Source organism: Oncorhynchus tshawytscha, linkage group LG02, assembly GCF_018296145.1.
Source record: "Oncorhynchus tshawytscha isolate Ot180627B linkage group LG02, Otsh_v2.0, whole genome shotgun sequence".
Classification (NCBI taxonomy): domain Eukaryota; kingdom Metazoa; phylum Chordata; class Actinopteri; order Salmoniformes; family Salmonidae; genus Oncorhynchus; species Oncorhynchus tshawytscha.
The window spans coordinates 47,834,517-47,903,057 of record NC_056430.1 but is presented as its reverse complement, the minus strand read 5'-3'; the positions used below and the strand labels follow the sequence as shown (position 1 = coordinate 47,903,057).

Below are 68,541 nucleotides of genomic sequence, written 5' to 3'. Positions count from 1 at the left end.
TTTTGGACATGACTGACTATTTAATATATGATTATTTACACTGTAGTCAATTCTGACACTAGAATAACTGTTTCTGACTCATATCCATGCCAAATAGGCTGTTTTCAAGGGGATTTGTTGCTTTTTAAAGGCAGTCGCTCTGTTTGCACCATGTTCATTTGAATAGAGACACTTGTTTAATGATTGGTGTGAACGGACCAAATGAGTGTTCTGTAAAAGCAAGACTGACAAATGGAGGTGGTTTAGAAGCACTCGTGTGATAAGGGCTTACCAAGAAAAACTTCCAAACGGACTTATTCAAGACAAAGAAGTTGGAGCACTTAACAAAAAAGGCAGAGATTAATTAGTTGAATTATTCCTTTTGGAAGTTTTTCTTGGTTAGCCCATTCGATGGATGTTTGTCATTGTTGTCTAACACCCCTCCTATTTTCCTGTTTGCTTTAGTGCGGAGGCCCACCTGGACTCACCCCAGGCTAATACTTAGGCTTTAGTTCAGCAAGATAAACACTGTCTTGTTGCATGCTTTGTTTGTTTAATCGTTTGCATCCTATTAATTGAGCAATAAGAATTTACAAAAATGATTTTCCTGTGCCTTAGGGTTAATAGTGGTTGTGGAGGATACTGGCTCTTTCACATTCCAACCCACAGTACGGCTGTGAAACGGTACCTTATCTCTGGGATTGGATGTGGAAGGGGAGGGGTGCACCTGAGGTGAATTTGACTCTCACACGGGACGGGGCTAATGCACATTCCTCGGCACCCAGAACGGGGTTCATTTGGCCGGGTACACAGAAGCACCATAGAATCAAGACATTGGTGTCAGCCTCAGGTGAAGTTTTAATGCTGTCTGATTTCCACCACTCAAATGTTACCTGCATACACACACTCACTGCACACAAACACCCACGGCCACAGTCACTAGGAGATGCTGGAGGAAATATCCTCAGCTTTATGAAGCTCCTGCTAATCCTTCCGAGTTTAACACTGATCCTCATTCATCGCTGCGCTTACCTGTAATTATATATTGCATACTTTGGGTATTAGCAAAGCTGTTACTCAAGTTTGCAAGTATTAAAATTGTGTTTTCTGGCCAGTATTGGGGTTCAAGCTCACATTTTTAAATTGTTTTTCAGTGCAGACCTTACAGAATACTTCAAAGCATAAATGTCATTACACGAATAGTCTTTATTTCACTCAATTTTAACATGGTCATAAAGAGCACATGTTTAACTTCTTAATAAATATGTTGCCCATCTCAAGAGGTTTGAACTTGTTAAAACATCTCTAGCCATCTATATGGGTAACAGAGTTGATATGTTATGCTCAGCGCGCTCAGTTTTCCACCACAAAACACCAGGAAATTGGAAAAAAAAGTAGAACCACCGCACCTGCTTTTTATACTGTAATTTGACTATTAGATGTTCAATATGTTTAAAATTAAAATAAAAAGATTAAGGAATAGTTTTACTTCAGTTTGTGTTAGAGGGTTGACATTAAACCGGAGGGACAGATGTAAATTAATCAATAATCACATTTAATAAGTAAAAATCTTCAGAAATGACATTCCCAAAGCAACAAAATAACTAGGGCTTTCCACTGATGGTGAAAACCGGGGAGAACCTTGGTGTTAAGTTGGTTAAATTATTCCTAGAAGTTGGACAAATATGACCAGACATGCCGAAACCGGGATCTTCAGATAAAACAAATGGTTTAGTTAGAGCATAGATGGGTTATCCAATTGTTAATAAATACAAAAATTTAAGACAAATTTACACACTTATTTGTCTAAAGAACTTAAAAGGCACTATTTGTGGACCGACCCATAAGACCTCGCATGATATTGGCTTTGGACATTTCAAGAATACTGCTTGCTCAAGCTGTCAGTATTGATCCAAGTAATAGTACTGAAACATGATTACAAATCAAATTTTATTTGTCACATACACATGGTTAGCAGATGTTAATGCGAGTGTAGCGAAATGCTTGTGCTTCTAGTTCCGACCATGCAGTAATCTAACCTAACAATTTCACAACTACCGTATACACACAAGTGTAAAGGAATGAATAAGAATATGTACATAAAAATATATGAATGAGTGATGGCTGAAAGGCATAGGCAAGATGCAGTAGATGGTATAGAGTACAGTATATACATATGAGATGAGTAATGTAGGGTATGTAAACATATAAAGTGGCATTGTTTAAAGTGGCTAGTGATACATTTATTACATACATTTCTCCATTATTAAAGTGGCTAGAGTTGAGTCAGTATGTTGGCAGCAGCCACTCAATGTTATTGATGGCTTTTTAACAGTCTGATGGCCTTGAGATAGAAGCTGTTTTTCAGTCTCTCGGTCCCCGCTTTGATGCACCTGTACTGAACTCGCCTTCTGGATGATAGCGTGGTGAACAGGCAGTGGCTTGGGTGGTTGTTGTCCTTGATGATCTTTTTGGCCTTCCTATTACATCGGGTGGTGTAGGTGTCCTGGAGGGCAGGTAGTTTGCCCCCGGTGATTCGTTGTGTAGACCTCACTACCCTCTGGAGAGCCTTACGGTTATGTGCAGAGCAGTTGCCGTACCAGGCGGTGATACAGCCCGACATGATGCTCTCGATTGTGCATCTGTAAAAGTTTGTGAGTGTTTTTGGTGACAAGCCAAATTTCTTCAGCCTCCTGAGGTTGAAGAGGCCCTGCTGCACCTTCTTCACCACGCTGTCTGTGTGGAAGGACCATTTCAGTTTGTCCGTGATGTGTACGCCGAGGAACTTAAAACTTTCCACCCTCTCCACTACTGTCCCGTCAATGTGGGTAGGGGGCTGCTCCCTCTGCTGTTTCCTGAAGTCCACGATCATCTCCTTTGTTTTGTTGACATTGAGTGTGAGGTTATTTTCCGAAGGCCCTCACCTCCTCCCTATAGGCCGTCTCGTCGTTGTTGGTAATCAAGCCTACCACTGTAGTGTCGTCTGCAAACTTGATGATTGAGTTGGAGGTGTGCATGGCCACACAGTCGTGGGTGAACAGGGAGTACAGGAGAGGGCTGAGAACACATCCTTGTGGGGATCAGTTTTGTGGATCAGCAGGGTGGAGATGTTGTTACCTACCCTCACCACCTGGGGGCGGCCCGTCAGGAAGTCCAGGACCCAATTGCCCAGTGCCGGGTCGAGACCCAGGGTCTCGAACTAAATGACGAGTTTGGAGGGTACTATTGTGTTAAATGCTGAGCTGTAATCGATGAACAGCATCCTTACATAGGTATTCCTCTTGTCCAGATGGGTTAGGGCATACAAATAGGTTTGCATGTGATATCACGACACAGGTTATCTAGCCAATTTAGTGAACTGGCCACCAGAGGCAGCACCTTCAACCTTTTTAAATATACAAACATATTCATACAATATTCATGAATAGATTTCACTGGAGCTACAAAACCAGTGAGGTGCTCAGATGAATTTCAAATGTTCACTTGAATCTCATACATCCTCGAACGGCAGCTGGCATCTACTGTGCATGTTTATCAAGCTACGCTGTGGTAGTGTCATTATGGGGAAACAACCTGAAAACAACTCGGGTGTGTCACTACCCATAAGCTGATGAGTGATGGACTTACCCAGTAGCACACTATGTTACTAAGAGAGACAAATGTAAAGTTATTTGGAAAGGCTAAGCAAACAAAAGCAATGCCTGAGTAACAAATGAGTTGCATAACTGACATGGAGAAACAGAAAGACAACAAGCCAGAGACAATAGGGGCTTACCTAAATGAGTGTTACAAAATAACTTGCCATAATTACCATATTTTAGCTGCTGTCAACATTCACATTTGACTGCAGTCAAGGAAACATGCCAAATTGGAGTAATGTAAACCAAACTAAAAAACGCACTTAACTGAAAGCCCATATAAATAGTTAAATATAATGTATGTCAACATCAGTTGAGGCAAGTTTCAACAATTTTTTGATAAGGCATCAAAAAACATAATTGCACTCACAGATACAAATCCTACCTGGGAATTGGACAAGACTTAAGTTGTTGTTCAGTGTAGAATTCAGGCCAAGTAGCCTGTATGTAAAAGTATACTTTTTTTAAACTAGGCAAGTCAGTTAAGAACAAATTCTTATTCACAATGATGGCCTAGGAACAGTGGTTTAACTGCCTTGTTCAGGGGCAGAATGACACATTTGTACCTTGTCAGCTCTGGGATTCGATCTAGCAACCTTTCGGTTACTGGCCCAACACTAACCACTAGGCTACCTGCCACCACAAAATACATAACAGATAAGCTTCCATACATGCCACTGAGAATACAGTACTGTATTTCCCAATTAAGTGTGCGATGAGCAGGTTTTTCTCCACACTTGGATTCATCACCCTAGGTAGACATTTCTGCAGTCTGTCTTTTAAATACTTTTCTTAACATACTATTCAATGTCATATTGTGAAATGTAGGCTATAGGCATACCCATTCAGATTAAACCTAAAGTTAGTGCTGGGCTAAAAAGCTTGCTCAATGGAGAATCTCCATTGAAAGCTTTTTAGTCCAGGACGAGGCTTCATCTTTGTCTTGGAAACTAGCCCTTAATAAATCAAGCTTCATTTGTTTTTTTACATCATTCCAATTTGGATTTGAGACTGGATCTCTAGGTACACTCTCAGCAAGCACACGTAAAGATTTTTTTATTTATTTGTATGAACCATGTTATTAGTCTGTGATTTGTGCATTTTTTAAGCCCAACACTGTAAAAACAAATACATTGCAAGTACAACAGAGTACACAATGATTGGCATACACTAACAAAATAATTGTCTACAATATCCAGTCAATATTGATACTGCATTATCCCACTGAAGCATGGCATTAATGAAACATTTTCTAGAATTGATTCGGTCATGTCTAAAAAGCCCCTTACGAAAACAAGAATTTTATTTGTCACATACACATGGTTAGCAGATGTTAATGCGAGTGTAGCGAAATGCTTGTGCTTCTAGTTCCGTCAATGCAGTAATAACCAACAAGTAATCTAGCTAACAATTCCAAAACGACTACCTTATAGACACAAGTGTAAGGGGATAAAGAATATGTACATAAAGATATATGAATGAGTGATGGTACAGAGCGGCATAGGCAAGATACAGTAGATGGTATTGAGTGCAGTATATACATATGAGATGAGTATGTAAACAAAGTGGCATAGTAAAAGTGGCTAGTGATACATGTATTACATAAAGATGCAGTAGATGATATAGAGTACAGTATATACAGTGCCTTGCGAAAGTATTCGGCCCCCTTGAACTTTGCGACCTTTTGCCACATTTCAGGCTTCAAACATAAAGATATAAAACTGTATTTTTTGTGAAGAATCAACCACAAGTGGGACACAATCATGAAGTGGAATGACATTTATTGGATATTTCAAACTTTTTTAACAAATCAAAAACTGAAAAATTGGGCGTGCAAAATTATTCAGCCCCTTTACTTTCAGTGCAGCAAACTCTCTCCAGAAGTTCAGTGAGGATCTCTGAATGATCCAATGTTGACCTAAATGACTAATGATGATAAATACAATCCACCTGTGTGTAATCAAGTCTCCATATAAATGCACCTGCACTGTGATAGTCTCAGAGGTCCGTTAAAAGCGCAGAGAGCATCATGAAGAACAAGGAACACACCAGGCAGGTCCGAGATACTGTTGTGAAGAAGTTTAAAGCCGGATTTGGATACAAAAGATTTCCCAAGCTTTAAACATCCCAAGGAGCACTGTGCAAGCGATAATATTGAAATGGAAGGAGTATCAGACCACTGCAAATCTACCAAGACCTGGCCGTCCCTCTAAACTTTCAGCTCATACAAGGAGAAGACTGATCAGAGATGCAGCCAAGAGGCCCATGATCACTCTGGATGAACTGCAGAGATCTACAGCTGAGGTGGGAGACTCTGTCCATAGGACAACAATCAGTCGTATATTGCACAAATCTGGCCTTTATGGAAGAGTGGCAAGAAGAAAGCCATTTCTTAAAGATATCCATAAAAAGTGTTGTTTAAAGTTTGCCACAAGCCACCTGGGAGACACACCAAATATGTGGAAGAAGGTGCTCTGGTCAGATGAAACCAAAATTGAACTTTTTGGCAACAATGCAAAACGTTATGTTTGGCATAAAAGCAACACAGCTGAACACACCATCCCCACTGTCAAACATGGTGGTGGCAGCATCATGGTTTGGGCCTGCTTTTCTTCCGCAGGGACAGGGAAGATGCTTAAAATTGATGGGAAGATGGATGGAGCCAAATACAGGACCATTCTGGAAGATATATATCGCTTGTTTGATTGCCTTGCGGAGGGAATAGTTACACTGTTTGTATTCTGTTTGCATTTTGTTTTTCTGTGCGACTGTGGCTTACAGTGCAGTAAAACTGCAGTTCATTTGCAGTACACTACAGTTATTCTGCAATTACTGCGTCCAAAATACCATAAACGACTGCAGTTACTGCACTTTTACTACAATATTTTTTGTAATGGAGGATACAGCTTAATTCAAATTGACATCAAAAGTTTTTTTTTTAAATCAGAAAATTATCCTTTTAGCTAACCCTTTTCCTAAACATCTACTTTCAATCTCCTAACCTGCTGTGTAAATTATCCTAACCAATTACGAAAAATCGATTCTGACAAACTGTATCCTTTCTAGTCATTACCAATTGATTCCCCCAGAGAGAAAGAAGAGAAGTGAGAGGGTTCACTCCGCACCAAATCTGTCAACGAAAATAAGGTCACGAAATTACGATTTTTTTTTAATGGAGTTCAATGAGTGTCAAATTTGGTCAACAAAAAATGTAATTGCTATTGCTATGTGAGGCTCGAATCGAATATAAGTTTCATAATGTTTAGATTGTTACCAATGCACTGATATGGCATTTCTGCAACTTAAAAAAAATGACTTGCCTGTATTCCATCTTTGAGGACATGTATTTCCATTGTTAAAGAGGTCACTCAACTATCTTGTCAATAAAGCTTGCCAGCTTGTAGTCCTAAAAAACGGAAATTAGTTAGCGTTTTCTACTTCTGGCTTGTTAGCCATTCCTATGAATGAGGAAATTATTGGGGTTTTGGTATATACGCAGCAAATTAGGTCTGAGGTTAACACAGGCTTAGGAGATCTTATACGTTTTGTTCTATGGGATAATATCAGTCAGTTAACATGACCTTTATGAATTATAAAGCCTTTATGTCACAAAATCGTTAGACTCAGAGGACTCAAAAAATACTGTGTTGAAAAGTTTAGGGAGGAAGTGGGTAAAATTGACTGGTCACCTGTGCTAGATAGATTAGGGGTAGACAGTGCCTGGGAAGTCTTTAAATGTAGATTCTTTGATGTGGTGAATGTGATGGCTCCCATTAGACAGTTCAGGGTAAAGCAGAGATCTAGCACTTGGTTTAATCATGAGATTCTAGAATCTATCCAAGCAAGGAATAAGGCCTTTAAAAATTGAAGAACTCTCAAGAGCAGCATGATTTTGTCCTATATAAACATCACAGAAATGAAGCACAGAGCAGGATGGATAAAGCTAAGAGGGGTTACTTTGTTGAGAAAATAATTGAGAAAAATTACCCTAAAAAGCTTTGGAAATCGTTTATGGAACTAGGCTGTAGTAGTACTACCAAAAACAAACTAAATAGTATTGGACTGAACATCAAGGGGGAGATGGTATATGAAAAAGCAGAGGTTGCCAATGAATTCAACTCTTTTTTTTAAACTTCTGTTGCCAGCAAGCTGGTTAGCAAGCTGCCCACCAGTTCTGGTCTGTATGGAAGCAACCAAGTCAAGAAGTATTATGTAGAGTTAGGGGTTCAGCCAAACTCTTTTTCTTTTGCAAAGGTAGAAACAGCCAAAATAGTCCGTATGCTTGCAGAGCTTAAATGCTCCAAAGGCACAGGCCTGGATAATATTCCTGCACGGTTTCTTATAGATTCTGCTGAGCAAATTGGCCCTTGTATTACGCATATCGTTAATCTCTCTCTTGAACAAGGTACCTTTCCCAGGGACATGAAATAAGCTAAAGTTATACCTCTATATAAGAAGGGGATAAAGTCTGACCCTGGGAATTATAGGCCTGTATCTATCCTCTGTGTAACATCAAAGCTCCTGGAGAGAGTTGTACATGAGCAAATGTATGAATATGTTAACAAACAGGGTCTAATGTATGGTTTTCGGTCGGGTTTTAGAAAAACATACTCCACTGATTTGCGTCTACTTTACTTGACTGACTTCATCAGGAAAGAGATTGATGAGGGAAATCTGTGGAATGGTACTGCTTGACCTACAGAAGGCCTTTGATACAGTTAACCACTGTCTCCTAATGTCCAGACTAGAGGCACTGGGGTTAAGCAGTATCCCTCTAGGCTGGGTAAAGTCCTATTTATCAGGAAGGGAGCAAGTAGTAGAGGTTAATGGTTCACTGTCTCAGGCAAAACCAAAGAGTTGTGGCGTTCCGCAGGGGAGCGGGCTTGGGCGTCTGCTGTTTTTATTGTATATTCATGATATGAAAGATGCTAGTTCTTGCCGTATTTTTCTTTATGCAGATGACTCTACACTTTTGGTGTCTCACAAAAGTAAAACTATGTTGGAGAGCATACTTAGCACAGAGCTTACTAACATTAGCCAATGGCTTGGAGATAATATATTTCTGCACTTAGGGAAAACTGAAGCAGTTATTTTTGGATCCAGACCTAAATTGTGTACGTCGTCTGAAATCAGAGTGGAGTTAGAGGGTGAGGTGCTGACTACTAAAACCTCTGTAAGCTACTTGGGTTGTATCCTTGATGGAAGCTTGAGAGGTGTGAGCATGGCCAATAAAGTGCTAGGGAAGGTTAATGCCAGGACTACGTTTTTGTCTAGAAAGTCCAAGCTGCTTGATAATGACTCCATTAAAGTGCAAGCTACTGACCTCTTTCAATGCCATTTTGACTATGCTAGTACTTCCTGGTTTGGGGGCTTAACTAAATGTATTAAGGGGAAGCTCAGAATGGAATGAGTTGCCTCTGCCCATAAAAACAACTTCCTCTCTGGGCAGCTTTAAAAATAAAGTTAAAATATGTTTGATGTCTTCTGTGCCCATATGAATAACCCCTATGATGTAACTGGAATGATGAGATACAGTTGAAGTCGGAAGTTTACATACACTTAGGTTGAAGTCATTAAAACTTGTTTTTCAACCACTCCACAAATTTCTTGTTAACAAACTATAGTTTTGGCAAGTCGGTTAGGACATCTACTTTGTGCATGACACAGATAATTTTTACAAAAATTGTCTACAGACATATTATTTCACTTACAATTCACTGTATCACAATTCCAGTGGTTCAGAAGTTTACATATACTAAGTTGACTGTGCATTTAAACAGCTTGGAAAATTCCAGAAATTGATGTCATGGCTTTAGAAGCTTCTCATACGCTAATTGACATAATTTGAGTCAATTGGAGGTGTACCTGTGGATGTATTTCAAGCCCTACCTTCAAACTCAGTGCCTCTTTGCTTGACATCATGGGAAAATCAGAATAAATCAACCTCTGTAGACCTCTGGTTCATCCTTGAGAGCAATTTCCAAATGCCTGAAGGTACCACGTTCATCTGTAGAAAATATAGTACGCAAGTATAAACACCATGGGACCACGCAGCCATCATACCGCTCAGGAAGGAGACGCGTTCTGTCTCCTAGAGATGAACGTACATTGGTGCGAAAAGTGCAAATCAATCTCAGAAAAACAGCAAAGGACCTTGTGAAGATGCTGGAGGAAACAGGTACAAAAGTATCTATATCCACTGTAAAACTAGTCCTTTATCGACATAACCTGAAAGTCCGCTCAGCAAGGAAGAAGCCACTGCTCCAAAACCGCCATAAATGATGAAACAAAAATACAACTGTTTGGCCATAATGACCATAGTTATGTTTGAAGGAAAAAGGGGGAGGCTTGCAAGCCGAAGAACACCATCCCAACCGTGAAGCACGGGGGTGGCAGCATCATGTTGTGGGGTGCTTTGCTGCAGGAGGGACTGGTGCACTTCACAAAATAGATGGCACCATGAGGAAGGACAATTATGTGGATATATTGAAGCAACATCTCAAGACATCAGTTAAAGCTTGGTTGCAAATGGGTCTTCCAAATGGACAATGACTGCAAGCATACTTCCAAAGTTGTGGCAAAATGGCCTAAAGACAACAAAGTCAAGGTATTGGAGTGGCCATCACAAAGCCCTGACCTCAATCCTATAGAAAATTTGTGGGCAGAACTGAAAAAGTGTGTGCGAGCAAGGAGGCCGACAAACCTGACTCAGTTACACCAGCTCTGCCAGGAGGAATGGGCCAAAATTCACCCAACTTATTGTGGGAAGGTTGTGGAAGGCTACCCAAAACATTTGACCCAAGTTAAACAATTTAAAGGCAGTGCTACTAAATACTAACTGAGTGTATGTAAATTTCTGACCCACTGGGAATGTGATGAAAGAAATAAAGCTGAAATAAATCGTTCTCACTACTATTATTCTGACATTTCAAATTCTTAAAATAAAGTGGTGATCCTAACTGACCTAAGACAGGTCATTTTTACGAGGATTAAATGTCAGGAATTGTGAAAAACTGAATTTAAATGTATTTGGCTAAGGTGTATGTAAACTTCTGACTTCAACTGTAGATGTTCTTCTTCTCTGTTTTTGTTTTACTATTTCACTGCCATACTTTGTTCGAGTTGTCTAACCATATTGTCTCAAGAGGACCACAATGGAAATAAGTCCCAGACTTTATTGTGTGTTATGCTCAATGATTTTATTCATGTACATGTGTCACTTTTTAAAGTTTTATGTGTGCTTGTTTTTTAAAACGGTCAAATTAATAAACAAAACGAAAAAGAGAAATGGAACTACAACATTTCACATCACGCCAACCACGCAAACTAGTCTGTGCTACAGTCCGCCAAAAAGCTAGTTATCTTAGTTAGCTTTCTGCTTACCAGCTCTAACAAAAACGCAAGGATGGTATATTGTTTTGCTCCAGGCTGCAACCATATCTCTTCAGCGGGAAGGTGCTCATTTTATTGTTTCCGAACGATGTCCAGAGAAGACTTTGGGTCCATCTGATAAGGTACATGCACAGCATGTCCGCTATACATCAAAGGCATGAGACCTGAGGTGTAGTTTTCTTTTTTAGATGTTAGCACATTGTTAGCGTTTTACTTGTTTTGATTACATAAGTGCTTCAAAATTCACAAAGAGTAACGTTAGCTGATGAGACATCATAGAACAAAATGTATAAGATCTCTCTTATACATTTAATAATGATACTTTAATAGAAAATGACAAAAGTCACCCAGTAAAATCCTACTTGAGTAAAAGTCTAAAAGTATTTGGTTTTACATATACTTAAGTATCAAAGGTAAATGTAATTGCTAAAATATACTTAAGTATCAAAAGTAAAAGTATAAATAATTTTAAATTCCTTATATTAAGCAAACCAGGCAGCACAATTTTCTTGTTTTTAAAAATTTAGATAACCAAGGGCACGCTCCAATACAGACATCCTTTAAAGCATGTGTTTAGTGAGTCTGCCAGATCAGAGGCAGTAGGGATGACCAGGGATGTTCTCTTGGTGTATGGAGTAAAAAGGAATGTAGTGAAGTAAAAGTTGTCAAAAATATAAATAGTAAAGTACAGATAGCCAAAAATAGTAGTAAATAGTACTTTCCATTATTTTTACATAAGTACTTTAAACCACTGCTTATAACACCAAAATTGTAACATTTTGCATGCTTCACGAAAACTTGGGAAAAGGAACGCGCCTATATTCTTTGATTTCCCCTTGCTAGGACTGTCGCATTAAATAAACGTCACCAGCAAACCTGCGAACAGGAAGCGTTAGACAAAGCTAGCCAGTCAGACAAGACAAACAGCCTGATATCAAACATGCTTGCTGGTAGTGATTTCGTAAATCTGCGAAATAGATTCAAGAAAGATGCTGAACTTCTTATGCAAGGGGTTTCAGCAGGTGACCGCAACGAAAAGAGTAAGTAAAGTTAACTATTAGCCATTAAAATACCCTCGTAGCTAACGTCAGCAGCTAGCACAGACGACAGTTTCAAGAAGTAACAAATCAGTGAATGAGTCGTAAATAACTTATTTGGACTGTGTCGTTGCCTATCATATTCAACTTCCCTATTTCAAATTGCTATTACACCGAGGAGGTGTGGAATATGGCCAAAATACCACGGCCAATGGCTGTTCTTAGGACATAACCCTTAGCCGTGGTATATTGGCCATATAACGTTACCACAAACCCCTGAGTTACCTTATTGCTATTATAAACTGTTTCACAACGTAATTAAAACAGTAAAAAAAATAAGTCATTCCCGTGGTACATGGGCTGCTGTTATGTGCCAGATGTTAAGCCTACAAACCGTTATAAATGGCCTATTTGCGAGATTGACTTAATTCAATAGACATATGCTACTGACTAAAATCTGGGTTTCTAATTGCAATTAAACTTTGCCATAGTTTGCTGAGCTAGATGCAGGTAACCTGTAGCCCCTGGTAGGCCAACATATAATTTCAGGGAAATATCCTCAATGATACATTTGCGATAGAGCTGTGAACATGATCGCAATTGATAACTTTCAATTTAATGAATTAAACATGGCCATTAATAATTGCATAATAACACAAGCCTCCAGGTAGGCTACACAAGTGGCACAAATTGATTTGCAATGGCTTCAGTGATATCGTCATTTCAATATATTTATTGTATCAAATGGTAGGCTACAGTATCCTACAATGGCATATAAATTAATATCCTACGTGATGTAAATATACCCTATCATTCTCCACATTTAATGTCATTTTCATTGTGGACTTTTCCCCCATAACAGAAGCATGTTAGGCAGTTCCATAACTTCCATTTAAAATTTCCACTCACGCAGCACTCCAGACCCTAGAACTGAGCACGAGTAAAACCCTTTGCTTGATTCTGTTATCCATAAGAAAAGTTGACATCAGAATGTAATTTACTTTAAACCACCTTTGAGAGAATTTATCTAAGAGCTCTAGTGCATCTAAAGTCGTTTTCCATGCTTTGTTGCCATTATAGCAGTTCTAGTGCGTTAATATGTTTTATAGAAAAGGGATGTCTCCATAATTACCAATCTAAATAGCCTACCTACAACTCGTAAAATGTGTGGGTGTGCTGCCTCTGCTGCAGCACTCTCTCAACCAGTGCTCTCAACGCTCACACACCTCCCCGGCCCTCCCCACAATTCTCTCACTCACTCATAGCAGCAGCAGGTAACAGTGAAAAAAAATATATATATACTGCTCAAAAAAATAAAGGGAACACTTAAACAACACAATGTAACTCCAAGTCAATCACACTTCTGTGAAATCAAACTGTCCACTTAGGAAGCAACACTGATTGACAATAAATGTCACATGCTGTTGTGCAAATGGAATAGACAACAGGTGGAAATTATAGGCAATTAGTAAGACACCCCCAATAAAGGAGTGTTTCTGCAGGTGGGGACCACAGACCACTTCTCAGTTCCTATGCTTCCTGGCTGATGTTTTGGTCACTTTTGAATGCTGGCGGTACTTTCACTCTAGTGGTAGCATGAGAAGGAGTCTACAACCCACACAAGTGGCTCAGGTAGTGCAGCTCATCCAGGATGGCACATCAATGTGAGCCGTGGCAAGAAGGTTTGCTGTGTCTGTCAGCGTAGTGTCCAGAGCATGGAGGCGCTACCAGGAGACAGGCCAGTACATCAGGAGATGTGGAGGAGGCCGTAGGAGGGAAACAACCCAGCAGCAGGACCGCTACCTCCGCCTTTGTGCAAGGAGGAGCAGGAGGAGCACTGCCAGAGCCCTGCAAAATGACCTCCAGCAGGCCACAAATGTGCATGTGTCTGCTCAAGCGGTCAGAAACAGACTCCATGAGGGTGGTATGAGGGCCCGACGTCCACAGGTGGGGGTTGTGCTTACAGCCCATCACCGTGCAGGACATTTGGCATTTGCCAGAGAACACCAAGATTGGCAAATTCGCCACTGGCGCCCTGTGCTCTTCACAGATGAAAGCAGGTTCACACTGAGCACATGTGACAGACATGACAGTCTGGGGACGCCATGGAGAACGTTCTGCTGCCTGCAACATCCTCCAGCATGTCCGGTTTGGCGGTGGGTCAGTCATGGTGTGGGGAGCCGCACAGCCCTCCATGTGCTCGCCAGAGGTAGCCTGACTGCCATTGGGTACCGAGATGAGATCCTCAGACCCATTGGCCCGCCTGTTCCCCAGACCTGAATCCAATTGAGCACATCTGGTACATCATGTCTCGCTCCATCCACCAACGCCACGTTGCACCACAGACTGTCCAGGAGTTGGCGGATGCTTTAGTTCAGGTCTGGGAGGAGATCCCTCAGGAGACCATCCGCCACCTCATCAGGAGCATGCCCAGGCGTTGTAGGGAGGTCATACAGGCACGTGGAGGCCACACACACTACTGAGCCTAATTTTGACTTGTTTTAAGGACATTACATCAAAGTTGGATCAGCCTGTAGTGTGGTTTTCCACTTTAATTTTGAGTGTGACTCCAAATCCAGACCTCCATGGGTTGATAAATTTGATTTCCATTGATCATTTTTGTGTGATTTTGTTGTCAGCACATTCAACTATGTAAAGAAAAAAGTATTTAATAAGAATATTTCATTCATTCAGATCTAGGATGTGTTATTTTAGTGTTCCCTTTATTTTTTTGAGCAGTGTATATTTTTTAAGAGAAATGCCATGGTGGTCTCTGGCCAATTTAGAAGTGGCCCAAAAACCCGACCAATACATTTTCACCTGCTACATCGTTTTCAAAGTAGCCAAATTTCAAGAAAACCACAAACATGGCAACCCTGCATAGATTTCTAAAATTTGCAGGCCAATGACCACTCAAAATCCACCCACAAAGCCTAAAAACTAGACCAACCTTTTTGAGAGCAGTTGACACGTGTTTCCAATAGGTGTCTCCAAAATGACAATCTAAATAGTACTGGTAAAATTGCTTTCCCCTGTTCTCTGCATTTCTTCCTTTGTTATTTGTTCATCACACCAAATTATTTACTCTGAACTATACTATAGAAGTGATTGATAAAGACATGTTTTTCTTTCAGAAAACATTGTGAAATTGTGTTATTTAGAATAATTTTAATGTATATATAAAAAAATGTCAAACTAAACTAAATGCAGTAGTTGCGTTCTTTCCAGCTTCAATTTGAAGTGATTGTTAGCTGTGTAGTTGGCTAGCTAGCAACGGGAGAAGAGCCTCGGTAGTGGGGGTTGGAACCAGCTATGGGAACAGAACAAAAAAACGGAAAATAACAATTTGAGGAACTGAACTGGGAACGAAAGTGATCTCTAGTGTTCCAGAACAGAACCATTATTTTAAAGGCATGATAATAGGTTAATAATGTTATTTTACATTCCTAGCATTTTTTTGAGTCCCTACAAAAAAATGCCTTCAAAGCGCCTATGCAAAGCACTCACTCTGTAACCTTCTATTGTTTGCCTGCCAGCTAGTTTCTATGCTAGTTAAGGATGCTAAAGTTATGACGTGTCACATTGGATTTATTAACAACCAAAGGGTAAGATGTGTTTTAAATTCTGGTGCAACTGCACCCACAAGCTTGTTAGCTAGCTCTGGTCCAGGGGCGTTGAGCTAGCCTTGGCGTTGAGACAACTCTCGGATGTTCAAAGTTCCTCCATATTGTAATGAAACAGCATGGAGCAGGTCTGAGGTCCGGCGCGCTATCGAGAGTCTGTGGCATAGCAGTGTGAGCAGACAACACAGAGTTACAGGCATGGAATAAACAATTAACAAAAAAACAGAAAACAAAGGGGGAGTCTATATAAAATGTGTGCAAAAGGCATGAGGAGGTAGGCGAATAATTACAATTTTGCAGATTAACACTGGAGTGATAAATGATCAGATGGTCATGTACAGGTAGAGATATTGGTGTGCAAAAGAGCAGAAAAGTAAATAAATAAAAACAGTATGGGGATGAGGTAGGTGAAAATGGGTGGGCTATTTACCATTAGACTATGCACAGCTGCAGCGATCGGTTAGCTGCTCAGATAGCTGATGTTTGAAGTTGGTGAGGGAGATAAAAGTCTCCAACTTCAGCGATTTTGCAATTCGTTCCAGTCACAGGCAGCAGAGTACTGGAACGAAAGGCGGCCAAATGAGGTGTTGGCTTTAGGGATGATCAGTGAGATACACCTGCTGGAGCGCGTGCTACGGATGGGTGTTGCCATCGTGACCAGTGAACTGAGATAAGGCGGAGCTTTACCTAGCATGGACTTGTAGATGACCTGGAGCCAGTGGGTCTGGCGACGAATATGTAACGAGGGCCAGCCGACTAGAGCATACAAGTCGCAGTGGTGGGTGGTATAAGGTGCTTTAGTGACAAAACGGATGGCACTGTGATAGACTGCATCCAGTTTGCTGAGTAGAGTGTTGGAAGCCATTTTGTAGATGACATCGCCGAAGTCGAGGATCGGTAGGATAGTCAGTTTTACTAGGGTAAGCTTGGCGGCGTGAGTGAAGGAGGCTTTGTTGCGGAATAGAAAGCCGACTCTTGATTTGATTTTCGATTGGAGATGTTTGATATGAGTCTGGAAGGAGAGTTTGCAGTCTAGCCAGACACCTAGGTACTTATAGATGTCCACATATTCAAGGTCGGAACCATCCAGGGTGGTGATGCTAGTCGGGCATGCGGGTGCAGGCAGCGATCGGTTGAAAAGCATGCATTTGGTTTTACTAGCGTTTAAGAGCAGTTGGAGGCCACGGAAGGAGTGTTGTATGGCATTACTCCCTCCTTTCAAAGAGCGCGTCCTCGCGCTAGCTTGCGACTTTACGTCTTACAGGAACGCTCTCACCGGCCAAGCACACGCACTGTCGTGGATGCAAGGTCCGATCACTTCTGACACCAATGTAATGAAACGGCAGGGAGCAGGTCTCGAACCCTCAACCTTCTAGCCCGAGTTCTGGCGCGCTATTGACTGTGCCGCAAAAGCATGCTCAGAGTCGATTTCCGCGCTTATAAACCCAGGGTCGTTACAATATTAACCGTTTGTCCGTAGCTAGCTAGGAATCTAGTTGGCATATAATTATGTCATTCGTTGAAGTAATGATTGGCCTACTAATATACTAAACACATAATGCACCTCATATTATGATGCCAAGCCTCCTCCATGTCCACCCCCTATCTTGCTCTCTCCCCACCATGCAAAATTTCAGTTGCATCTCACACACTACACTTGTCTGTTCGTCAAGCATGTAAACAACTAGTTTGCCTGGTCCATAGAAAGCTGCTCTATTGATTTTCACTGGTTTAAAAAAGGAACAATATAAACGGGTACTTTTCTGGTTCTAACCAGTTCAGGCCTTTATTATACTGGTCGGATAGTGGTTCGAAACGATTGGAAAATAATTTTGGTTCCAACCCCTGCTCCATAGCAACCATTTTTGTTTTCCATAGCAACCTGCCAATCAATTGAACAACCTGTAAACCTTGGCTGGAAACAATGCTAATCGAACGAACGACCAGACTAGCAACCTCGGGACTATATCTTCGTGGAAGGATGAAATCGTATGAATTCCAAAATAATGTTTTTAATGATTCTAACCATTGTATTTGTCTCGAATAGGCTTGCAAAATTCCATGAACTTTCAATAAATTCCCTGGTTTCCCAAAATCCTAGTTGGAGGATCACGGAATCAGAAGGGAATAAGCAGGAAATCCGGAATCATCCAACCAGGATTTCTGGAAACCAGGGAATTTATTGAAAGTTCCCAGAATTTTGAAACCCTAGTCTCGAACCTAACACGGCCCAATATATCCTCCAAACCACGGCTTTAGGTATTATCACTTAAATATAGCCAACATTGTGCCATCACACAGGAGGTCCAGCAGGCAGATTTGACAACAGAGAGAACAATTGTCTTATCTTCAGGACCAAACTGGGCAACATGCCACTGATTCTTGATTGTTTTGACTGTGCAAATGCTGTGTCAGCACTGCAGCAACATGATAGTTTCAGACTATACTTCTGGACTGTACTCAAGACTCAGCCCAGTGCTTGTGTAAGCTGATATGCATCAAAAGAAACAGCAGACCCAACATTGGCTGGCTGGATGGTCCAGTTAATGGTATTCTTTTACGCTGGCGATATTTTGTGCCACATTATTCATGTGAAATATTCCCTTATTTTTATACTATTAAATGACCTTTGAAGTTGCTATTTGAACTGTCTAGTATGAGACAGCGGGAACTTGGTGGGCCGGATTTTCAACTAGAGGAGATTTTTGTTCCAATGCCAGTGCACTGGGTTCATACCTGAGGACAGACCTCGCAGCTTGTCCACTTCACCAGCCAACTCCTGTCTCTGATACTTTTAATCAACTGCTAAATTATAGGGATTAATAGGCTTTCCAAAAAATTATCTTATCGCCTACTGCCCCTCGTGCTATCTGTTTCATCTTGAAATGTCTTGAACCTTTTAAAAGGTGCGGATTGGGAACCTTCTGTTCTCATATTCTGTTGTAAATTCAATCTGTTTTTATAACCCCTTGGCAGACTGACAATATTCAGCATTATACTCAATGATGCTGAATAGCCTAGGCTACAGCCTACTATCATCATGCATAGGCCTAGCTAGATTGTGTAGCACCCTTCAACAAATCTCTAAACACTAAACTGTGAGCGAAATTACACATGATCACTGTAGGCCTTTGCTGTTTCTTTTGAGAAATATACTGAATAAGTGATGATCTAGGCCTACTTCATTACCAGTGACCATGGCATTTTGTCTCAAACAGGTCAAGAAGAGAAAGATGCCAAACCACTGTCTCGGATCAACCGCCATTCTGTCTTCTGGATTGTGTCATCTGTTGGGTTGACGTATTATTTCGACTTCCTCCGGGTCCTCATGGAGAATGAGGATATCAAAAGGTGTTGTTTTGATGAAAAAAAATATTTTGTCCACAAACCAATCCAGCTAGTTTGAAAAGATGAGGAATTGTGTGTGTAGGTCTTTGCAGTGGGTCATCTGTGATCAGTAGGCTAATCAAATGGGTTGTTAACCTGGATCCAGACTTGAGAATTGGTCAATGTAATTGGAAAAGTCCCAAATATTGTGCTTATTTGTTCTTTTTTGGTTAGGCACATTTCATTCATGCAGGATTATCTGAATACTCAATGTTTGCAGAAACGCAATTATGACAACTACATTTACCGAAGTTCCTATCATGTATTTGCTGCTTTGGGGTTTTGTTTTCCAGCTGGTGGTTCAATCTTGGTGTCATACTGCTGGGAATATGTCTATCTTTGGCCACATTTAGCATTGTATACCTGGAGTGGTTCAAGGGCATAAAGGACTACGACCAGGAGTACCCTGCTATTGCCCCTATTACCACAGCAGCCTTCATTGCAGCATCATGCAGGTAATACTCTTTCAATTACATTGTACATCCTCAAAACTGACATGGGATGTGTTAACATAAAGGATGTTTTTTTACCCTCTTGCCGAAATTAACTTACGCCTCTTGTAGAAGTGCAATGTGCTTAATGTTACAAATTTCATTAGTTCAAGCATAGAATATTAACTGTCAAACATACATTTGTATAATTGTTACTCTCCTGTGGCGGGATTTTGCAGAGAAATAACATATTACTTTAGCTACGAAGGCTGTAGGAAATCCATCACTTAACTTTGCAAAAAGTAACAAGGGTTTACAAAAAAGACAGATTAATTTCTTATTTGCTTACTTTAATCCATTGTTTATCCTCAACAGTGGATTAAAGTGAGAAAATAAGAAATGAATCTATTTTTTGTTGTTCTCCAACTCGTCTCTGCCTCGAATTAGTCCTTTTGGAAGTTTTTCCTTGGGTAAACCCTTTTTGTTGGATTTTTGTCATTGCTGTCGAGCACCCCTCCTTAGTTTTCTTTGTTTGCTGTAGCACGGCAGCCTTCCTGAAATCTTCGCAAAAGTACCTTAATATTCATTAAAGCATACCCTGTTATTGATCTACAGTGTCTTGCAAAAGTATTCATCCCCTTGGCATTTTTCCTATTTTGTTGCATTACAACCTGTAATTTTAAGTTGATTTTTATTTGGATTTCATGTAATGGACATTCACTTCACCAATTTGGACTATTTTGTGTAAGGGAAAAAAATCACTTGTTTCAAAAAATTAAAAACTTAAGTGGTGTGTGCCTATGTATTCACCCCCTTTTTGCTATGAAGCCCCTAAATAAGATCTGGTGCAACCAAAGTCACATAATTAGGCCTCCTGTGTGCAATCTAAGTGTCACATGATCTGTCACATGATATCAGTATATATATATACCTGTTCTGAAAGGCCCCAGAGTCTGCAACACCACTAAACAAAGGGCACCACCAAGCAAGCGGCACCATGAAGACCAATGAGCTCCCCAAACAGGTCAGGGACAAAGTTGTGGAGAAGTACAGACCAGGGATGGGTTATGAAAAAATATCAGAAACTTTAAACATCCCACGGAGCACCATTAAATCCATTATTAAAAAATGGAAAGAATATGGCACCACAACAAACCTCCCAAGAGAGGGCTGCCCACCAAAACTCACGGACCAGGCAAAGAGGGCATTAATCAGAGAGACGACAAAGAGACCAAAGATAACCCTAAAGGAGCTGCAAAGCTCCACAGCGGAGATTGGAGTATCTGTCCATAGGACCACTTTAAGCTGTACACTCCACAGAGCTGGGCTTTACGGAAGAGTGGCCAGAAAAAAAACATTGTTTTACAAAGAAAATAAGCAAACATATGGAAGAAGATACTCTGGTCATATGAGACTAAAATGGAGCTTTTTGGACATCAAGGAAAACGCTATGTCTGGCACAAACCCAACACCTCTCATCACCCCAAGAACATCATCCCCACAATGAAGCATGGTGGTGGCAGCATCATGCTGTGGGGATGTTTTTCATCTGCAGGGACTGGGAAACTGGTCAGAATTGAAGGAATGATGGATGGCGCTAAATACTGGGAAATTCTTGAGGGAAACCTGTTTGTCTTCCAGAGATTTGAAACTGTAACGGAGGTTCACCTTCCAGCAGGACAATGACCCTAAGCATACTACTAAAGCAACCCTCGAGTGGTTTAAGGGGAAATATTTAAATGTCTTGGAATGGCCTAGTCAAAGCCCAGAATTCAATCCAATTGAGAATCTGTGGTATGACTTAAAGATTGCTGTACACCATCGGAACCCATCCAACTGGAAGGAGCTGGAGCAGTTTTACCTTGAAGATTGGGTAAAAATCCCAGTGGCTAGAAGTGCTAACCTTTTAGAGACAGACCCCAAGCGACGTGGAGCTGTAATTGCTACAAAAGGTGGCTCTACAAAGTATTGGCTTTTGGGGGTGGGGGGAGGGGGTGAATAGTTATGCACGCTCACGTTTTCTGTTTTTTGTGTTATTTCTTTGTTTCAGAATAAAAAATATATTGAAAATATATATATTCCTTCAAAGTGGTAGGCATGTTGTGTAAATCAAATCAAACAAACCCCCCAAAAATATATTTTCATTCCAGGTTGTAAGACAACAAAATAGGAAAAATGCCAAGGGGGGCGAATACTTTCGCAAGCCACTGTATGTGAATAGACACAAATGGCATAGCTAGCTGGCTACATTGTTGTTAGCCTATTTTACAATATCTCCAAAGATGATCAAAGAATGATTTTGATCAAGCACATTTTTTTATTTCTTCTCCCCAGTTTAAATATAGCACTGTGGCCTGTGTGGTCGTTCCTCACCCCCATCCTCCTGTTTACCCAGTTCATGGGTGGTGTTATGCTCATATCCATGCTTGGGTGAGATGTTAAGGTAAGATGGCAACATGTAAATAAAGATGGTCTTATGAATCAACAATATAGATTGTGTAAGAATCGGTATTGTGAACTGTATTGTTAATATTTGTTCCATCCAATACTTCTCCCTCCATTTCAAACTGATATCATTGTATTGCATAACTACCAATAATAGATAACTAAGTATCTACTGCTGAGTGCAATTATTTTTGTTTCATTTACAGTACTAAAGCCTCAACAATGACGTCAGTTTGACTTTCGTGTTAACAAATTGATAATGTTCAGGGAAGTTTTTTTTTTTGCGTAAATATATTATATTTGATAAATTACCAAAGCTTTTTAAGTGCTTTAATTGTTTTTGTATATGTTTTTGAATCGCATGTGTAGTTTTGAGTCACAAAGCCATTGTGCTATTAACATTGTAAATGTGTCCTTACATTCTGTCAAATCTGTTAAATAAATAATGGTTTGTAGCTAATGTCAACCTTGTTTTCCTGTATTGTTGGCAAAAAGTCTAACTGTCAGAATTATTGATATGAACTTGAGTGTCTTTATTTAATACTGTATGTGGGACTAATAGGTCATTTAAGTGGACAAAATTCTTCCACTCATTGGGTCACAAATAATCCTCAAGGTTTTTGTTGCATCAAGATGAGCTATACTGTAGTTGTCTAACTGTTGTGGGATCAGTTATTATAATCTCCTTGAGAAAATCTATAGGCCTACCTAAAAATGTACAGGCCTACACCTGCAAGATGGTTGTAGAATCAAACACCCTTTAATAACAACTGCAATAAGATACACTTGAGCAAGTCACCTTAAAACCCTTTACACTCGTAGGAATTGGCCTTAGGGCTAAATTGAAATGTTTCTTACAGAAGTATATGAAAAGCATATGCATAACCATGGTAGCAACTGAAAGGGAACAATTTGGAGATAATGGGGAAATTATTAGACCAAAGGTGAGGACACAACAGTTCATCTGACATAAGACTTAATCCAAATATTACTGTTGATTTTATGTGCATTTTACATTTCCTGCACTTTTCAATGCATTTGTTGGGAACAATATCTGAAAAATACTCTGTATACATTCAGTAACATGATAAGAATATTCCTGGAAAATGTGGGGTAGTGAGAGGTCTACTTCTAACTCCACGTGGCCACACAACTCTCCAAAATGTGCACAGTTCCTAAGTAATTTAAATGCACTTTTATGATCCCAAGAAAAGTCTCCAACTGTGCCGTTGAAGAACTTTTATTATTGTTATTTTTTAAACTAGGCAAGTCAGTTAAGAACAAATTCTTATTTTCAATAACGGTCTAGGAACAGCGGGTTAACTGCCTGTTCAAGGGCAGAACGACAGATTTGTACCCTGTCAGCTCAGGGGTTTGAACTTGCAACCTTCCGGTTACTAGTCCAACGCTCTAACCACTAGGCTACCCTTGTCGAGCAAGCACAATTGTATTTGTTTTGTTTGGAACACAGACCTGTATCCCCGACATCACACAATTACTGTTGAGGTTTACACAATCCAAAAACACTTCAAAACATTAGGAACACCTTCCTAATATTGAGTTGCCACCCCATTTTGCCCACAGAACAGAGTCAATTTGTGGACTACAAGGTGTTGGAAAGCGTTCCACAGGGATGCTGGCCAATGTTGACTCCAATTCTTCCCACAGTTGTCAGGTTGGATGGATGTCCTTTGGGTGGTGGACCATCCTTGATACACATGGGAAACTGTCGACTGTGGAAAAACTCAGCTTCGTTGCTGTTCTTGACATACTCAAACTGGTGCGCCTGGCACCAGTGGAGGCTGCTGAGGGAGGACAGCTCATAATGGCTGGAACGGAGCTATTGGAATGGCATCAAACGCATGGAAACCATGTTTGATGAATTTGATACCATTCCACTGACTCCGCTCCAGCCATTACCACGAGCCCATCCTCCCCAATTCAGGTGCCACCGACCTCCTGTGCCTACTGACATACCTCATTCAAAGGCACTTAACTTTTGTTTTGCCCATTAACCCACACAATCCATTAACCCACACAATCCACACACACACAATCCATGTCTCAATTGTCTCACAGCTTAAAAACCTTTAAACTATCTCCTCCCCTTCACCTACACTGATTAAAGTGGATTTAACAGGTGACATCAATAAGGGATCATAATAGCATTCTCCTGGTCAGTCTATATCAATGTTTTGTACACTCAGTGTAAAACGCAATCTGGGTTAGGTGGGCATCATTTGAAAGCTTGTTCTATTGCTAACATGACTAGCTAAGTTATAAAGTACAATCCTAATGTTTAGGCTTTCACGGGGCAATTCAGAGAAACTGATTGTAATTGTGTGTATAGAAAGGAGTCGTGTACATTAGGTGTGTGTTCAGCGGCACATTTTCATCACAATAGACAAACAGGCTCATTCTGTTCAGAACAACCCAGAGTATGATCATAAACGTTGATACTGTATGCCATGAGTTTCATATGGAAACATGTAGTGCACATTTGGGCTCGGGTGTTTGGCTTGCTTGTGTGACATCATAGTGGTATTTGTCATCATCCTCAACGTCTCATCTTTAAAAATACATTTAGTCCCTCACTCAGACAACAAACAAGTAGCTCAAGTTGCTTAATTAGCGGGAGGGATGGGGACAACTTCTTGTTGCATGCGGTGCTCAAGTTCAGAACTGCTGTCAGTCAAAACCCATCCAGCGCTGTGACGTGCAGAGCCTGAGCTTTGATGTCATTTCTAGCATGTTACTGTACAGCCACTGTGTTCCAATTTAGGAGCTTATCAGTGTCCAAAACTGCCATGTTCAACCTGTATATGGGTACAAGTGTAAATGTCTACCTGCATATTATCGGTCTGTAATAAACAACTATTGCTGGCCTAGAATCGAAAACACCCGACTCCGTCGATCCAAGGGAAGTTTCAAACCTAAATAGGCCTATCTTTGGTTTAATATGAGCACAGGGAAGTTGGAACCCCACCATGCATGCGCGCGCGCTCCACTGGTCAAAATGACCGCCTCCAATCAATTTGAAATGCACCGAAACAGAATCAATCAGGTTGATGGAATTAACATTTAATGGATGTTTGTTTACTTGACTGATAGGAATCGAGAGCAATGATTAACGACATGGTGTCATCTCCGATTAGGATTCCGATTCAGAAAGGTTTGCGCTGATGATCACCTCAACTGAGAGTCCACGAGTTTATTTCCTGATGCTTTGACTGCAATGATCAAAACAATGAGTGTAAATACAACAACGGAAACGAAGTTCTGGTTAGGCATGTAGAGTAGTATTGAGTTTCTATATAGATCTGCGCCAACCTATCTCATGTGCTAATTGATCATTATTTCATGGACCTGTATTTGTTTTACGCCTCTCTTGTAAGCACTGTTCAATGCACCCTGGTCAAAGTATAATTTTCTGCCTATAAAACTGCAGCTATGGCAACATAAAAAGCACCAAATGGAATTTGGAGTCATGCGTAAAAGGTGTAAACCACTCGGGACAACATCTAGGTCAGGGGTTCCCCGGTCAGATTTTCCCAGAGTTCCCGAAGGATATTGAAATATAATGGCTCCCATTGTTAAACCATTACTCCTACCTGTACCAATTTCACTAAGTGTATCTCACACTATCTACCACGCATTGATAGCCTATTGCATGCAATATGTTATCATGCATTGGATAAATGTGTTTGAGGGGGGCGGGGGGCACAACAAATTGACTAGGTTAATTTTGACTTTACTTATATCCCCCTCACATTAAAAAAAACAATCCCCTTAGTGCTCTAGATGTTGCCAAAGACGATTTCATTTCAGAGGGGGGGGGCAATTCCCATTGATGATGAGTCCTCCTACTTAAACAAATCCATTTACAAAAAGGGCCATTGTAAATTCGACCATTGAAATCCGATTCAGTTTTTTTCACTCTTGGAAAGCATAGTTCTTAACCATGGCAAGGCAAGTGGAGGTACACGTTAACGGACTATTGGACTGAGGGGCGGTTGGGTACGAGCACATTTGGAGTGTTGGGAACACTCTTAGCCCCATACCTCGCCTAAGTGGTTTGACAAATATCGTTTTCTTTTTATCTTACACGGGATAACCCCTCAAAACGGATTTCAGAGACTTGGATAGAAGTGCTAGTTGGCAACGACTATAGAAACGAGGATCCGTTGACGAAAAAGCTTTTGGGGGATTAAGTTATTCCATGATCACTTATTTTTTTAATGTAGATTAAGTGAAAGGTTGGCACTACTAGTCCACCAATTTTGCAAAAAAACGTGTGACAGGTCCAACCGGACCACGGACGGCGGTCACCGATGGCTGATACTCAATCTATTAATCTGAATTCGCACAGCTAGAGGGTATATGGTGCGCTATAAAGTAGCCTAATTTCAGCTAAATGGTCCAGGGTGACAATATGTTACATCAAACACACCATGTTAGTGAAACTGGACACTGAAAGCATGCGAAACAATTGAGACCGTCTTTGGATTGAATCAACATGCAATTGGCACAGTTCCTATCCATTTGCGTCCCCGCCTTGTTGCAACAGGTTGCGCGCGTGGCCTTCCACAAATGCACTTATAGCGCACAGTTTTGACTTTGCTCTTACTTTCTGACTCGAATGTTACAGATTTCGGCGCCATGGTTGAGCACGGAGGCCTTGATCTTATGTGTTTAAATAAGTCCTACAGTCACAGTTCCACTACCTCGTCCTCCAGCTCAGAGCGAGAAAAGAAAATATTCACCAAATTGAAAGTCAGTTTGACTGAGGACTATCCGCAGAAGAACGCGGAGATCCTGAGCGGCCAGTATGGGACTAACTTACTTTTGATCGGCGTGTCGCTGATGCTGGCTATTGCGCACCATGGCGCATCAGTGAAGGAAGAGCACCTGTTGTCGTTTATCACGACCCTCATGATCCTCCAGCTGATATGGATGATATGGTACATCGTGAGCAGAGACAGGCAGAGTAACTTACAGCCAGAAAAGGATGTGCATGCTACTACCTGTTGGATAAGAGGTGACGCTGACACGCATGTTTGGAAGATTTAGTCTTTCCTTTACGTAAAATGGTGTTTGCGAATGTATTTATTTAACCTCGAGGTCGTTATTAGTCCATAGGAATAACGTGGTATTATATTATATCTCCAATGTTTTACATAGTTTAATGCTTCTCAAAACTAGCTAAATGTGGCGTATTTTCCGAATATATTTGTTTTTGTTTTTCAAAATTTTTATTGACATCAAAAGCAATTAAAGGTTCATTTGCATGGTTTCCCGTTTCCATGCAGCCCCATAATAACGAATGTTTCATTGATATAGGTGGGTTAACTCTTCTTGCGCTCCTCTCGTTGATCATGGATGCCTTCCGAATTGGTTATTTTGTGGGCTATCGATCATGCGTGTCGGCTGTTCTAGGGGTATACCCTATCATCCACGCAACTCACACAATAGCACAGGTAAGATACAACCCCCATTCTATGTTCATTTGATCACGCTTTTCATTATGGCCTATACTTTCAAGGATTTAGAAAGTGGTCTGTAATTTATAAACGGTTAATTATTCATTTAAAGATTGTTATTTTGGTGCTTGCTTTAATAATATGCTTGTGAATGCTCTATTGATTATTACTGTCATTATTGACAGTGCAGCCATATAAGCTCAGTATTTGCCAAGCAGCTAAATGACAAGCACACAGTTTAAACCAATGTATTATTAGAGCCTACAATTGCAATGTACATAGGCTAAGTAACAATGAACAGCTTATAAACCATGAATAAACCCCCTTTGTCCTCTTAAATGTGTGAAGTGTTACAGGTAAGCTGGCTGCTCTGTTTGAAAGGTTATTGAGTAATGGTATCAAAATTCCACTTAAACAGGTATAGTGCTTTGTCTTGAAGTGGAATAATGTAAGCTTTGTTACTCAGGCAAAAAAAGAGAGTTGTCTGTACAACATAATCCTGTCATTGTCCATGTTATTGGAGTCTAATGTAGCACAGGCAGAGGTAATCCATCAGCTGAGAGGTCGCTTGATATGGCCTTCACATTCTGATGATTCATTTTCACAGTCCAAATGAAAGCCTTCACCAGAAATGGAATGTTTTTTAAATTTTTAAAATGTATTATATAGTGTGTCTTGTCAGTGCTGTGATACAAATATCATTTTTTGAGTTTTGTTTTAGGTCCATTTCCTTTGGTTTCACATCAAGGACGTCATCAAGACCTTCGAGACCTTTGAAAGGTATTGTGAAATATAATAAACCAGTATTTTGAGATTGTCACAACCCATGCACGCCTCTCAAGCCTAAGGTATGTTTAGGTTATGCTCATGTACATTTTTCATTGGTGCAATTCAATAAAACAGTTGATAAGTTTATTTATCCTGTTATAAACATTGTACTAATTTAAAGTGTCCTTGTAAGATCATATTGTTTCATGTGTGTTTCCCTCAGATTTGGTGTCATCCATGCAGTCTTCACCAACCTGCTACTGTGGTGCAACGGTGTGATGTCTGAGGCTGAGCACTTCCTAAACAACCACAAGAGAAGGCTCTCTTCCCTGGGCTATGTAAACCTCACCATAGGTAAGGGGACCAGGGGTCGAGTGGCTGCTTGTACCCAAAGAAAAAAGGACAATAGTTCACTTGAGAAGCTCACTTCATTGGATGAAAGACAGGGGTGCGAGGGGGGTTGGAGGGGAAGGTGGGATGGATTAGGCAGTCCGGCAGGTCTTGTTTGTGTCGAACGCCTCTCTCTTCGGTTTCACGAGACATGCACGGTCGCTGGCCCCCACCACCCACCCCACCCCCCCAGCTCTAGCGACCTCAGACGCCTTTGTCCCAGGCCGGGCTGCTCCTGAGGGCGCTGCAATTACAGTAACTGATACATCTTAAGCCGTGGCTGCTCCACCGGCCCCCTCATATCCGGCCGACTGTGAGGCTGACTGTGCCGCTGTTGTTCCCTTTTTAATTAAAGAGAGCAGGGCCGTAGTGGTACCCTTTGGGGAGGGGGTCGTGAGTGGGTAGAGATAGTGGTGCTTCAGGGTTGAGTTTAAAAGCAGTCTCTAGAGGGCAGCACTAGGAAAGAGTAGTACAAATGGCAGGGGCTTCAAGTACAAAGGGAAGCATTATTTTGAGGAAAGACTGGAAGTCATTGTATACCATTTTGTGGAATTGTGTATTTTGGTGTTCAGAAGGTTGATTGATATACTTGATCCACCAACCTGATGATCCTCATCACACATGTGAAGAGCAGTTGTGGGAATATTTATCAGACCACCCACTGGTACATGAAGGATTGTCAAAGTTGAAATGACTAGGACATTGAGCTGGGAGGCCCAAACAGGACATTGAGCTGGGAGGCCCAAACAGGACATTTTCTCTATATTCAAGTCCAGACCAATTCATTTGGTAAATATCTGAATTCTAAAGTCAATTCCTACCTCCATTTAAAGTGTATTGTTGCTTTAGACTCTGATGGCAAATAATTGATTAATTATGTTACATAAGACACAAAGAAAACTACTGGCTTCATGCAAACAAACTTTGAAATATACTTTATTGCCATACATAATTTATTTGGTTATATTTGAATAACTTGGGAGTTTACATCCTCTGTGTAGTCTACTTGTATACACAAACTGGAGGCAACTGTTTTGTAAGGTACATTATGGTTGCAGAAGTGGGATTTCACTGTGCTTGAAACTGACAAGATATTGTTTATTTTTAATGTGTTTCAGTGGATATGGAGCCTCACTGTAATTGCACTACCAGCGCCTGCTCCATGTTCTCCAACAGCCTCTATTACCTATACCCCTTCAACATAGAGTACCACATCTTTGTCTCTGCAATGCTCTTCGTCATGTGGAAGAACATAGGGCGCAGCATTAACCTCCAGTACAACCGGAAAAGGCCGGCTACCAGGACCCAGGGGCTGGTTGTCGGTCCCATCCTGGGTCTTGTCGCCCTGGCCAGCACCATCGGCGTGCTGGTGGTCTACATCATCCACGTGGAAGAGTCGATGGACACCCGGGAGTCGGCCATCGCAATGTTCTACTGCTACGGCATCGTCATGCTGGTGTTCATGTGCTCGGCCGGGGCCACGGGTCTGCTCATATACCGTGCCGACCCTATGCCCATGGACACCACCAAGAACCCCTCGCGGACGCTGGACACAGAGATCCTATTCGGATCGTCGGTGGGCTCCTGGCTCATGTCCTGGTGCAGCGTGGTGGCTGTGGCAGCCTCAAGCAGCAGCCCGAGCTACCGCTGGACCAACCTGATGTACTCGCTGCTCATTGTCCTGGAGAAGTACATCCAGAACCTGTTCATCATAGAGTCCCTCTACCGTCAGCGGGAGGACGGTGAGAGGGAGGACGCTGAGGCGGTGGGGCCTGTGCCGGAGATCTTCTCTGTGACCTCCTCCTTGGCTCCGCCCTACAACGGCATCATCAACCGGGCGTACGAGAACCCAGACAAGGGCTGTGTCACGCTGGAGAACGAGCAGGTGGAGAACGGACAGGTTTACGGAACATTCAGCTCACGGAAACATTCGGCGGTGCCCCTACACGCCGGGAGCAACGTGGCGGAGACCCCGAGCAAGAAGAGGCAGATTCTGAAGAACATCGCTGTCTTCCTCTTCATGTGCAACATCTCAGTAAGCTTGCTGTTTTTTTAAACTTATGATTTATTATTTATTTATTGACAATAGTCAGCATTGATGTTATTGTCTCATAACTAGTTCTCAAACACATAGGATTCCCCATTTCTTTACCCTACTAACTACTCTTATTCTCTACCTTTAATGCAATGTTTCAGTAGGGAAATGTATTGTGTGTGAGTTTATGAAAATACAAGGCGCATTCACCACACAGAAAAACGAAACAAAAAAACAACAACAACAAGGTAAGTTTAACCTTATTTGGTATCTCCTCACTGCAGCTCTGGATCCTTCCTGCCTTCGGCTGCAGACCCCAGTATGACAACGGCCTGGAGCAGGAGACGTTTGGCTTCACCATATGGACAACAGTTCTCAATTTTGCAGTGCCCATGAACCTCTTTTACCGCATGCACTCTGTGGCCTCCCTCTTCGAAGTCTTCCGAAGGGTGTGACAAGACGAAGAGGGACCGACGAGATGACGCAACATGCACAAGAACACTTGTCACCAAGGGCTCCATAGAGGAAATTAATAGCAACACAGGTCAACCTTTCAGGAGGAGCTCTTGTCATGTACTTTAGACTTCTAAATAAGCATTGAAACATGTCAGTGTAGGGGGATTATACTAGATGAGATGTCCCTTGTAGCGATGCATCTTCGGAAACATTTTGTAGCACCAGATATAAACAACAAATTACATTGATATCAGACCCTGGATTCAAATAGTATTCGGAATCTTTCAAATACTTTAGCTGTGCTTGATTGAGCTGGCCTGGCACAATGTAACCAATGGAATAGCCCCAAATGTGCAAGAACTGATCCCCCGCCCCGGGAGGCTCACCCAAAACGCCAAAGTCTTTGAAAGATTTCAAATAGTATTTGCTTTGTTGTGTGTTGCTGCACTGAAAAGTGAAATTAACATTTGAATTTAGGTCTCTGTTATAACAAGTGTTTGGGTTTGTCTTTGGATGTTCATCAAATTTTTGTTGAATGCGTTATTAAAACGCGTATGTAATAGTTTAGTGTCGAGTTGTCTCTCAGACCTAGTCCAGATGTAAGCCAGGCTATGTATGAATGCATCATGAGAGTGGAGCATGATAAGTGATGATACACGATGAAAGTAGATGGTGCAGTGAAACAACTTATATCGAAAAGCCATGCCACATTCATTTTTCAAATCCTGTATCATGGTGAGACTAGTGGGCCTCATCCCCGGTTGTGCTGATATCACACACACCACTGTGTTTGCAGCAGTACTCCAACATCACAGAGAAGCCAAAGAAGCTCTCTCTGTCTCGATTATTCAACGTCACATAAGAACTGTACTATGGATTGTAAAGATGAGGTGCAACTGTAAAAGCCTTAAAGGTTTTTTTTTTTGTGTGTGTGTGTGTTGCCATTTTTATGTATATTTCAAATGCACAGTGTCATGGAGGATGTTCTCAGTGGTCGGAAAAATACACAGGAAACTCAATACTTCTGTGTCAAACACTTGAACTACTTGGCTGGCCACATTCTAGAGTCCCACATGTACTGTAGTATAGGGCAGCGGTAGACTTTGATTGCTCTTCGGTGTAATATTGGACTGTAGTTCTCAGAATCTCCAACAAATGAACACTGGACTGTAGTTCTCATAATCTTTCGCAAACGTCTCATTGTATTGACTGTCCTCAATCAGGACTTGTTGACATCATTCCGTGTATATTTGATGACAATCACATTCAGTTGAATGCTGTACAGTGTTGACTGATCTTTAATGCTAGTAGCTCTGCTTTTCTTTTAGTTATATTTTTTCTTCTTCTAATGAACCTGAAATGTGGTTTCCTTAAATATATTTAACATTTCAATAATTGTTATGGAACTCAATTTCACTAAGAAACCGCCTGGCAGTGTGTGAAGCGTGCTCCAATCCACACTGATGTATTCCCTGGACCCATATTAAGCCTAGTTCTGGACTAAAACAAATGCTCAATGGAGAATCTCCATTGAAAGTGTCCGTAAACTGGCCCACCGTGCCCCATTTGCTCTCTCAATCCATAATGTTGGTGAAGAGACTAAGTATGCACTCTGCATTTTAAAGGGACAATCTGCAGTTCAAACAACACCAAAGTGTTTACCACCCTGCCACTGTTTTGGTAAACAGCTGAAGAATAGGGCGGTTATTATGTTATTGAAAAGGGAAACAATACAATATTTGCACAGATCAGTATATACTGTATTGACTGACATGCATTTTCCAAAAAGCAAATATGTTGTTTTAAACTGAAACAACTCTGAAACTGAACCAAATATCTTGATTGATGTAGTTTTGAAAAGTAAGCGTTGACAATAATCTTAACCTGTGATGTTGTTGATCGATTTTGTGATGAATTAGTGAAATGTAGTGCTACTGTATGGTTCATTTTTGGACAACATATTTAGGCTGTAGGGACTATCAGAAAACTGTGAGTTCTACATTGGTGCTAACTACTGTACTTGTTTTCAGTTGTACGTGCCAATCTGTGGTCAATGCTTATTGGTAAACCTGCACCAATACTATATCCTGTACATATCTGAACGTAGATTAAAGCGAATGTACATAAAGGCTCCTGGCTCTGTAATAAAAATGATTGTGAAACTGACATTTTAAGTTAAAAGAAATGACATACATTTGGTCTATTATCTACAGTGAAGTTATGAAGATATAACTCAAATAAAACATATGTACATGCATGGGTCCTATAACCCACTGCTGGTAGGGGATCCTGGTCTCTCTCGCTCGATCTTTGCATGTTAGCTAAAAGTTAATCAATTCACTGTGGACCCCTTCATCAGAGCACATAGGCCTATGTAGCATAGCGCAATGCTCAAATAGCAGAAGCTATCTTCTTTCACCGCAAGAATTAAAACCATATTTTTGGAAACAAGATGAATCAATTTGCCTCGTTAGTTAACTCTGGGAATATAGGCCTAAAGTTCTCACCCCCAGTCTCAGTTGATCCTGCTAATTATTTGAATTTTTGTAACCATTTTCTAACTTGCTAAAAATATCGTCTTGGTGGAATAGCTGGCCACGTGGTGGCGACAAATGTTAACTTTCTAGCGGACTATGCGTTAGTGCATAATACCTCGGAATCAGATACATTGCAAAGGTTGTTGCCCAATTCCAAGCGTGCTATATTATCTTTGTATTCAACTCTTCAATAAAGGTCAGCGAATCTAAAATTTTGCGATCACCCATTTTTGTCAGTTAGCCTAGTCCCATTGTTTGTTGGAATGAAATGGCTAAATAATTTCAAAACCGTTTGTATTCCCTAGGGGTTTTTACAAATGATTGGTATATAGCCTACTTATTATCTGAATTATGTCAATCATAATTTCAAATGCACAGTATTATCTGAATATAATTCATGCTCTATAGATAAGCATATGCTAGCCTATTATAAATAGTTAACATTAAAATATTCCATTTGTATACATCTTTGTCATTGATTGACACTGTGCAGGTAGGGCACAGGGGCTGACAAATCTCTTTTGTTTGGTAAACGCTCACTCACTATATTCAAGGAATGTGAAAGTTTAAAAAAAATACTGATCATCATATGCACAAATTCCCACGAATGAAAGAAGTAAATCATGTCAGAATTCGACATAACATATCCTAGATTTTACTCGACAGAATTTTGCAGGACGCTGAGAGATTATGTAGATGGAGCATCAGATCGATTTGACAGGCATGTTGTTGACACACCTAAAAATAAAGATGACGTTTAATTGACGGAATCTGCCAACGCAAGAGAGGATACACTGCAACTGCAGATGTTGCACTGAGTTATTGTGTTTCTACTTTCACGTCGAGTGTGAGAGTGGATGTCTAGCCTGAAGTTGAAATTAAACTGAAAACAGCACGCTCACTCCAAACGTGTCGTGCATAATTTGGAGAGAGCTGTACTATCAATTGCTCACAACGTAGTCTAGTGATGACCTTAATAAATGTATGACTTATATGCAATGTTTGTTTTCACACAAACAACGTCAATTAACAATACAATTCCGTCCACAAAAGGCTAATTCTAAAAGAAGTATCGTGCGTAAAATTCGCATTCCTGAGGGAGAGTTGTCTCATGTGCAATTTCAGCACCACTGACAGCACCCCTGGATATTACTATTCATTATCCCCACAGCAATGAAATGCTCCATATTTTTTTCACTGTTCATAGCAAAGTAGAGATTAAATAAAATAAAAAACATTCACTCAGGCCTACATTTTGCAAATTGAATTGTTGCTTTTGAAGAACAGGAACCTACAACTGGAGTGTGCAACCTAATCCAAAAATATAATCCAAATAGAAAGCTCACTGGTATCTTTCCAGCGAGAGGAGTAGAAACTCAATTCATGTAGTGCGTGTTTCCACAACGGAGCTGTGTGTGTGTGTGTGTGTGTGTGTGTGTGTGTGTGTGTGTGTGTGTGTGTGTGTGTGTGTGTGTGTGTGTGTGTGTGTGTGTGTGTGTGTGTGTGTGTGTGTGTGTGTGTGTGTGTGTGTGTGTGTGTTGGCTCAGGGGACTCCCTCCCTCCTCAAAGCGCTCACGAACTCAAAATAGCCTCAGTGCTGTGCTGTCAGTGCTGCTGTCTTACTTTGGCAAGGCAGGTCAGACGACACGCGAGGTAATACCATGCGGTCGCCAACGCGCTTTCAATCTTTTGGCGCACCGAACACCCAGTTCGGTTCAGCGTGGATGCAACACATTTGTCGCAAATTCACTAAGCAATCTCAAATCCTTTGTTTGTATATTTATTTCAAATAGAATGGCTGACGAAGGGACGACAGAGCACCGTGAGTTGGTTACTACTGCGTCCTCAGACGCGCATGGCGCTATGGACTGGCTTTCCACTTGAGAGGACACAGAGAACCCTGCGAAATACAACTCAGTGCATAAGAACCACTCCGTTCCGTTATCTCTTGGGGAGATTATGTGGAACTCGACCGAATCGGAGGGAACATCCGACGGTGGAAAGGAACTGGTCATCCGGACAGTGACGGGCTGTTTGCTCTCACTGCTCATCCTATGGACACTGCTGGGAAACCTTATGGTGTGCTCTGCGGTGCTACGAATTCGGCAATTACGAAGTAAAGTGACCAACATTTTCATCGTTTCTTTGGCTGTGTCGGATTTATTCGTTGCAATTCTGGTGATGCCATGGAAAGCTGTGGCTGAGGTGGCGGGGTATTGGCCATTTGGCACTTTTTGTAATTACTGGGTGGCGTTTGACATTATGTGCTCAACTGCGTCTATCCTCAACCTCTGCATTATCAGCGTGGATAGATACTGGGCCATATCAAGTCCGTTCCGCTACGAGAGAAAAATGACCCAACGAGTTGCCTTTGTGATGATAAGCGTCACGTGGACTTTGTCTGTTCTCATTTCATTCATACCCGTCCAACTGAACTGGCACAAAGCCAGCGAAGACGAAATAGTCAGAGCGCATAACGCCTCCTTGGGTCAAGTAGAAGAAAACTGTGACTCTAGTCTCAACAGAGAATACGCCATATCGTCATCTTTAATAAGTTTCTACATACCCGTAGCAATTATGATTGTGACGTACACGAGAATCTATCGGATTGCTCAGATCCAAATCAGGACTATAGCGTCCCTAGAGCGCGCGGCAGAGCACGCCACAAGTTGCAGGACCAACAGACTCGAGTGCCAACACCACAATACATTGAAAACATCTATTAAAAGGGAAACCAAAGTTTTAAAAACGTTATCGATCATTATGGGTGTTTTTGTGTGTTGTTGGTTACCTTTTTTTATTTTGAACTGCATAGTTCCATTCTGTGACAAACCACAGACTGACCAAGATGCAAGTCTCCCCTGCGTCAGCGAGACAACATTTGACGTCTTTGTGTGGTTTGGCTGGACTAATTCATCCATGAATCCTATTATTTACGCTTTTAACGCAGAGTTCAGAAAAGCATTTGCCAGTCTGCTGGGTTGTCGTAATTTCTGCTCCAGCACACCAGTTGAAACTGTGAATATTAGCAACGAGTTGGTCTCCTACAACCAGGACACACTTGTCCATAAAGAAATCGTGAATGCCTACGTCAATATGATCCCCAACGTAGTGGAATGCATTGAGCACGAGGACACGTTTGACAGGATATCACAGCTAACTCACAACAATGAAAATGGCACCGACTCCGTTTGTGACTTGGACGACTGTGAGGAAGAGATTAGCATCGACAGGATGACACCATTTACCCCCAATGGTTTACATTGAATTCACTTGTCTCCCCTCGTGCGTAAGAGGATGTATTGCTTCAATCAGATATGTGAGATGTGGTGTTGTTGTCCCATGCTGAAAAGTGACGTAAATTTGTGTCTTATAAGAGAAGACACCAGTCTTTGTTTATTCATATGATCTCTAAAAGTTATAGCTTCTATGTATTTGGAGCAGCAGATGTATTGAAACCAGTTGCTCCAATTGGTACAAGTTACCCTAGATGGTATTCAGAAATGACTGCTTATCATTATCCGATCAATGACAGTGGGACCACCGTCCTCCATACTATGGAAAATATGGTAAGCCTTACAGGCGCAGTGTAGCCACATGCAGTTGTGTAAATGCCTTATTTATTCTGGGAAAGAGTGCAATATCATTTTTAAAACAAGGGGAATGTTAAAGGATTACAAAATGTTTAATTTACATGAGGCCAAACTATTAAAAGTGCTTACACGCTCTCTGATGTCTCGCGCGCACAAACAAACACACACAAAAAAATAGCCCTGCTCTCCACGTACTGAAGTAACTGCACAGTAGGCAAAGCATTCTCAATCGAATTATGCACCTGCAGCAGCAGACCTCTTATAGGCTTGACTTTACCCATAATAAACCCACACCGGTCCAAAGCTAATTAGGAACTTCCTTTGAGTGATTATGGCGAACACCTGCCAAGTATGACAAGCTTACCGCCAGGTACCACACCCTAATAGGGTAACCCCCCCTACAGTTGAATGTGGACACAATTATAATAATTTTTTGTATATATTTTTCTGAAATATTTGATTAAAATACGTAAATTAGGTGGCCTCGTTAAATATTTTGCATATCACGGAAATCCATTTTTCTGGACACTGGATGAAGTCGGCCTAAATATTTTGGTTTCATTTGGTTAAAACTCCAGGATCGGTATGTAAAATAAATATTGGCTCATTTTTCAGAAGAAAATGTAATCGAGAAGAAACATTTGACAACATATCAGCAATTCCCTATGTATAAGTATGGAGAATACGTCTAAGGATAACCACACGCAATTTGGTGAATGCAGATGCGTCTGAGGCTGAAAAAAATGAGTTAGCATGTGGGAAGAGTCTGACTTTCGGCAAATGACAGTTAAAGACAAGTAGACTGAATTTAGCCTACCAACCCACTGGGCACAGATACCAATTCACCATCTATTCCACATTGGTTCAAGCTAATTTAATTGAAATTACGTTGAAACAACGTTGATTCAACCAATGTGTGCCCATGAGAAACGCCAAACACCTACATTATTTAGACCCAATCACCATCTCTTCAAAATAAGTTACTACATACAGTCCAGTTTGTAATATTGTCTATAAAATGGGTTTTTATTAAATTATGTGTGATTCAATGTTGTGAGGTTTGAAATTATCGATGTATGGACATGTAAATTGGGTTACAATTCAATAACTTATGATGGTAGTATGATAAACTAACGAAAATATACATTTTCCTCAACCTATTTTAGAAATACTAATATTATTGGACTAAAATACAAAAGAATCTCCAAATTGCTAGGTAGATGAAAAAAATGTAATTTCAGTTTGTGGTGCCTGACCTTAAGGGATATTCTATTCTACCTCTCTATTTGGTGAGAAAAATGGCCAAGACGCACAAATCCAACCACTCTCCATTCTCTATCATACAGCATCCATGTTAAGAAGTCCACCAAACACCATTCGTAAAGCTAATTCCCACTTGACAAAAACTGGTTGAATCAACAAAGTGTCCATGTCACTTCAACCCCACAAATCTATGTGATAACGTTGAATGTGGAAAACTGATTGGATTTGGAACAAGTAATAAACATAAGGGCATTTCATATTTTTATTCACCCACATTTTAACCTAAAGCCAATGACATGGTGAATTTTCTGTTTTTGTTTTCACATTGAATTCACCTTAGTTGACAACTCAACCAAATGTAAATCAATACTAGATGTTGAACTGAGTCTGTTCCATGTGGGTTGGCACTATGAATCTCCCCAATTCCCAGTTAACAATCAGCTTTTCAAGATCACATAATATGTGATATGACATAATATGTAAACAAATTAATCAACAATTACAAGTATGTGCAATGGGGTAATACAAATCTTGGTGTGAAATTCCACAGTGGGACCATGGTCAGCTTGATGTAATTTAATTTGAGCTACTTTACATATTTTGAAAATGTACAGATGATATTCAATGTATACTGCCATCCAAACAGTGAAGTGTGTCACCATTTTGCAATAAAATACTCTCTAGCAGAGACTCAATTTATTCTAGTGGTCACTGTTCTTGTAGCCTGACTACCCATCTACATCACTCTGGCCAAATGCCACGCCCACTAGCGTTTCTTCTTCATGATGAGTCTGGATTTGCTTTCCTCTCTGACATCTTGTAGAATGCAAACACATTCTGATCATTTGGGTTGGCCCAGAGCCGGCCTACATGATGATGTTATCAACTTTGATACTCTGATTGGTTAGATTGGTTAGAGATGATCCAATTGCTGATGAATTTGTTTTGTACAACACCGCTCATTTTGAAGTCAACATAAGCGACTTCCAGGATATCAGGTTCAGACTGAATGTATGTTTGAGCGATCGATAGAGCTTCAGAATTCAATTCAGGATAAGTCGTCAGGCAACTGTTGTCATAGAATGAAAGGGGACAAAGGAGTTAGTCAAGGAACTGCTTTGTGTTTTATTCCCTAGTGGGAAAACAATGTTGTATTTGATATTAGCCATCTTTAATTGAATAAGTTATTAGTTAATAAGGAGAATACCATTCAAATCTATTTATATGATGATGCTAATAGGCCTATGCAAAAAATACAGTTAAATGTGTAAGTGTTTAAATACTTTTGGTCTTTGGGGAAAAGTTGCACCGTTGTGTTGTTCAAGGTCTCCTTTCAGAGTGGTTGAACATGCCACCATCGCAGGCCCTCCCAACCAACCATTCATGTATTAACTGTCAGAAGTACATTTCCAGTTGAAAAGATCGACTTTGCTCAGACAAAATCACCCAGAGGGAAAACTTCCAGACATTTGCCTCACCTTGCATCTCCGTAGATTTGTTTGAGTCTTCAGTTGTCGCTATTTCCTTCCCATAAAACAGAGTTTAGTTATACAGTGAATTGTTCTTTTGTCTCTGAAGAGTAGAACAAAACCTAGGGAGATGGCTACGTGCCATGCTCTTGTCTCAGTGAAACCACATGGGCTTAGCGCTGTGGCTCGTCCTCCCCTCCCTGCGCTGAGGAGATGTGAAAGGTAGTTGGTCATGATGTTCTGCGATGACAGGAGGTTTGAAGAGGAAGCAGAGGCAGGCTCAAGGGGGTTTCTCTATCGGTCACTACATATTCATCAAAAGCCTCTCTCTATTTCCATAGATTCTCTCTCTCTCTCTCTCTCTCTCTCTCTCTCTCTCTCTCTCTCTCTCTCTGACATTGTTGTTTACTCACCTATAATTCACTAATTTGAGTCAATTGGAGGTGTACCTGTGGATGTATTTCAAGGCCTACCTTCAAACCCAGTGCCTCTTTGCTTGACATCATGGGAAAATCAAAAGAAATCAGCCAAGACATCAGAAAAACAATTGTAGACCACTGAAGGTACCACGTTCATCTGTACAAACAATAGTACGCAAGTATAAACACCATGGGACCACGCAGCCATCATTAACGCTCAGGAAGGAGACGTGTTCTGTCTCCTAGAGATGAACGTACTTTGGTGAAAAAAGTGCAAATCAATCCCAGAACAACAGCAAAGGACCTTGTGAAGATGCTTGAGGAAACAGGTACAAAAGTATCTATATCCACAGTAAAATGAGTCCTATATCGACATAACCTGAAAAGCCACTCAGCAAGGAAGAAGCCACTGCTCCAAAACCGCCATAAAAAAGCCAGACTATGGTTTGCAACTGCACATGGGGACAAAGGCTTTTTGGAGAAATGTCCTCTGGTCTGACGAAACAAAAATACAACTGTTTAGTCATAATGACCATCGTTATGTTTGGAGGAAAAAGGGGGAGGCTTACAAGCCGAAGAACAACATCCCAACCGTGATGCACGGGGGTGGCAGCATCATGTTGTGGGGGTGCTTTGCTGGGGGTGCTTTGCTGGGGTGTGCTTTGCTGCAGGAGGGACTGGTGCACTTCACAAAATAGATGGCATCATGAGGTAGGACAATTATGTGTATGTATTGAAGCAACATCTCAAGACATCAGTCAGGAAGTTAAAGCTTGGTTGCAAATGTGTCTTCCAAATGGACAATGACCCCAAGCATACTTCCAAAGTTGTGGCAAAATGGCTTAAGGACAACAAAGTCAAGGTATTGGAGTGGCCATCACAAAGCCCTGACCTGAATCCGATAGAAACATTTGACCCAAGTTAAACAGTTTAAAGGCAATGCTACCACATACTAATTGAGTGTATGTAAACGTCTGACCCACTGGGAATGTGCTGAAAGAAATAAAGCTGAAATAAATAATTCTCTCTTCTGACATTTCACATTCTTAAAATAAAGTGTTGATCCTAACTGACCTAAGACAGGGAATTTTTTACGAGGATTAAATGTCAGGAATTGTGAAAAACTGAGTTTAAATGTATTTGGCTAAGGTGTATGTAAACTTCTGACTTCAACTGTATATATACTATACAAAAATGTATTTTAAACTCACTGTACTGAAAGTCGTTTTGAATAAAATTGGGTTATTATATTCTGTTTTGTTATTGATAGGTAGTATTTACTCATTTCATCATTTACTCTCTCTCTGCTTTAGCTTTTTCTCTTCACCCCTTCTAACCTTTCTTCCCACATCAGGCTCTGTCTCTCCCCGACACCATGCTTTATTCAAGTGTTTACGCCTTGCTGTTCGTATCTCCTCTCCGTCTCTACCAGACGTTTGATTCACTTAATAATTCCCATTGGTCATGTAGGGGAATGCAATTGCTGTCCACTTTGGTAGAGTCACTTGGACTACTCCGTTACATCTCTTCTAGCTCTAGGCTTAGGGCTCTATTCAGTCTGTAACGCTGGAAGCCTTACCGATTCCACGCTAGAATTTTAAAAGTAATGTCCGATTGAGCCTACATATGCAGTGTTTACCGTGAATGTAGTCTCCGCTAAAACGGAAACATTGCCTTTTCAATCATGCTGCAAAGCTGAACTTCTGCAATTCGGATTGACTGGAGTCCTAAATCTGGGTGGGAACTGGGAAGAGGGTATGTAGAAGGCATCAGCACCTCCCTGATACATGCTGTGGGTGAGTTCCACTACTTCCTCCCTGTGAGCCATTAGAAAGCATAAATGATGGATTTCATTCTAATGAACAGTTAACTCGTAGGCCGTGCATTCACACTACCTCCCTCAAACACACTAGATTACATTTCAAAATTCCAAATTTTGCAAAATGTACTATTATATTGTTGTGCGTTGTGCACACTTACAATCCTCAAAGATGCTGTGTACTTCAAAATTCAAATAATTTGCAGATCCTTGCACATCCCAGAGGGTACTCATAACGTTTTTGGACCGACTGAACATATTGTCAATGACTTGTCATATCCTCAATACATCTGAAACGTTTTAGTTTCGAACCTCAAACCGGTAACATGGCTAAATAAATGCTCTAGCCTCTCTTTGCATCAACAACACACCGTCATTTAACAAACATTGAATACATTTGGGTTGTTTATAAGTGCTTGAATGGAATGAGCAATGCCTATTCAACTATGAAAACATTTCAACCATACACATTCAAGACACCACACATTCAGTACTGTTGTACATTACCTCCTGGATATGGTCACTACACCAACAGCATGGTGCTCCCCAGAAGGTCAAAGGGCAGCAAGGATGACCCTTATTTCTTGTAGAGGTCCTTGTTATACATTGACTCTCAGTTGGCCTCTTGTTTTCTCTAACTTAACAGACCTGAATTCTATGTACGGTGTCATAGTCATAAGCATGCCCATGTCCCTTCCTCCTGTAAGGTGGTAACTGATCTTTAATAAGGGAGCATCATCGTACTTCTGGTGTATTCTGACCATTAACCATGATACACTCCATTTACAACAGAGTCATATTCAATAGGCACCAACTGGAAGAAAATATATACGGAAACAGTGAGGGACTTCCTGAACTTCTCCAATAAGAAATGCTCATTTTAGTTTTCTTTTGCCAAACCTTTTGCTACAGTGTGCCCTAATGAATGAGTCAAGTAAAGTTAAAATAGTATGTCCAATATGTTTATGATGAATTCAGTTGCTTTTACAGCAAGACGGCTCAGAGATATGGAATTAATTAAGCAGGAAATTATAAAAGGAAGGACATTGGCATAAGGATAGTTATTAAATATTGTTTCATGTCATACTTCTGTACAGTAATTGAAAATAAATGATTCTCATGTCACTGTCACCTTGAGATAAATGTGGGGATTTGTGTATTTTTGGCCTTGTACGTCACACCACCCTATAATAAGTGCCCATCCATTTAAGGTCGTCTTCAGATGTCACTATTATCTCCATAAAGCTCTAATTGATGCAAATTAACTGAAGGCCGCTGTTAAATGTCATTCTTATTCAGCGAGAGTGAATTTAAAGTGGAATTGTAATGCATAAGTTCGGAACTCCATTAGGATACATAATGCCGGGGGAGTTTAATTTTATATCCCCATATCAAAATAGCAAAAAAGTTTAAATGATTGAGTGACAGGTTGGCGCCCCAAAACATCGGTATCTCCGCTGCACTGTGTCAGTACAATGGACAGGGCGTGCTGCAATGTGTGTAGGCAGCCTGGTTTCATAGACTAGATGTAATATAGTAACTGTAAATCTAAAACACTCAAATTAGTATGAATGTTACGTTTGTTATGGTTACATAAGACAGAAGGTTACTTAAAGGTGCAATATGCAGAAATCGCGCCGCCATTTTCTGGTTGCTAAATTTAGAATAGCTCGGCTAATTTCAGTTTATATGACAAAACAAGCAGTCATTGTGTAGAGAATCATTATACCATCTAAAATGCTGTGAAATATATTTTCCATTACCAAAAATATTGTATTTCAGCTGTTTGAAGCTGATGTACAAAACCGAAAGTAAAAGACTCAAAAACTAAACTTAAGAAGGGGAAGCATAGTGCACATAGAGCAGATCGACCACTTCTTAGACTTGCTTTCAATAAGAATTTATAACTTGGTCAGGTCGTCGAAAAAGTTACATATTGCAGAATTAAAGCAAAAACGTATTGCATGCTTTGCAAATTCATAACATATTGTACGTTTTGCAAATTCGTAACATATCATACATGGATTTATGTACAGAAAAATAGAAAATGCTCTGAGACCAGGTTGCGGCAGGGGGTCTATGGAAAGCCACTGGGCAGTTAGGTATGACCCCATTTGTGTTATTGTAAAAAGCGGAGGAAAAATGCTTCTCATCTTTCTTCTCTTTGGTATTTTAGGAAAATTAGGAAAGCTAAGGAATTTATCCGTCGAAATTGTTGCAACCCCTATTACTAGCCTATTCAACCTCTCTTTCGTATCGTCTGAGATGTAGTAAGATTAGGGAGGTAAGGCAATAAATAGGCCATAGTGGCAAAATAATTACAATTAGCAGTTAAACACTGGAGTGATAGATGTGCAGAAGATGAATGTGCAAGTAGAGATACTGGGGTGCAAATTAACAAAAATATAAATAACAATATGGGGATGAGGTAGTTGGGTGGGCTATTTACAGATGGGCTGTGTACAGATGCAATGACCGGTAAGCTGCTCTGACAGTTGATGCTTAAAGACAGTGAGGGAGATATAAGACTCCAACTTCAGTGATTTTTGCAATTCTTTCCAGTCATTGGCAGCCGACTAATGGAACGATAGGCGGCCAGAGGAGGAGTTAGCTTTGGGGATGATCAGTGAAATATACCTGCTGGAGCACGTGCTAAGGGGTTGGTGCTGCTATGGTGACCAGTGAGCTGAGATAAGGCGGGGCTTTACCTAGCAAAGACTTATAGATGACCTGGAGCCAGTGGGTCTGGCAACGATTATGTAGCGAGGGCCAGCCGATGAGAGCATACAGGTTGCAGTGGTGGGTGGTACATGGGGCTTTGGTGACAAAGCGGATGGCACTGTGATAGACTGCATCCAGTTAGCTGAGTGGAGTGTTGGAGGCTATTTTGTAAATGACATCGCCAATGTCGAGGATCGGTAGAATAGTTAGTTTTACAAGGGGAGGGTGGGCAGCGTGAGTGAAGGGGGCTTTGTTGCGAAATAGGTAGCCAATTCTAGATTTAATTTTGTATTGGAGATGTTTAATATGAGTCTGGAAGGAGAGTTTACAGTCTAGCCAGACACCTAGGTATTTGTAGTTGTCCACATATTCTAAGTCAGAACCGTCCAGAGTAGTGATGCTAGTCGGGCGGGCGGTTGCGGGCAGCCATCAGTTGAAGAGCAAGCATTTAGTTTTACTAATGTTTAAGAGCAGTTGGAGGCCACGGAAGGAGTGTTGTATGGCAATGAAGCTCGTCTGGAAGTTTGTTAACACAGTGTCCGAAGTATGGCCAGATGTATACAGAATGGTGTCGTCTGCACAGAGGTGGATTAAGGAATCACCAGCAGCAAGAGCGACATTGTTGATATATATATAGAAAAGAGTCGGCCTGAGAATTGAACCCTGTGGTACCCCCATAGAGGCTGCCAGAGGTACAGACAACAGGCCCTCAAATTTGACACACTGAACTCTATCTGAGAATTAGTTGGTGAACCAGGCGAGGCAGTCATTTGAGAAACAAAGGTTGTTGAGTCTGCCGATAAGAATACGGTGATTGACAGAGTCGAAAGCCTTGGCCAGGTCGAGGAAGATGGCTGCACACTACTGTCTTTTATTGATGGCGGTTATGATATCGTTTAGTACCTTGAGCGTGGCTGAGGTGCACCCGTGACCAGCTCGGAAACCGGATTGCACAGAGAAGAAGGTACGGTGGGATTCGAAATGGTCGGGGATCTGTTTGTTAACTTGGCTTCCGAATACTTTAGAAAGGCAGGGCAGGATGGATATAGATCTGTAACAGTTTGAGTCTAGAGTGTCACCCCCTTTGAAGAGGGGGATGACCGCGGCACCTTTCCAATTGAAATTGAGGTCATGTAGCTTAGATTGTAGGACTGTTGGGGTGTTAAGCATATCCCTGTTTAGGTCACCTAACAGAATGAACTCTGAAGATCGATGGGCAATCAATTCACATATGGTGTCCAGGGCACAGCTGGGTGCTGAGGGGTTTTTATAATAACAGTCGGCAACAGTGAGAGACTTATTTCTGGAGAGATTCATTTTTTAAATTAGAAGCTTGAACTGTTTGGGCATAGACCTGGAAAGTATGACAGAACTTTGCAGGTCATCTCTGCAGTAGATTGCAACTCCTCCCCCTTCGGCAGTTCTATCTTGACGGAAAATGTTGTAGTTGGGGATGGAAATCTTTTGGTGGCCTTCCAAAGCCAGGATTCAGACACAGCAAGGACAACAGGGTTGGGGAGCTTCGTGGAGTTTAGTAACTTTCTCAGCACTTGTTGTCTTTTTAAGTACTTTCTGGGAAGGATCCTCAGAAGAGTTTTTATTGTCACAAAAAAAGATTGAAGATATTGCTGAGGCTCTAAAAACACACTATGTGCTTGCTCACATCTTATAAAATAAAACCGCTCATAAAACTGAAAGAAAGTAAAAGATGCTAGTTACACCTTTTGTTTGGGATACTTGACCCGTCAATTATATTGACCCAATTGACGCCTCTGGCAGCCCTGTCTTGACAATTATTTGTAGAATACCTCTATCCCTATAAAATCAAATTAATATTATATCTCTGTAAAACCCTGATGAAGGTCTATTGATCGAAATGTTAGTGATAAGTGATGAGATCCATTAAATTTGTTGACCAAATCCAATAAAATTATGCTTTAAAAACCTGTATCATCACCTGATGATGTTCATTGTGATTGACAAGACTAGAATAGACTATACTAGACAACCCTTGGCCATCGATGATGAGCAGGGTCTGTCAATCCTCAGTGACATGTGCAACCTACATCAAATTATTACTGAGTGTCTCCCCTTCAGGGACCCTTGTGATTACACAATCAATCAATCAACAGAAGGTTTCCGTGGGTGCTAGTTTGAACGCCAACATGCTAGGGTGACACTCTAACCCAACTCCCCAGGACTCTTTGACCTCTAACTGGCATGCAGCATCTGGCTGCCTGAGGTCAATACTTTCCTGTCTTGGAACATATCCTGACATATCCATATCCTGAGATATGTTGGTGAAGTGTAAAAAAGGAATAGTTGAAGTTACAATGAGGATTTTTGAATGTTTCATTATTTGCATTTAGTCCGCCATTTAATGAGGACTAACCTGGCTCGGAAGCTACCCTGCCTATGGTGTTGCCCAGCTTCTCTGCCCTTAACCCTGCCCTTCCTCAATAATGCCTTGGCTTTGTTTTAGGTTGTCTTTGCAGTTTATCAGATCTCACAACTCCTGGTGAAGTATTTAAAAAGATTGAACTGAGGTTTTCTAGTACTTTTAAGCCAGTAGTTCTGAAAGTATCGCTCAAGAGCCTAAAAGCGTCCTCAACAATTGTGCACAACATGATCATGTCATTCGTCTCGAGCCCCTGTAGCGTGTGCACGAAGAGAGTAAAAAACTGTGGTGTGCATGTTGGGCTCACCACACAACCTCATTGGACAATACTGTGCCAGCCTGATCCCGCCTCCCACTTTAACCTTGCAACCTCATTCCACCTGCCAATCAACATTGTCCTACACGTTTGGTTGTTGCAGGCTAGTTCCCATTGTTGCATGCATTGTCTCATGATACTGTCATTTTATACAATGGAAAGGTTATACTTACAGTATATGTTTGCATCAAATGTCTTGCTCCTTGAAAGTTATGTATTGATTACATATAGCATAATCCTATGTGATGGATGATGATGATCTCTGGCAGTCAACAACTGTAGTGTTGGAAGACACCGCTCAACTGGCATCCGGGGTCAGCCCACAGGCAACCGGCCAGCCACAAGAAGTCGCTAGAGCACAATGAGCCAAGTTAAAGCCCCACCGGTCAAACCCTCACCTAACCCGGACAACGCTGGGCCAATTGTGCGCCGTCCTATGGGACTCACGACCATGGCCGGTTGTGGCACAGCCCAGGATATGAACTCAGGGCCGTAGTAACGCCTCTAGTACTACTGCATGCAATGCAGTGCCTTAGACCGCTGCGCCACTCGGGAGCCCTACACAAACCCCAGCTTTACTGATCATTCCGTACAACAAAAATGTATTTAATTATTTATTTACTACTACTAAATGATAACACAGGATACACACACACGGTAAAGGTTATTGATTAGAAACTTAATACGATGGAAACAGGTCCCTAGCGGACAAACGACAACATGACTGCTTCTTTATCAAAAGAGGGAGGAGTAGAGAGGAACAAAGGGAGAAAGAAAGAGAGACAGACTTATGCACTTGGAACTACGCTCACTGTAATCATAATACTTTGCCCCAAACCACCGCCCGTTGGGGGTAAGAAATAGTTAATGTATTTATGTGTTTGAATGTCTTCCTTCATCGTTTATCTCTGTTGGACCCAGGCCTTTGTGGAAAGGGATCCGTTGGCCTTCTCCCGAGCTCTTACGTGTAAGGCTCTGATCTTCCACAAGAGGTCACAATGTCCTTCTTCTTAGTTGTCCATGGCGTCAATGCCTTGTCCTGTAGTCTAAAGCAGACTAACAGGGTGGTATTTACATTCACTCCCAGGAAGAGAGGTTCTCTGAAGATAGCTAATCAGCCATGTCGATGGTCCCCAGTGGGGTGATGTGAGCAGTATAGTTGACTATGATTTGAAGAGAGTAACAGGATGGTCCTACTTAAATGAACTTTCTTAGATACAGTACTTTGAACAGCTACTCAGCAGTAACATTGATTGTTAGAGAGGCTACTTTGTCGTCTTCTGATATGTTAATTCTCAACTCATCCTTTATGCACACTGGTAAAAAGGGGTGTGTGCTTACACACTCTCTGAGATCCCTTGGGTATGGCTACTTACTGGGGCAAAGCATCATCAAAACTATGATCATTTTAGAAAACTAAAATCACATTCATATCTTAACAAAAATATTATCATCATCTTTGATATTTCCTACACAACCTAAAGGATGAAAACTTGACATATACAGTGTGTATACTGTTCAAGTTACAATATTTTAGTTAACATTTTAATATAATTTTTAATGACATCACAAAATCGACATTAGTTTCTCATCATTCCCCACATTTGGATGTTAGGAATATTGTTCCAGTGTCCACTTTTGAACGTTAGAGTTTATGGGTGGCAAAAACTTTCTGTTAACAAAGGACATTCCAATCACCAATGCTAAAAGCTAAAAAGAGTCCTCTGTTGCATACAATTTACACCGGGGCGTGAGGTGTCACAAAATCCCCACATCAATCCCTCCTCCACTCTAAGGGTGAGAGCGATCTGGTAGAAGTTGATCCCTTGTAACCTTATCTTTGGATCCTCATAGGAGAGTCATGACACAAGCTGTGGGTGTTGTGTCGCGATTCACGAACGGAATAAATGGATGGACGCTAGCTCTCAAACTCTAGGCGGCATTCTGCCTTCTCCCTACATTTTTCAGTGGTTAGCTTCGCCTACAATTGGCTCAAGTGAACAAAAATCCTGACTCTGTGTTTTAACGTTTAGAAATATCAATAATCATCGCTTGTGATACATCTTTTGAAATATATGGCCCTTAACTTTCATCAGCGAAAAAGAATACTTAAAATAAAAAAGAAACACTTATGCCGCACTTGTCTGTGTAGAGTATAGGCTGAGTATCACAATAGAATCCTACTCTAATGCGTTCTGCATAAAACAAAATCTCTTGCATAGTTCGTTTTGTTTCGGTATGTTGCATTGAAAGTGGCTAATATTGCATTGATTCGAGAACAATTGTCACAGTAAAGGGAAACAGTGATCGTGTTAACTAACAGGGGAAACTCAAGAAAGTGTTTCTCTCCGTGGGCTGATATTTCTTCTGCACTCTACTGCCAGGCGATCTGCTTGTCAGTCTCGGGGCTACTGCGCACCTGAGCACGCATGCAGCTTAGAGGAAACATTACATTTGAGTCGTAAAAGACGGTCTGTCCTTTATCACTTGTCCTCCTCAGTCACTTCAGAGTCCTAAAGGGAGCAGTTGATTTGTCTTGTGATAGGCTTCAAAAGGGGGCCGTCAAATACAGAGCGGTAAACGCTTGGCCTGGAATGTGGTACTTAGGAAACTCTGTTCTACATGACTTACTCCACCCCGATCATGAGCGCTCTGCCGCAACATACGCTATAAGGTATTTCCCAGGCATTCTCAGTTCCATTACATTACAATACATTAATAGGGCTGCAGTAGGCCTATATGCAAATAGATCATTGCCATGTATGGATCTGTACCATTTAATTGAACTAGACTGTGTACACAGCTATGGTCATGAGTAGATACCTTCTTTTGAGATCAAAGCACATTTTCTTCATATCCTTTGTTCGTTAGTGAGTTATTAGCCCAGTTATAGATACTTTGTAGTCAGCAATTGGAGAATGTTTGCTTCCTTCAACTGCAGACAAACGGGTACGTTTATAGACATCTTTGAAAAGCAAGTCGTCAGGTTAAGAGCATTTTTGGGGGCTTAAAGGGACAGTGTTGTATTTTGAGACTTGCTTGAATAAGCTAAGAATCCAATAGGCAGAGGGTAGCATCATTTGTCTGATTGTCTGTAATAATTGTATGGGAATAATAATGCATTTTATTTTGTAAAGTGGTTTCTTCCACCAAACAACACAACATTTTCAGTCACCTCCTTCCCTGAAGGACAAGTGGCTAAACCGGTTAATGTCAAACCCTGCATGTTTTTTTTCAAAACTCTCATGGAATGTAGGCCTACATTGAAGACAACACATTGGCTTCTGCTGTAGGCTGAATGATAGAACAGATATTTCCATGTTAAAGTGTTATGGGATGCATGTCCATTGTTTTTGATGGTAGGCCACTCTGATAGGCCTAGATTATGATCAAATAGCCACAGTAGCCTACTTGGCCATTGTTAAAACTCTAACTTAAAGCGGGTACAGCCTCAGTGTTCAAAGTAAACGTGCTAGAAGTCAGCACAGAATTTTCACAACGTTCAAGTTTGCGCTCAGCAGACCTGAAATTTGCTCAGTGCCTAATTTTTCACGACCACATAAAAATACAAAACAGTAGTAGTTGGTTGTTGTTAGCTAGCTACCGTTTTTTTACAATCCCTAATGCAATCATCGTCCATCCTTCGACATCCTGCCTTTCATAGCCCTTATGCTGGTACCATCAGTAAGTTGAACTTTCCTGTATGTTTTATGAATACTTTCATGTTGTTGAGCCGTTTTATATAACTTTTGTACCACATCAAAAAGATTGCTAGCCAAAATGGTCTTGAGTTTGGCCTAGCTGTTTGCTAGCCCCATTGAAATGTAGCTATGTAGCCTCTGATTTATGTCTCGATCACACCGATAGCGTCATTGCATTTTGGTACACCAGAAGTTCATTCATTTCCAATAGAATGCTGCAATTTCCTTGCAGCATTGCGTTGCAGAGGCAGTTGCATTGCGTTCTGTGTGGCGCATACGTTGGATTGATCGAACGTATGCGTCAAACTGTATGCGTAGACAGCTTGACGGAAATGGTAGCAGAAGGTGAATGTTGAACTTCTGTTGCACACATTTCCAGTAGATGTAGCGTAACATTTTGTGCAATAACGCTGTAGGTGTGATCAGGGTGTTAGCCATGCTAGCAAATAAGTATGTGTGTTTGTATGAAAATGTTAGGTATGTTCATATTGGTAAACTTAACCACTCCACTTCCCTCTTTTGACCTGTTGCCAAGGAGGCCCTCGACTTGCCTAGTTAAATTCAAAATTCAAAATAAATTAAAAATAAGAAGACTGGAGGCCATTGTTGGTAAGATTAACATTATTTATAAAATGTTTTCCTGCGTTGTCTTATATGACCTATGTTAGCATAATGATTGATAATGGCTTATAATTGGTTGTCCAAGTAAGAGGTTACTTGGTGGAGAAATGTGGCTGCAACAAAAAAGAGGCTTTGAAGACAATTAAATCAAAGCTGAACGAAGACAAGGCCTCAAAGGGATTAACAAAAAAGTGTAAATATGTAATTTAATATGTAATGAATTAAATGTAACTTATTGTTTCTTGTTTGATGATTTAACTACAGTTACAAACATAAGGAAATAACATGTGCACAAGAGTAGTAGTGACACAGTAGTGCAACACGATGTCAATAGTTATTTTGAATTGGCAAACAGTAGTAAATGTGTTCGTTTTCAATAGTAATTCATAAAGGTTTATCTAGGACATTAAAAAGGATCATGAGCAATGTGCCTTTCTCTGCTGGGAGAGGACTGCATATGGTTTATTGTGCATGTATGAGCCATACATTGACACATTAAGTCCAAAACAGGAGGTTTTAACAAGGTACTTTTCAATTCTCCATAATTTCACTTTAAACATCTCAGGAGCCACATTAAAATATGAGCAATCTTATAGTAATCTCCAACCTGCAACGCAATCTACTAGGCAGGGCCGGCCTGGTCCTCTTTGGCTTCCCTTAGGTGTTGGATTTTAATTGTCATCATGTTATTCTGTGAGTTGGTGTTCCAAAGGGAGTTTTTCATGTTGACCTTTAAGGCTTGTGGGACTGTCTGTGTATAATAGAGGTCTCATGATGAGGTTCTCTCTTTTTTTGATCCCTCTCTTCTTTTGTCAGTTGAAAGGGTGAAGCAAAATCAATGCAGTGGCATCAAGCGCTCAGCTAAATCTGACGCCACAGAGAAGAGGGGGGAATCCAAATGTCTGCCCCATAAATACTTTGGTGCTTGATCAACAGCACATGGCATAGTCAAACGCCAATCAGAAGACATCAGAAACATCTTCACAAGAACAGCCTCTTCAAGCTTCACTCGCAGTCCAGCGCTCTCATTCCACCTTTTCATTTTGTTCTCCACCTCTAGCCCTTCTAATTTGATCCTTTCCCCTCTCTCTTTCTCGATACTTCTATCTCTGATTTAATCTTTGTATCTTTCATTCCCTTTCCAGACTTTATTTTTTCATTCTTTGTCTTTACTCTGTTCTGTTCTCCCTTTGTTTCTGCGCTCTCTATGTTAAGCAGTATCTCCCCTTCTCCGGTCCAGTCTCTTGGGCTTGACCAAAGCCCCCTCTGTAGCTATATTATGACTATGAGGTATATACAGTACATTCTTCTCCCCACACTCAGCTCTGTGCTGTGTCTTGTATAACAGCGCAAACTAAGTTAGGAGGGGAAATCAATCTCCTAAAAAATGGAATAGAATTGAATATTATTCCCATAAATTCAATATGCGGGTCCCTGGACTGGAAACTGGTGTGGAAGTGGGCAACCCAACTTCCTTCATGGTCTTTTCTGTTTGGGCAAGAGAAGCTGGGTCCGAATCCACAGTTTTGAAGTCAAACTGCAAATTGTTTGCATCGCAGCAGCGGAATTTGGGGCTCCGACCTATGCAGAAACGAGGATCAGCATCTACCCAGATCTGAGTGCCGAACTGCTAAAACAGAGGGTGACAACAAGGTGAGATCCCTGGGTGGGGAACGCACAATGGGTGCGTTCCCCTGTCGGTCCTGCTTTTTGTTTCACATCCATGGGCTTATCAACACTAAAGATAACCATTACATTAAGAAATAATACATTTTAAAACAATGCCAACGCTTGCCATTCTCTCTTGGAGTTCCAAACGTTGCAGCTGTCTTGGTATCCTAGCTAGAAATCGTGTTGATATAGCAATGCTCCAAGAAACACACCTGCTACAAAAGGACAAATAGAATAGAGAACAATGTGTACAACTGCCTACTTTTTCATCAGCCCCAAACAAAATGTAGGCAGAATCAATTTCCTTAAATGTATCCATAATGGAAAGAAAATTGCCTTTATTAATGTGTATGCTCCAAATTCATATGATCCTACTTTTTTGATTCTCTGAACAGCATATTGTTAGAATTAACTGAATTCCATCTGGTTATTGGGACAGACATGAATGTCATTTTGGATATGCGGGAACAATCTAATAAGACCAACTACAATTCGCACTCAACCAAGGCTCTCCAACATATAGTCTTTGATTACAACCTCATTGATGCCTGGCGAGCACATAATCCTAAAGCAAATGAGTACACTTCCTACTCAGGCATAAATCATTCTCACGAATTGATTTCATACTATTATCTACACCTCTATTATCTTGAATTAAGAAAATAGAAATTTGGCATATGAGCTTGTCTGACCACCATGCTTACTACTGCCAACTTCAAATTTCAGAATCTTCTAAGAGCCACAACATGGCGCGTCAACATTTCATTTCTACAAAATCCTACATCCTGTGATTAATTTGAAATGTAACTCAACTATTTCATAATGATCAATAACAATTCAGTCGATGACCCCATATTATATGGGATGGCACCAAAAGTTTTACAAAAAAAAGAATACAACTGCATTTGCATCTAGGTTGAAGAAAACACAATGAAGGAAGATATACCCAATTTTGAAATGTTTTTAACTCTGTTAGAGTGTTCTCAACAAACACTCTTTTCAGACCAGGTAGCTATAATTCTTTGTAAAGTCAAGACATAACTTCATTTATTGTTAAGACAGAGAGCAGAAGTTGCCATCCACCGAGTACGACTCAAGCATTACCTCCACGGTAATCGTCCCAGTTGTTTAGTTTCCAACAACTTACGCAGTAATGATACATTTGTTGACATAGCAACTATTGAATCTGAAACCGGGGAATTACTACAAATTAATCCATCAAACATTCTACCTCTTCTATAAAGAACTGTACACCTCTGATTGTAAATCCACACCAAGTCCGACTAAGTCCTTTCTAAAATAATTAAGAACCCCTCTTCTCTCAACAGAGGAAGCTACCTGGCTGGGAGCCCAAATCTCTCTCAATGAACTCAAAAGGGCAAAAGAATAGCATAAATAAAGGCAAATCACCTGGATGGGACGCTATTCCTCCAGAGGTCTATTTAACATTTTGGAATCAATTTGGTCCACTATTCCTCGAAATAATTAACCCTTTGACACGTATGAACACACAGGTCTGATCTTTATATAGTGGTCCCTACAGCGTACGCTGAAACTGGTGTGATTGGAACACTTCATTAGAATCTCTAGTTACAATTGACGCAACCATCAGCGTTTGAGTTGGCCATACGGTTCCTTCACAGAAACATTTTGCACCAACAGTTTTACAACTTTATGTCCTCAATGTGAGCGGTGTAATTTTGGATGCCGATTGTTCCTACATTGACAGAAGTAGCAATTCTCTTTGTCTGAGGAAAGAGTCAGCTAACACAAGGGATCATATTTAGCTATCTCCTGGCTGACAGAAACCATCATTTGAATTATATAGCAGCAATTACTATTTATCACATGACGCTTTTATGCTTTTCCGCATAAACCGAAGATAAGACTAGGTGACAAGATGAGTTGGGTCTGTTTGCAGTATGCATGTTGAAGGCGAAGAGGGTGTGTCAACTACATCATTTGCTTCCCGGAAGTTTACTTAAAAGACGAGTGAAACATCCCTTTACCTCATTGGTCTGACAAACGTTTACGTGACACCAGAGATCTGCATATAATGACAAGATGCTAATGTCTCCACCCTAACGTTGTCCCAAAGTCAGTAAGGCAGAGGCAACAAGCTTAGGTCCAAAAATTTGCCCACAGAAACGCATTGTTTATTTTGGAGATAGGGAAACCACATATAGCCGGCAAATAGCTTAGCATTAGCTCATCATAATCAATGCAAAGTTCATATGCACAGATCATATTTGTCCATTACAATCTATGGAAGAACCAGAATGCATGATTTGTCAACAGTACTTGAAAACATATAAATATAAGAGTAAATAAAGAAATGATTACCACACAAACCAGTTTGTTATAGTGATTTATTGATACAAGTGGCATGTGCCGTGCTATGATACTGTCACGCTCGTCGTAGTGAGGAGACCAAAGCGCAGCGTGATGTGAATACATCCTTTTAATGATAGATGAAAACAAACACGAAGTACACTAAACAAACAAAATATCAACACGACCGTGACCGCTATAAATACTGAGTGCAAACATGCAACATCACATAAACAATAACCCACGAAATACCCCCAAAAAGATGACTGCCTAAATATGATTCCCAATCATATTCAACGATAAATATTACGATTACGTTTCTACCATTGTGGCTAGATGGAGTAGCTAGGCCTACAACAGCTACGTCTAGTGGTTGTGTCCGGGTCAGCAATTGTTGCTAACTGTAGGATTGTAGCGAACTCTAGCCCTAACCCTTTTCCTAACCTTAACCTCATTCTCTTAACCTCCTACGTTAATTCACCTAACCTGTTGTGTTAGTTAGTTAGTCCCTGATGTTATGAAAGGGTAGGCGTTCGTTCTGTCAATACATTCCCTCCAAAAAGGCACAGGTTTCGGGGTCTAGTTCTTTGTTATGTGCGATGTGAAGACAGAATTTGTCCAGCATATTATGGTCTACACAGGGTCCACCACTGACATCCAACATCATGAGAAGCTTGGTGTGTCCAGTTCCGTGGTAATGACCATTCTGGCTCCTCATCTCGGGAAGTGCCACGTGGACAATTGATACAGCAGTCCCACATTATTCCAGCATCTTCTCTCCAACAGCACAGGGGCCTGTGGCACAGTTCAGACTAACAGTAAGGGGATTCCGGCATTCGGAAGCAGGAAGATGCAACGGGGGGAGGTGGAGTTCAAGGAGAATGGTCAACAGCTGGCAGTAAAGTGGCATAACAAACGAGACGTCAATGTTCTCTCCACTGTCAATGTTCTCTCCATACAGCAACCATGTCGGCCACTGGGAAGATGGACCACCTGACAGGAGAGAGAAAGATCGGACCAGGTGTGTGCTTGACTATATTCCACATGAGGGCGGTATTGAAGCCATGGAACATTTTCTTCTGCAACATGACCCTAATGAACTACCTTCCAGTGCATGTTTATTATAACATTGCCTGAAATAGTACTCACACACAACTATTTCAAGTTTCTAAATGATTTCTTTATTCAGATGAAGGATACTGCTATGGGATCCCCTATGGCTCCTAACTATGCTAATTTGCATGTGGGTTACATGGAGAAACAGTCAGTTCTCAATCCTTTCAAAAATGTTTTCTTGCCTAACATTATGATTTGTTCCATGGAGGGGTGATGCAACACAGCTCGAGGCATTCCATGCGTTTCTTAACTCTTGTTCTGAGCACCTGAGATTGACTATGCAATCTGACACATGTCAAATCAGTTTCCTTGATCTTATGACTTTGTGTGAGGATAATGTTCTATACACTGATCTTTACAGGGAACCTACTGATCCTAACAGTTTGTTGAGGTCTGATAGCTGTCACCCGCTTCCCTAGAAAAACAGTTTGCCGTACAGCCAATTCTTTTGAATCAAAAGAATTGGCAAAAAACAATCAGATTTCGACAGAAATATGGCTGAGATGCAAAGACAATTCAAGGAGAGGGGGTACAAACATTTTCAGATTAATACTGTCATTGAGCAAATCCAAAGGACAGTCTCGCAAAAAGAAGAATTCTTGCTTTATTACTACGTGCTATTCAAAGTGCTCTGAACAAAGTTCTATTGACAGTATCGGTATTGTGTTTTCGGACCCTCCCTTGGTCGTATTCTCGTGGGGCAGAAATCTCAGAGATCAATTGGTAAACTCTGATTTACCACCCCAAAAAAACCTGCACAACGTCTATTGGCGCCTCTGCCGGATGGAAACTACAAGTGTAATGGCTGTGCTCAACGCAATGGCACTTACAAATGTAGATCCTTCAAACACCCTCAAACAAGGAAACAGATCCCAATCGAAGGTGTTATCATGTGCTCCACTAAGGCAGTTATTTATCCTATAGCTTGTCCTTGTGGTAAAAATTATGTGGGTAAAACGAGGCGTGAATTATCAGTAAGAATCTCTGGGCATTGTAGCACCATTAGGTGCAAAAACTTGTCGTCCCCATTTGCAGACCACTTTTTTGGAAGCGAACCACTCTATTTCGTCCCTTCGTTATAGCAGGATCGAACACGTCACCCTCCCTAGGAGAGGGGGTGACCTGGACAATTCATTGTTAAAACGAGAGACTGCCTGGATCTTTAATTTAAAGACCCTTACTACCTTTGGTCTCAACGTAGACTTTGAGCTGAAGCCATTCTTGTGATTTTGCTATTCATTGTAAATGTTTGTAGGCCTTTGTAGCCAAATTGTATCTATGATAGTATGCTATCCATTCATGCTTTTATAAGTTCTATTTACGAGAAGGGGAAAAAAATAAAAAGAAGGAACCCGCACACTGCTCTTGATAGTATCACTGCTCTTCAATAAGCTTCATGTATCAGCCTCACGTCCTTCGTCAGAGGTAAAACAGATCGGACGAAGACCATGAGGCCGATATATAAAGCTTAAAGAGCATTGATACTATCAAGAGCAATGTGTGGGTTCCTTATTTTTTCTCATTTTATTAAACTGTTACCATCCACCTGCAAAAAAGATAGCTCAGATGTGCGAGTACATTTAGAATTTTGAATGCAGTATATGTTTATTTGTCTATTTACACTACCGTTCAAAAAATGGGGGGTCACTTTTCTTGAAAGAAAAGCACATTTTTTGTCGATTAAAATAACATCAAATTGATCAGAAATACAGTGTAGACATTATTAATGTTGTAAATGACAATTGTAGCTGGAAACGGCTGATTTTTAATGGAATATCTACACAGGTATATGGAGGCACATTATCAGCAACCATCACCCATGTGTTCCAATGGCACGTTGTGTTAGCTAATCCAAGTATCATTCTAAAAGGCTAATTGATCATTGAAAAACCCTTTTGCAATTTTGTTAGCACAGCTGAAAACTGTTGTCCTGATTAAAGAAGCAATAAAGCTGGCCTTCTTTAGACTAGTTGAGTATCTGCAGTATCAACATTTGTGGGTTCGATTACAGGCTCAAAATGGACAGAAACAAAGTACTTCCTTCTGAAACTCGTCAGTCTATTCTTGTTCTGAGAAATGAAGGCTATTCCATTCGAGAAATTGCCAAGAAACTGAAGATCACGTTCAACGCTGTGTACTACTCCCTTCACAGAACAGCGCAAACTGTCTCTAACCAGAATAGAAAGAGGAGTGGGAGACCCCAGTGCACAACTGAGCAAGAGGACAAGTGCATTATTGTCTAGTTTGAGAAACAGACACCTCAAAAATAGTACCCGCAAAACCCCAGTTTCAACAGTGAAGAGGCGACTCCGGGATGCTGACCTTAAAGGCAGAGTTGTAATAAAAACAGGTCCCAGCAACCTTGATTATAGCTTGCGCACACTGGCAGGGCTCAGAATTATTTGACCGTTGGTTTGCCTGTGTTGCCAGTAATGTTAGCTACTCGTTGAAGCTGAAGAAGCTATTGTTAATTGTCAAATTTGGTAATTATCTACTATTATTACATCTAATTGTCACTGAATTTAACTAGCGACATATTTGTAAATGCTGACTAATATTAACATTAAAATATAGCTAACGTTATATAATTTACTGTAGCTAGCTAGCTAAAGTTACCGTGCCATCGATTGCCTATAGCTAACGGTAACGTGTTAGTTTAGCTATAGCTGCAAATGAATCTAATGTGGTAGCTAGCTAGCAAACTATCACACAGATTAGATTAAAATACAATTGTTAAATCAATTTGATAGAGTTGTAATGGTAACATTAAAGTTGAATTAAGTATGGTTGCTAGCTACAGTAGCTAACGTTAGCTAGCTAGCTAACACTGGTGTTGTGCAGAAAATTTCCCCTTGCCAGAATTATCCCCCCCTTTGCGTGAATGCGCACACAATCAATTCTTCATTGCTGCGACTTGCTTGCTAGTTGAGATTTCTGCTTTTCATAAGACAGAGCTACATGGAGACAGAACAAACAGCTGATTGTCCTCGCTGTGGCAGACCACGTGTAACAACACCTGCACAGGATCGGTACATCCGAACATCACACCTGAGGGACAGGTACAGGATGGCAACAACAACTGCCCGAGTTACACCAGGAATGCACAATCCCTCCAGCAGCGCTCAGACTGTCCGCAGGCTGAGAGAGGCTGGACTGAGGGCTTGTAGGCCTGTTGTGAGGCAGGTCCTCACCAGACATCACCGGCAACCCACTGCTGGGTGCAGTTCACGCTCAACAGTTTCCCGTATGTATCAAGAATGGTCCACCACCCAAACGACATCCAGCCAACTTGACACAACTGTGGGAAGAATTGGAGTCCCTGTGGAATGCTTTCAACACCTTGTAGTCCATTCCCCAACAACTTGAGACTGTTCTGAGGGTAAAAGGGAGTTCAACTCAATATTAGGAAGTTATTCCTAATGTTTTGTACTCTCAGTGAATGTTGTGTGTTTGTCCTTGAGGTACTGTAAAAATATTTTAAGATAAATACACAACGCAGAGGACTAAAGGTCAAGAGGGAAATAATAATAAAAGCTGTTTTTCTGAAGATTAATGGGTCAGAGACACAGGGGGAATTTCAGTCCAGGACTCATAGCTACATGTGGAAGTTCTCATTCGTCCGAATTGTCTGTACATTGAACCTGAAACGGGATACTTGTTATTTGGCCATTGGAACAGTTTTATTGCAAGGAATTCTAATTGGTCAACCACAGGCAAGGGATGGGTTATAAACTACATCCTGTCTCTTTGTTCAGAGGAGAAAACACTGAGGACAGTGAAGAATGAACATCTACCATCTACTTTCCAGCATAACAACTATGATTTGTTCTCTTTGAATAAATATATTTGTCACGGTCGTCCTCCTCTTCATCTGAAGAGGAGAGGCAAGATGGATCGGAGGACCAAAATGTGACGTGGTATGTGTTCATCATTAATTTTAATAAAGAAAACACTGAACACTGAAACCCTATACAAAAACAATAAACGAAATAACAACCGTGAAGCTAATGCGAACTGCGCTGAAACAAGCAATCAACATAGACAATCACCCACAAACAAACAGTGCAACCCAGGCTACCTAAGTATAATTCTCAATCAGAGACAACTAATGACACCTGCCTCTGATTGAGAACCATACTAGGCCGAAACATAGAAATCCCCAAATCATAGAAAAACAAACATAGACTGCCCACCCCAACTCACACCCTGACCATAATAAATAATGACAAAACAAAGGAAATAAAGGTCAGAACGTGACAATATTTTTCTCCCCCTGATTTGCTTTGGGGTCTGTGTTATTGATGAATAACATCAACTGCTAACACTTGGTGCCGTGACCTGGAACAATTGGTCTTGAACAACAAGATTATTTCAGCTATAATCCATTGTATCTCAATTCCAGTGGGTCAGAAGTTTACGTACGCTAAGTTGACTGTGCCTTTAAACAGCTTGGAAAATTCCAGAAAATTATGTCATGGCATTAGAAGCTTCAGATAGGCTTATTGACATAATTTGAGTCAATTGGTGTTGTACCTGTGGATGTATTTCAAGGCCTACCTTCAAACTCAGTGCTTCTTTGCTTGACATCATGGGAAAATCAAAAGAAATCAGCCAAAACCTCAGAACAAAAAATTGGAGACCTCCACAAGTCTAGTTCATCCTTGGGAGCAATTTACAAAAGCCTGAAGGTACCACGTTCATCTGTACAAACAATAGTACGCAAGTATAACCCCCATGGGACCACTCAGCCATCATACGGCTCAGGAAGGAGACGCGTTCTGTCTCCTAGAGATGAACGTACTTCAGTGTGAAAGTGCAAATCAATCCCAGAGCAATGGCAAAGGACTTTGTGAAGATGCTGAGGAAACAGGTACAAACGTATCTATGTCCACAGTAAAACGAGTCCTATTTCCACATAACCTGAAAGGCCGCTCAGCAAGGAAGAAGCCACTGCTCCAAAACCGCCATAAAAAAGCCAGACTGTGGTTTGCAACTCACATGGGGACAAAGATTGTACATTTTGGAGAAATGTCCTCTGGTCTGATTAAAGCAAAAATAGAACTGTTTGGCCATAATGACCATTGTTGTGTTTGGAGAAAAAATGGGGAGGCTTGTAAGCCGAAGAACACCATCCCAACCGGGAAGTATGGGGGTGGCAGCATCATGTTGTGGGGGTGCTTTGCTGCAGGAGGGACTGGTGCACTTCACAAAATAGATGCACCATGAGGATGGAAAATAATGTGGTTATATTGAAGCAACATCTCAAGACATCAGTCAGGTCAAGTTAAAGCTTGGTCGCAAATGGTTCTTCCAAATGGACAATGACCCCAAGCATACTTCCAAAGTTGTGGCAAAATGGCCTAAGGACAACAAAGTCAAGGTATTGGAGTGTCCATCACAAAGCCCTGACCTCAATCCTATAGAAGATTTGTGGGCAGAACTGAAAAAATGTGTGCGAGCAAGGAGGCCTACAAACCTGACTCAGTTACACCAGCTGTCAGGAGGAATAGGCCAAAATTCACCCAACTTATTGTGGGAAGCTTGTGGAAGGCTACCCGAAAAGTTTGACCCAAGTTGAACAATTTAAAGGCAATGCTACCAAATACTAATTGAGTGTATGTAAACTTCTGACCCACTGGGTGTCACGACTTCCGCCGAAGTTGGTCCCTCTCCTTGTTCGGGCAGCGTTCGGCGGCCTTCTAGCCATCGCCAATCCACTTTTCATTTTCCATTTGTTTTGTCTTTGTCTTACACACCTGGTTTCAATCCCCCAATTATCTGTTCATTATTTAACCCTCTGTTCCCCCATGTTTGTTTATGAGTGATTGTTTCTATGTAGGAAGGTCCGTTATTGTGGGCTCTGTTTTTGTATTGCATTTATTATATGTTGAGTAAAATACGTTTATTTACTCATATCTGCTGTCCTGCGCCTGACTCCTATACACCAGCTACACACAGATTTCCTTACACTGGGAATGTGATGACAGAAATAAAAGCTGAAATAAATCATTCTCCCTACTATTATTCTGATATTTCACATTCTTAAAATAAAGTGGTGATCCTAAGACAGGGTATTTTTTCTAGGATTAAATGTCAGGAATTGTGAAAAACTGAGTTTTAATGTATTTGGCTAAGATGTATGTAAACTTCTGACTTCAACTGTATAAATATATGGATGAGCGATGGCCGTGCGGCATAGGCAAGATGCAGTAGATGGTATAGAACAGTATATACATATGAGATGAGTAATGTAGGATTGTAAACATGATTAAAGTGGCGTTATTTAAAGTGACTAGTGATACCTTTATTAAGTCCATTTATTAAAGTGGCCAGAGATTTGAGTCTGTATGCTGGCAAAAGTCTCTCTATGTTAGCGATGGCTGTTTAACAGTCTGATGGCCTTGAGATAGAAGCTGTTTTTCAGTCTCTCGGTCCCAGCTTTGATGCACCTGTACTGACCTCGCCTTCTGGATGATGGCAGGGTGAACAGGCAGTGGCTCGGGTGGTTGTTGTCCTTGATGATCTTTTTGGCCTTCCTGTGAAATCGGGTGCTGTATACGGGCAACACATAACAAAACCACAGGGTTGAGTCCGTTTGTGGTCATCACAGGTCGATCCATGTCACTACCAGGCACGTTAGATTTGAGAAAGGCAGACGTAAACTTTATGAGTGACACAATGCTTAACTATGGCATACAACTTTCTCATGCAGTAAGTAGGTTTAAGCAGACAGACAGGTAAAAGACCTTCATATGTTGCTTCTCATGCTAAAGCAGGGAATCTTGCTAAATATCCTGTCATCACAACCAGATGTGTATTCTGTGAAACACTGGCTCAATGATGTACAGTAGTAGTAGTAGTAGGCTATAGCTGTCTGGGAAACGTCATAGATGAAAACTGCAGAGGTGAAAATTTGTGAAAACAACCTCGAGAGGGTTTGGTACGGTAGATGTGGAGCACTGTCAGTCTCCAATATTGTAAAAAAGATATATCAAAAAGTATGTCATTTATTTATAATGAGCAGGGAGGGGAGATCCTCACGACACCAAGCCCGTAGGTCCTTAAGTGCATCACCCTACAGAGTCCCTGAGTTTCTCATAGCAGACAGAGAGTAGGAATGACAGTAGGAAAGACATTTTCCTATGGCCACAGATCGGATTGTTTCCTAACCAGTCAAATGAACACAGTGAGAATCCTTGACCTATATTGTGACAGTACTGATAAGAGAACAATTCTCTTTTCTTTGGCTCTGCTCCGGCAGACAATAAAGTTGAGATAAGTGAGTATTCCAGCAGCTCAATGGATGGATCAATTCTCTGAGTTAAATAGAAAATGAGCAACTCAATATTTTCACTCAGAGTGCCCTCTCTCTTTTACACCACGACAGCCATCACTATTTAAGATGGTGTTAGAAAATGACTCGTAAAATTGTAATCAGAGGAAGTGGACAAAGGTAAGATTTACACTAGGTCTGAAAACGTAACCAGTTTGAATAAAAGTTTTTTTTTCACGGTCATTGCCCAACTATATTAGTGCTGGTTGTAAAGATGGCTGAGAGGCATTGCTATTTTTGACACTGAGCCGTTTGGAAAGATGTTCTTTCGGCAGTGTACAGAATAGCCTATTGACAGCTACAACCTGAAAAGGAACCTGAAAAACAATTATTTCTCTGGGGGAGTGAATGTTATTTATAATAGGGGTTACATGGAGAAAATCGTGCCTCTCTGAAATGAAAATGGATGAAAATATATTTTACTTAAAGCCTCCATGAACGCTTGAAAAAAAGTGACCCTCCCCTATACCCAAAATAATAATTTAAACAAAGTGGATAGCAGAGAATATGTCTACCATTTACCCTCACTTCTTGGACAAACCTTAGATATGCAGTTTTAGAAACTGTTCTCAGTCCTGTAAGCATTACATGGTACTTTAATAGCACCCAGGGTTGCGAGACAGAAGGTTGTGGGTTTGCAGACCACCATGGACAAGAGTAGGGGTGTAAAGATCTCCTTTATAGTAAAAGCATTGCATGAATCTATCATCGTATTTGCAGGTCCGAGAAAAAATTGCCTTTTATAAACATTTTATGCAATTCTATGTAATTTAACATATTAGCGGAATATTTTTGTTAATACCACACAAATGACCTAAATTACAGGCTAAGAATTACAGGCTAAGTATGGACAGAAAGATATGCCTATGTGTTCATCATATTTCTCCAATGCCAAATCTGTGTCTGAGACATCATTATGAATCTGAGCATGGTACTTCAACATTTAGGCCTGCTTTTCCAACCCAGACAGACGAGACCTACCGACACAGAAAAATGTCAGCTTTATCTGCTGGGTACTCTTCTTCCGTGGTTTAACCCAATGAGAGAAGGTCACAAGTGTTTCCCTAAAAGCTGTCTGGGTTTAAACATCTTCTATTGTACAGAAAGTGAATAGCTTATTCAATTGATAGTGACAGAATTAGATTACTGTACATGCTAAGCAAAATCAGCCTCTGAATGTCAAAGAAATGAACCAATCACTTAAAAAAAAATATATATATATATATATATATATATACAGTATATATACATTTAAAAAAACATTTATTTTAACCTTTATTTAAATGGGAAAGTCAATTATGGACAAATTCTTATTTACATTGACGGCCTACCCCGGCTAAACCCTCCCCTAACCCGGACGACGCTGGGCCAATTGTGCGCAGCCCCACATGCATCAGCTTCATGTCTGCCCAGGGTATTTTACAGCTTGTTTCAAGCAAATCAAAATCAAATAAAGTGTTATTGGTCCCATACACATGGTTAGCAGATGTTATTACGAGTGTAGCGAAATGCTTGTGCAGCAATATCTAACATCTAATCTAACAATTCCACAACAACTACCTAATACACACAAATCTAAGTAAAGGAATGGGATAAGAATATATACATATAAATATATGGATGAGCAATTACAGAGCGGCATAGACAAGATGCAATAGATGCTATAAAATACAGTAAAATACATAAAGCATCACAGACCAAAGTGCTGTTATAGATCACTTTATATAATCATATTAGTTGTATTTTCTTAACTTAAACTAACAAGGGTAGGCCTTTAATAAAAGGTAGGCCTATGGCATACCCTCTCATACCCCCTCAATTCGAGCCTTGGTTAGAACTTAACAGCCCTTCACTGACACGAAGGTAGGCTATTAAAAGAGTGGATGAATTGCCCGACACATCTATGGATATAGCGGCCTATAGCCTAAATTCATCTGTCAAACAGGTAGACCAACTCTCCTTGAAAGCGGCAGCTCTACCCTTTAGCTCAGAGCGGCACTTATTGATGAAGCCAGTGACTGATGTGGTGCACTCCTCAATGCCATCAGAAGAATCTCGGAACATATTTCAGTCTGTGCTAGCAAAACAGTCCTGTAGCTTAGCATCTGCTTCACCTGACCACTTTTTTATGAACCGAGTCACTGGTGCTTCTTGCTTTAATGTTTGCTTGTAAGCAGGAATCAGGAGGTTAGAATTATGGTCAGATTTTCCAAATGGAGAGCGAGGGAGAGCTTTGTACGTGTCTCTGTGTGTGGAGTAAAGGTGGTCTAAAGTTTTTTTCCCCTCTGGTTGCACATGTAACATGCTGATAGAAATGAGGTAAAACAGATTTAAGTTTCCCTGCATTAAAGTCCCTGGCCACTAGGAGCGCCGCCTCTGGATGAGTGTTTTCCTGTTTGCTTATGGTGGTATACAGCTCATTGAGTGCGGTCTTAATGCCAGCATTGGTCTGTGGTGGTATGTAACAGCTACGAAAAATACAGATGAAAACTATATAGGTAGATAGTGTGGTCTGCAGCAGTGATTCTCAACTGGGGGGTCGCGACAGGAGGATTTTAAGGGGTCGAGGGTGCAAGTAAAATAAATACAATAAACATTATTTTGAAAGGATACTGACGCACCCCTTATTGTTATTGACTTTACACGTGCTCATTGACCAATACAATAACGTTCTCGTCCCCCACACAAACACACTGATCCAATGAAATGACAGATTTCTCGACACACACACACACACACACACACACAATAAAAATGTTATTCTGCAACATTGTTTAGTTTTAAATGTGACAGGTCCAATCAGATAATACAGATCTTCTTCTGACCGCTAGCTTGATTGACAGCTAACTATGCAGATTTGTTCTGCAGTTATTGCACATGTGGATAGTTAGCTGTCCTTTAAATCATGTCGGCTAGCTGTCAGAGTAAAATCATGGACAAGTTTTTAAAACGTGCAGCTCCCTCTTCATATACTGCTGCTTCCAATGTCAACAACAAGGCAGACAACCCGGTCCCTGTCAAGAAGAGAAAATACGACCCCGACTTCATCAAATATGGTGCATTCGTAAATTCGCTCTGGCTATCAACTCAGATTTCAGAGCACTCTCGTCTGTGTGCCAGAGCGCAGAATAACTTATGAATTTACGAACACACCCATATATAGAAGACAGACAGGGTGAGTAGACCGTAGTGTGCCACGAGCTGTTAGCTAATGAGAGCATGAAACCCTCCAAAATGAAACGTAATCTGGGCACCAAGCGGGAATTTCAATAATTCAAAAGGGAATCAAAAGGGAATCAAAAGGGAATTTCAATAATAGGAGGCCTCACAGGATTCATTGAACAAGGCATGCATGAAAAGGCATTTCGCGCATCATACCTTGTGGCCCGGCGCATTGCTATGTGCAAAAAAGCCCACAACAGCAGCAGATAATCACATACTCCCTGCTGCGATTGATATGTGCATTGAAATTTTAATAATTAACAGAACATAACAGAAATCTTGGGAGAGTCAGCCAACAACAAACTTAAAACCACCCCCCTATCAAATGACACCATGAGGAGGAGAATCCAGGACATGTCTGAGGACATAACGCGCCAGACATTAGAGAGCATTATTGCAATTGGCCATTACGCACTGCAGCTTGATGAATCCACGGATGTGGCTAACCATGCCATTCTAATGGTCTATGTCATACACCAAATCTGCAGAGCCTTGTCTTTAACACAGTGGATATGTACCTGGGACTGGCCTGGGGTGGGTGCGTCGGTGTGACCACTGATGGGTCAGCTGCCATGACGGGGAAGCACTCCGGGGTAGTAAAGCGGATCCTGGATAGAGCACCGAGTGCGCCTTGGAACCACTGCTTCCTACACAGGGAGTCATTGGCAGCGAAGGATATGGTGCTCGAGCTCCACGCCAGGATGTGATCAAGTGTGTCAACTATATCAAAGAGAGTTCCACGAAAAGCAGGTGTTTCCAGGCCTTCTGCAGGGATATGAGGAGCAAGCACCAGCATGTGCTTTATCATGCAGAGGTCCGCTGGCTTTCCAGGGGCAAAGTGTTGTGTCACTTTTATGAGCTTCAAGCGGAGATTGCTGCGTTTCTTTCGGAAAACAAGTCATCTCTGCCCGAACATTTCAATTGTGAGGAATGGTTCACGCAAGTTGCCT

The 68,541-nt window shown here is 40.9% G+C and overlaps 3 protein-coding genes across 3 annotated transcripts; all 3 read left to right on the top strand.

The window, feature by feature from the left end:
* The first annotated feature begins 11,853 nt into the window (after window positions 1-11,853).
* On the top strand, window positions 11,854-22,398 carry LOC112233753 (transmembrane protein 128-like). Its single transcript, XM_024401570.2, has 5 exons — window positions 11,854-12,049; window positions 18,888-19,020; window positions 19,350-19,511; window positions 21,822-21,930; window positions 22,139-22,398. Exons 1-4 carry the CDS (start codon window positions 11,950-11,952, stop codon window positions 21,919-21,921), a joined length of 495 nt encoding a protein of 164 aa, XP_024257338.1. The 5' UTR covers window positions 11,854-11,949; the 3' UTR covers window positions 21,922-21,930; window positions 22,139-22,398.
* Window positions 22,399-24,148: 1,750 nt separating this feature from the next.
* otop1 (otopetrin 1) lies at window positions 24,149-33,224 on the top strand. Its single transcript, XM_024401571.2, has 6 exons — window positions 24,149-26,970; window positions 27,273-27,409; window positions 28,134-28,192; window positions 28,404-28,534; window positions 29,689-30,605; window positions 30,890-33,224. The coding sequence occupies exons 1-6, from the start codon at window positions 26,592-26,594 to the stop codon at window positions 31,058-31,060; spliced, it is 1,794 nt and encodes a 597-aa protein (XP_024257339.1). The 5' UTR covers window positions 24,149-26,591; the 3' UTR covers window positions 31,061-33,224.
* Window positions 33,225-35,244: 2,020 nt separating this feature from the next.
* Window positions 35,245-39,142, top strand: LOC112233811 (D(1B) dopamine receptor-like). The gene has a single exon (XM_024401683.1). It carries the CDS (start codon window positions 35,558-35,560, stop codon window positions 36,863-36,865), a length of 1,308 nt encoding a protein of 435 aa, XP_024257451.1. The 5' UTR covers window positions 35,245-35,557; the 3' UTR covers window positions 36,866-39,142.
* Window positions 39,143-68,541: the final 29,399 nt, after the last annotated feature.

Excerpts from the sequence above, each read along its gene's own strand:
- LOC112233753 (XM_024401570.2), top strand. The coding sequence starts at position 11,950 with ATGCTTGCTGGTAGTGATTTCGTAAATCTGCGAAATAGATTCAAGAAA. Across the intron at positions 12,050-18,887 it reads AGGTGACCGCAACGAAAAGA|GTCAAGAAGAGAAAGATGCC; the intron begins GTAAGTAAAGTT and ends TGTCTCAAACAG. Across the intron at positions 19,021-19,349 it reads GAGAATGAGGATATCAAAAG|CTGGTGGTTCAATCTTGGTG; the intron begins GTGTTGTTTTGA and ends TTTGTTTTCCAG.
- otop1 (XM_024401571.2), top strand. The coding sequence starts at position 26,592 with ATGGTTGAGCACGGAGGCCTTGATCTTATGTGTTTAAATAAGTCCTAC. Across the intron at positions 28,193-28,403 it reads ACCTTCGAGACCTTTGAAAG|ATTTGGTGTCATCCATGCAG; the intron begins GTATTGTGAAAT and ends TGTTTCCCTCAG. Across the intron at positions 28,535-29,688 it reads CTATGTAAACCTCACCATAG|TGGATATGGAGCCTCACTGT; the intron begins GTAAGGGGACCA and ends AATGTGTTTCAG.
- LOC112233811 (XM_024401683.1), top strand. The coding sequence starts at position 35,558 with ATGTGGAACTCGACCGAATCGGAGGGAACATCCGACGGTGGAAAGGAA.